The sequence below is a fragment of the Schistocerca gregaria genome, chromosome 6, assembly GCF_023897955.1.
Source record: "Schistocerca gregaria isolate iqSchGreg1 chromosome 6, iqSchGreg1.2, whole genome shotgun sequence".
NCBI classification, from domain to species: domain Eukaryota; kingdom Metazoa; phylum Arthropoda; class Insecta; order Orthoptera; family Acrididae; genus Schistocerca; species Schistocerca gregaria.
The window spans coordinates 26,386,508-26,458,596 of NC_064925.1; positions in this window are offsets into that span (position 1 = coordinate 26,386,508).

Here is a 72,089-nt window from a genome sequence, read left to right on the forward strand (position 1 = left end):
ATCTGGTAGCATTCTGTAATCTATGGACTATCAGAGTGTTGATGAAACACAGAAATTGCATCGGGATTGACTACAACAGTCACTATGCGCACTTTCCTCCATGGGAGTAATTCTCAAACAGTCTACGCTTTGATCGTTCCCTGGAGGACCAGTAGTAGTTTCCGATGCACATCTGGAGGCATTCTGGAATCTGTGGACTATCAGGGTGTAGATGAAACACAGAAGTAGCATCGGGATTGAATACAACAGTCATCATGAGCACTTTCCTCCTTGGGAGTAAAGTCTCAAACAGTCTACGCTTTGATCGTTCTCTGGAAGACCAGTAGTAGTTTTGGATGCACATCTGGTGGCATTCTGTAATCTGTGGACTATTAGAGTGTTGATGAAACACAGAAATTGCATCGTGATTGAATACAACAGTCACCATGCGCACTTCCCTCCATGGGAGTAATGTCTCAAACAGTCTACGATTTGATCGTTCCCTGGAACACCAGTAGTAGTTTCCGATGCACATCTGGTGGCATTCTGTAATCTGTGGACTATCAGAGTGTTGATGAAACACAGAAATAGCATCGGGATTGAATACAACAGTCACCATGCGCACTTTCCTCCATGGGAGTAATGTCTCAAAGTCTACGCTTTGATCGTTCCCTGGAAGACCAGTAGTAGTCTCCGATGCACATCTGGTGGCATTCTGTAATCTGTGGACTAACAGAGTGTTGATGAAACACAGAAATTGCATCGGGATTGAATACAACAGTCAATTTTCTTACTTTCCTCCATGTGAGTAATGTCTCAAATAGTCTACGCTTTGATCGTTCCCTGAAAGACCAGTAGTGGTTTCCGATGCACAACTGATGGCATTCTGTAATCTGTGGACTATCAGAGTGTTGATGAAACACAGAGAATGCATCGGGATTGAATACAACAGTCACCATGAGCACTTTCCTCCATCGGAGTGATATCTCAAACAGTCAACGCTTTGATCGTTCCCAGGAATACCAGTAGTAGTTTCCGATGCACATCTGGCTGCATTCTGTAATCTGTGGACTATCAGAGTGTTGATGAAACACAGAAATAGCATCGCGATTGAATACAACAGTCACCATGCGCACTTTCCTCCATGGGAGTAATGTCTCTAAGTCTACGGTTTGATCGTTCCCTGGAAGACCAGCAGTAGTCTCCGATGCACATCTGGTGGCATTCTGTAATCTGTGGACTAACAGAGTGTTGATGAAACACAGAAATTGCATCGGGATTGAATACAACAGTCACCATGCGCACTTTCCTCCATGGGAGTAATGTCTCAAACAGTCTACGTTTTGATCGTTCGCTGGAAGACCAGTAGTAGTTTCCGATGCACATCTGGTGGCATTTTGTAATCTGTGGACTATCAGAGTGTTGATGATACACATGGAATGCATCAGGATTGAATACAACAGTCACCATGCGCAATTTCCTCCACGGGAGTAATATCTCAAACAGTCTACAACTTGATCGTTCCCTGGAATACCAGTAGTAGTTTCCGATGCACATCTGGTGGCATTCTGTAATCTGTGGACTATCAGAGTGTTGATGAAACACAGAAATAGCATCGGGATTGAATACAACAGTCACCATGCGCCCTTTCCTCCATGGAAGTAATGTCTCAAAGTCTACGCTTTGATCGTTCCCTGGAAGACCAGTAGTAGTCTCCGATGCACATCTGGTGGCATTCTGTAATCTGTGGACTAACAGAGTGTTGATGAAACACAGAAATTGCATCGGGATTGAATACAACAGTCACCATGCGCACTTTCCTCCATGGGAGTAATGTCTGAAATAATCTACGCTTTGATCGTTCCCTGGAAGACCATTAGTAGCTTCAGGTGCACATCTGGAAGCATTCTGTAATCTGTGGACCTTCAAAATGTTGATAAAACACAGAAATTGCATCGGGAGTGATTACAACAGTCACCATCCGCACTTTCCTCCATGGGAGTAACGTCTGAAACAGACTACGCTTTGATCGTTCCCAGGAAGACCAGTAGTAGTTTCCGATGCACATCTGTAGGCAATCTGTAATCTGTGGACTATCAGAGTGTTGATGAAACACAGAAATTGCATCGGGATTGAATTCAACAGTCACCATGCGCACATTCCTCCATGGGAGTAATGTCTCAAACAGCCTAAGCTTTGATCGTTCCCTGAAAGACCAGTAGTGGTTTCCGATGCACAACTGGTGGCATTCTGTAATCTGTGGACCATCAGAGTGTTGATGAAACACAGAGATTGCATCGGGATTGAATACAACAGTCACCATGCGCACTTTCCCCCACGGGAGTGATATCACAAACAGTCTACGCTTTGATCGTTCTCTGGAATTCAGTAGTAGTTTCCGATGCACATCTGGTGGCATTCTGTAATCAGTGGACTATCAGAGTGTTGATGAAACACAGAAATATCATCGGGATTGATTACAACAGTCACCATGCGCACTTTTCTCCATGGGAGTAATGTCTCAAACAGTCTACGCTTTGATCGTTCCCTGGAAGACCAGTAGTAGTTTCCGATGCACATCTGGTGGCATTCTGTAATCTGTGGACTAACAGAGTGTTGATGAAACAGAGAAATTGCATCGGGATTGAATACAACAATCAATATTCGCACTTTCCTCCATGGGAGTAATGTCTCAAACAGTCTACGCTTTGATCGTTCCCTGGAAGACCAGTAGTAATTTTCGATGCACATCTGGAGGCATTCTGCAATCTGTGGACTATCAGAGTGTTCATGAAACACAGATATTGCTTCGGGATTGAATACAACTGTCACAATGCGCACTTTCCTCCATGGGAGTAATTCTCAAACTTTCTACAATTTGTTCGGTCCCTGGAAGACCAGTAGTAGTTTCCGATGCACATCTGGTGGCATTCAGTAATCTGTGGACTATAAGAGTATTGGTGAAACACAGAAATAGCATCTCGATTGAATACAACAGTCACAATGCGCACTTTCCTCCATGGGAGTAATTCTCAAACAGTCTACGCTTTGATCGTTCCCTGGAAGACAAGTAGTAGTTTCCGATGCACATCTGGAGGCATTCTGTAATCTTTGGACTATCAGAGTGTTGATGAAACACAGAAGTAGCATCGGGATTGAATACAACAGTCATCATGAGCACTTTCCTCCTTGGGAGTAATGTCTCAAACAGTCTACGCTTTGATCGTTCTCTGGAAGACCAGTAGTAGTTTTGGATGCACATCTGGTGGCATTCTGTAATCTGTTGACTATCAGAGTGTTGATGAAACATAGAAATTGCATCGTGATTGAATACAACAGTCACCATGCGCACTTCCCTCCATGGGAGTAATGTCTCAAACAGTCTACGATTTGATCGTTCCCTGGAACACCAGTAGTAGTTTCCGATGCACATCTGGTGGCATTCTGTAATCTGTGGACTATCAGAGTGTTGATGAAACACAGAGAATGCATCGGGATTGAATACAACAGTGACCATGAGCACTTTCCTCCACGGAGTGATATCTCAAACAGTCTACGCTTTGATCGTTCCCTGGAATACGAGCAGTAGTTTCCGATGCACATCTGGTGGCATTCTGTAATCTGTGGACTATCAGAGTGTTGATGCAACACAGATATAGCATCGGGATTGAATACAACAATCACCATGCGCACTTTCCTCCATGGGAGTAATGTCTCAAAGTCTACGCTTTGATCGTTCCCTCGAAGACCAGTAGTAGTCTCCGATGCACATCTGGTGGCATTCTGTAAACTGTGGACTAACAGAGTGTTGATGAAACACAGAAATTGCATCGGGATGCAATACAACAGTCAATTTTCTCACTTTCCTCCATGGGAGTAATGTCTCAAACAGTCTACGCTCTGATAGTTCCCTGGAAGACCAGTTGTAATTTCCGATGCACATCTGGAGGCATTCTGTAATCTGTGGACTATCAGAGTGTTGATGAAATACAGAAATTGCATCGGGATTGAATGCAACAGTCACCATGCGCACTTTCCTCCATGGGAGTAATGTCTCAAACAGTCTACGTTTTGATCGTTCCCTGGAAGACCAGTAGTAGATTCCGATGCACATCTGGAGGCATTCTGTAATCTGTGGACTATCAGAGTGTTGATGAAACACAGAAATTGCATCGGGATTGAATACAACAGTCATCATGAGCACTTTCCTCCTTGGGAGTAATGTCTCAAACAGTCTACGCTTTGATCGTTCTCTGGAAGACCAGTAGTAGTTTTGGATGCACATCTGGTGGCATTCTGTAATCTGTGGACTATCAGAGTGTTGATGAAACACAGAAATTGCATCGTGATTGAATACAACAGTCACCATGCGCACTTCCCTCCATGGGAGTAATGTCTCAAACAGTCTACGACTTGATCGTTCCCTGGAACACCAGTAGTAGTTTCCGATGCACATCTGGTGGCATTCTGTAATCTGTGGACTATCAGAGTGTTGATGAAACACAGAGAATGCATCGGGATTGAATACAACAGTGACCATGAGCACTTTCCTCCACGGGAGTGATATCTCAAACAGTCTACGCTTTGATCGTTCCCTGGAATACCAGCAGTAGTTTCCGATGCACATCTGGTGGCATTCTGTAATCTGTGGACTATCAGAGTGTTGATGAAACACAGATATAGCATCGGGATTGAATACAACAGTCACCATGCGCACTTTCCTCCATGGGAGCAATGTCTCAAAGTCTACGCTTTGATCGTTCCCTCGAAGACCAGTAGTAGTCTCCGATGCACATCTGGTGGCATTCTGTAAACTGTGGACTAACAGAGTGTTGATGAAACACAGAAATTGCATCGGGATTGAATACAACAGTCAATTTTCTCACTTTCCTCCATGGGAGTAATGTCTCAAACAGTCTACGCTTTGATAGTTCCCTGGAAGACCAGTAGTAATTTCCGATGCATATCTGAAGGCATTCTGTAATCTGTGTACTATCAGAGTGTTGATGAAATACAGAAATTGCATCGGGATTGAATACAACAGTCACCATGCGCACTTTCCTCCATGGGAGTAAAGTCTCAAACAGTCTACGTTTTGATCGTTCCCTGGAAGACCAGTAGTAGATTCCGATGCACATCTGGAGGCATTCTGTAATCTGTGGACTATCAGAGTGTTGATGAAACACAGAAATTGCATCGGGATTGAATACAACAGTCACCATGCGCACTTTCCTCCATGGGAGTAGTGTCTCAAACAGTCTACGCTTTGATCGTTCCCTGGAACACCAGTAGTAGTTTCCGATGCACATCTGGTGGCATTCTGTAATCTGTGGACTAACAGGGTGTTGATGAAACACAGAAATTGCTTCGGGATTGAATACAACAGTCAATATTCGCACTTTCCTCCATGGGAGTAATGTCTCAAACAGTCTACGCTTTGATCGTTCCCTGGAAGACCAGTAGTAATTTCCGATGCACATCTGCAGGCATTCTGCAATCTGTGGACTATCAGAGTGTTGACGAAACACAGAAATTGCATCGGGATTGAATACAACAGTCACCATGCCCACATTCCTCCATGGGAGTAATGTCTGAAACAGTCTACGCTTTGATCGTTCCCTGGAAGACCAGTAGAAGTTTCCGATGCACATCTGGTAGCATTCTGTAATCTATGGACTATCAGAGTGTTGATGAAACACAGAAATTGAATCGGGATTGAATACAACAGTCACCATGCGCACTTTTCTCCATGGGAGTATTGTCTCAAACAGTCTACGTTTTGATTGTTCCCTGGAAGACCAGTAGTAGTTTCCGATGCTCATCTGGTAGCATTCTGTAATCTGTGGACTATCAGAGTGTTGATGAAACACAGATATTCCATCGGAATTGAATACAACAGTCACTATGCGCACTTTCCTCCATGGGAGTAATGTCTCAAACAGTCTACGCTTTGATCGTTCCCTGGAAGACCAGTAGTAGTTTCCGATGCACATCTGGAGGCATTCTGTAATCTGTGGACTATCAGAGTGTTGATGAAACACAGAAGTAGCATCGGGATTGAATACAACAGTCATCATGAGCACTTTCCTCCTTGGGAGTAATGTCTCAAACAGTCTACGCTTTGATCGTTCTCTGGAAGACCAGTAGTAGTTTTGGATGCACATCTGGTGGCATTCTGTAATCTGTGGACTATCAGAGTGTTGATGAAACACAGAAATTGCATCGTGATTGAATACAACAGTCACCATGCGCACTTCCCTCCATGGGAGTAATGTCTCAAACAGTCTACGATTTGATCGTTCCGTGGAACACCAGTAGTAGTTTCCGATGCACATCTGGTGGCATTCTGTAATCTGTGGACTATCAGAGTGTTGATGAAACACAGAGAATGCAACTGGATTGAATACAACAGTGACCATGAGCACTTTCCTCCACGGGAGTGATATCTCAAACAGTCTACGCTTTGATCGTTCCCTGGAATACCAGCAGTAGTTTCCGATGCACATCTGGTGGCATTCTGTAATCTGTGGACTATCAGAGTGTTGATGAAACACAGATATAGCATCGGGATTGAATACAACAGTCACCATGCGCACTTTCCTCCATGGGAGTAATGTCTCAAAGTCTACGCTTTGATCGTTCCCTCGAAGACCAGTAGTAGTCTCCGATGCACATCTGGTGGCATTCTGTAAACTGTGGACTAACAGAGTGTTGATGAAACACAGAAATTGCATCGGGATTGAATACAACAATCAATTTTCTCACTTTCCTCCATGGGAGTAATGTCTCAAACAGTCTACGCTTTGATAGTTCCCTGGAAGACCAGTAGTAATTTCCGATGCACATCTGGAGGCATTCTGTAATCTGTGGACTATCAGAGTGTTGATGAAATACAGAAATAGCATCTCGATTGAATACAACAGTCACAATGCGCACTTTCCTCCATGGGAGTAATTCTCAAACAGTCTACGCTTTGATCGTTCCCTGGAAGACAAGTAGTAGTTTCCGATGCACATCTGGAGGCATTCTGTAATCTGTGGACTATCAGAGTGTTGATGAAACACAGAAGTAGCATCGGGATTGAATACAACAGTCATCATGAGCACTTTCCTCCTTGGGAGTAATGTCTCAAACAGTCTACGCTTTGATCGTTCTCTGGAAGACCAGTAGTAGTTTTGGATGCGCATCTGGTGGCATTCTGTAATCTGTGGACTATCAGAGTGTTGATGAAACATAGAAATTGCATCGTGATTGAATACAACAGTCACCATGCGCACTTCCCTCCATGGGAGTAATGTCTCAAACAGTCTACGATTTGATCGTTCCCTGGAACACCAGTAGTAGTTTCCGATGCACATCTGGTGGCATTCTGTAATCTGTGGACTATCAGAGTGTTGATGAAACACAGAGAATGCATCGGGATTGAATACAACAGTCATCATGAGCACTTTCCTCCATGGGAGTAATGTCTCAAACAGTCTACGTTTTGATCGTTCCCTGGAAGACCAGTAGTAGATTCCGATGCACATCTGGTGGCATTCTGTAATCTGTGGACTATCAGAGTGTTGATGAAACACAGATATAGCATCGGGATTGAATACAACAGTCACCATGCGCACTTTCCTCCATGAGAGTAATGTCTCAAAGTCTACGCTTTGATCGTTCCCTCGAAGACCAGTAGTAGTCTCCGATGCACATCTGGTGGCATTCTGTAAACTGTGGACTAACAGAGTGTTGATGAAACACAGAAATTGCATCGGGATTGAATACAACAGTCAATTTTGCCACTTTCCTCCATGGGAGTAATGTCTCAAACAGTCTACGCTCTGATAGTTCCTTGGAAGACCAGTTGTAATTTCCGATGCACATCTGGAGGCATTCTGTAATCTGTGGACTATCAGAGTGTTGATGAAATACAGAAATTGCATCGGGATTGAATACAACAGTCACCATGCGCACTTTCCTCCATGGGAGTAATGTCTCAAACAGTCTACGTTTTGATCGTTCCCTGGAAGACCAGTAGTAGATTCCGATGCACATCTGGAGGCATTCTGTAATCTGTGGACTATCAGAGTGTTGATGAAACACAGAAATTGCATCGGGATTGAATACAACAGTCATCATGAGCACTTTCCTCCTTGGGAGTAATGTCTCAAACAGTCTACGCTTTGATCGTTCTCTGGAAGACCAGTAGTAGTTTTGGATGCACATCTGGTGGCATTCTGTAATCTGTGGACTATCAGAGTGTTGATGAAACACAGAAATTGCATCGTGATTGAATACAACAGTCACCATGCGCACTTCCCTCCATGGGAGTAATGTCTCAAACAGTCAACTACTTGATCGTTCCCTGGAACACCAGTAGTAGTTTCCGATGCACATCTGGTGGCATTCTGTAATCTGTGGACTATCAGAGTGTTGATGAAACACAGAGAATGCATCGGGATTGAATACAACAGTGACCATGAGCACTTTCCTCCACGGGAGTGATATCTCAAACAGTCTACGCTTTGATCGTTCCCAGGAATACCAGCAGTAGTTTCCGATGCACATCTGGTGGCATTCTGTAATCTGTGGACTATCAGAGTGTTGATGAAACACAGATATAGCATCGGGATTGAATACAACAGTCACCATGCGCACTTTCGTCCATGGGAGTAATGTCTCAAAGTCTACGCTTTGATCGTTCCCTCGAAGACCAGTAGTAGTCTCCGATGCACATCTGGTGGCATTCTGTAAACTGTGGACTAACAGAGTGTTGATGAAACACAGAAATTGCATCGGGATTGAATACAACAGTCAATTTTCTCACTTTCCTCCATGGGAGTAATGTCTCAAACAGTCTACGCTTTGATAGTTCCCTGGAAGACCAGTAGTAATTTCCGATGCATATCTGAAGGCGTTCTGTAATCTGTGGACTATCAGAGTGTTGATGAAATACAGAAATTGCATCGGGATTGAATACAACAGTCACCATGCGCACTTTCCTCCATGGGAGTAAAGTCTCAAACAGTCTACGTTTTGATCGTTCCCTGGAAGACCAGTAGTAGATTCCGATGCACATCTGGAGGCATTCTGTAATCTGTGGACTATCAGAGTGTTGATGAAACACAGAAATTGCATCGGGATTGAATACAACAGTCACCATGCGCACTTTCCTCCATGGGAGTAGTGTCTCAAACAGTCTACGCTTTGATCGTTCCCTGGAACACCAGTAGTAGTTTCCGATGCACATCTGGTGGCATTCTGTAATCTGTGGACTAACAGGGTGTTGATGAAACAGAGAAATTGCTTCGGGATTGAATACAACAGTCAATATTCGCACTTTCCTCCATTTGAGTAATGTCTCAAACAGTCTACGCTTTGATCGTTCCCTGGAAGACCAGTAGTAATTTCCGATGCACATCTGCACGCATTCTGCAATCTGTGGACTATCAGAGTGTTGACGAAACACAGAAATTGCATCGGGATTGAATACAACAGTCACCATGCCCACATTCCTCCATGGGAGTAATGTCTGAAACAGTCTACGCTTTGATCGTTCCCTGGAAGACCAGTAGAAGTTTCCGATGCACATCTGGTAGCATTCTGTAATCTATGGACTATCAGAGTGTTGATGAAACACAGAAATTGCATCGGGATTGAATACAACAGTCACCATGCGCACTTTTCTCCATGGGAGTATTGTCTCAAACAGTCTACGTTTTGATTGTTCCCTGGAAGACCAGTAGTAGTTTCCGATGCTCATCTGGTAGCATTCTGTAATCTGTGGACTATCAGAGTGTTGATGAAACACAGAAATTCCATCGGAATTGAATACAACAGTCACTATGCGCACTTTCCTCCATGGGAGTAATGTCTCAAACAGTCTACGCTTTGATCGTTCCCTGGAAGACCAGTAGTAGTTTCCGATGCACATCTGGTGGCATTCTGTAATCTGAGGACTAACAGGGTGTTGATGAAACAGAGAAATTGCTTCGGGATTGAATACAACAGTCAATATTCGCACTTTCCTCCATGGGAGTAATGTCTCAAACAGTCTACGCTTTGATCGTTCCCTGGAAGACCAGTAGTAATTTCCGATGCACATCAGGAGGCATTCTGCAATCTGTGGACTATCAGAGTGTTGATGAAACACAGAAATTGCTTCGGGATTGAATACAACAGTCAATATTCGCACTTTCCTCCATGGGAGTAATGTCTCAAACAGTCTACGCTTCGATCGTTCCCTGGAAGACAAGTAGTAGTTTCCGATGCACATCTGGTGGCATTCAGTAATCTGTGGACTATCAGAGTGTTGGTGAAACACAGAAATAGCATCGGGATTGAATACAACAGTCACCATGCGCACTATCCTCCATGGGACAAATGTCTCAAACAGTCTACGATTTGATCGTTCCCTGGAAGACCAGTAGAAGTTTCCGATGCACATCTGGTAGCATTCTGTAATCTATGGACTATCAGAGTGTTGATGAAACACAGAAATTGCATCGGGATTGAATACAACAGTCACCATGCGCACTTTAATCCATGGGAGTATTGTCTCAAACAGTCTACGTTTTGATTGTTCCCTGGAAGACCACTAGTAGTTTTCGATGCACAAATGGAGGCATTCTGAAATCTGTGGACTATCAGAGTGTTGATGAAACACAGAAATTCCATCGGGATTGAATACAACAGTCACTATTCGCACTTTCCTCCATGGGAGTAATTCTCAAACAGTCTACGCTTTGATCGTTCCCTGAAAGACCAGTAGTAGTTTCCGATGCACATCTGGTGGCATTCTGTAATCTGTCGACTATCAGAGTGTTGATGAAACACAGAAGTAGCATCGGGATTGAATACAACAGTCATCATGAGCACTTTCCTCCTTGGGAGTAATGTCTCAAACAGTCTACGCTTTGATCGTCCTCTGGAAGACCAGTAGTAGTTTTGGATGCACATCTGGTGGCATTCTGTAATCTGTGGACTATCAGAGTGTTGATGAAACACAGAAATTGCATCGTGATTGAATACAACAGTCACCATGCGCACTTCCCTCCATGGGAGTAATGTCTCAAACAGTCTACGATTTGATCGTTCCGTGGAACACCAGTAGTAGTTTCCGATGCACATCTGGTGGCATTCTGTAATCTGTGGACTATCAGAGTGTTGATGAAACACAGAGAATGCAACTGGATTGAATACAACAGTGACCATGAGCACTTTCCTCCACGGGAGTGATATCTCAAACAGTCTACGCTTTGATCGTTCCCTGGAATACCAGCAGTAGTTTCCGATGCACATCTGGTGGCATTCTGTAATCTGTGGACTATCAGAGTGTTGATGAAACACAGATATAGCATCGGGATTGAATACAACAGTCACCATTTGCACTTTCCTCCATGGGAGTAATGTCTCAAAGTCTACGCTTTGATCGTTCCCTCGAAGACCAGTAGTAGTCTCCGATGCACATCTGGTGGCATTCTGTAAACTGTGGACTAACAGAGTGTTGATGAAACACAGAAATTGCATCGGGATTGAATACAACAGTCAATTTTCTCACTTTCCTCCATGGGAGTAATGTCTCAAACAGTCTACGCTTTGATCGTTCCCTGGAAGACCAGTAGTAATTTCCGATGCACATCTGGAGGCATTCTGTAATCTGTGGACTATCAGAGTGTTGATGAAATACAGAAATAGCATCTCGATTGAATACAACAGTCACAATGCGCACTTTCCTCCATGGGAGTAATTCTCAAACAGTCTACGATTTGATCGTTCCCTGGAACACCAGTAGTAGTTTCCGATGCACATCTGGTGGCATTCTGTAATCTGTGGACTATCAGAGTGTTGATGAAACACAGAGAATGCATCGGGATTGAATACAACAGTGACCATGAGCACTTTCCTCCACGGGAGTGATATCTCAAACAGTCTACGCTTTGATCGTTCCCTGGAATACCAGCAGTAGTTTCCGATGCACATCTGGTGGCATTCTGTAATCTGTGGACTATCAGAGTGTTGATGAAATATAGAAATTGCATCGTGATTGAATACAACAGTCACCATGCGCACTTCCCTCCATGGGAGTAATGTCTCAAACAGTCTACGATTTGATCGTTCCCTGGAACACCAGTAGTAGTTTCCGATGCACATCTGGTGGCATTCTGTAATCTGTGGACTATCAGAGTGTTGATGAAACACAGAGAATGCATCGGGATTGAATACAACAGTGACCATGAGCACTTTCCTCCACGGAGTGATATCTCAAACAGTCTACGGTTTGATCGTTCCCTGGAATACGAGCAGTAGTTTCCGATGCACATCTGGTGGCATTCTGTAATCTGTGGACTATCAGAGTGTTGATGAAACACAGATATAGCATCGGGATTGAATACAACAGTCACCATGCGCACTTTCCTCCATGGGAGTAATGTCTCAAAGTCTACGCTTTGATCGTTCCCTCGAAGACCAGTAGTAGACTCCGATGCACATCTGGTGGCATTCTGTAAACTGTGGACTAACAGAGTGTTGATGAAACACAGAAATTGCATCGGGATTGAATACAACAGTCAATTTTCTCACTTTCCTCCATGGGAGTAATGTCTCAAACAGTCTACGCTCTGATAGTTCCCTGGAAGACCAGTTGTAATTTCCGATGCACATCTGGAGGCATTCTGTAATCTGTGGACTATCAGAGTGTTGATGAAATACAGAAATTGCATCGGGATTGAATACAACAGTCACCATGCGCACTTTCCTCCATGGGAGTAATGTCTCAAACAGTCTACGTTTTGATCGTTCCCTGGAAGACCAGTAGTAGATTCCGATGCACATCTGGAGGCATTCTGTAATCTGTGGACTATCAGAGTGTTGATGAAACACAGAAATTGCATCGGGATTGAATACAACAGTCATCATGACCACTTTCCTCCTTGGGAGTAATGTCTCAAACAGTCTACGCTTTGATCGTTCTCTGGAAGACCAGTAGTAGTTTTGGATGCACATCTGGTGGCATTCTGTAATCTGTGGACTATCAGAGTGTTGATGAAACACAGAAATTGCATCGTGATTGAATACAACAGTCACCATGCTCACTTCCCTCCATGGGAGTATTGTCTCAAACAGTCAACGACTTGATCGTTCCCTGGAACACCAGTAGTAGTTTCCGATGCACATCTGGTGGCATTCTGTAATCTGTGGACTATCAGAGTGTTGATGAAACACAGAGAATGCATCGGGATTGAATACAACAGTGACCATGAGCACTTTCCTCCACGGGAGTGATATCTCAAACAGTCTACGCTTTGATCGTTCCCTGGAATACCAGCAGTAGTTTCCGATGCACATCTGGCGGCATTCTGTAATCTGTGGACTATCAGAGTGTTGATGAAACACAGATATAGCATCGGGATTGAATACAACAGTCACCATGCGCACTTTCCTCCATGGGAGTAATGTCTCAAAGTCTACGCTTTGATCGTTCCCTCGAAGACCAGTAGTAGTCTCCGATGCACATCTGGTGGCATCCTGTAAACTGTGGACTAACAGAGTGTTGATGAAACACAGAAATTGCATCGGGATTGAATACAACAGTCAATTTTCTCACTTTCCTCCATGGGAGTAATGTCTCAAACAGTTTACGCTTTGATAGTTCCCTGGAAGACCAGTAGTAATATCCGATGCATATCTGAAGGCATTCTGTAATCTGTGGACTATCAGAGTGTTGATGAAATACAGAAACTGCATCGGGATTGAATACAACAGTCACCATGCGCACTTTCCTCCATGGGAGTAAAGTCTCAAACAGTCTACGTTTTGATCGTTTCCTGGAAGACCAGTAGTAGATTCCGATGCACATCTGGAGGCATTCTGTAATCTGTGGACTATCAGAGTGTTGATGAAACACAGAAATTGCATCGGGATTGAATACAACAGTCACCATGCGCACTTTCCTCCATGGGAGTAGTGTCTCAAACAGTCTACGCTTTGATCGTTCCCTGGAACACCAGTAGTAGTTTCCGATGCACATCTGGTGGCATTCTGTAATCTGTGGACTAACAGGGTGTTGATGAAACAGAGAAATTGCTTCGGGATTGAATACAACAGTCAATATTCGCACTTTCCTCCATGGGAGTAATGTCTCAAAGAGTCTACGCTCTGATCGTTCCCTGGAAGACCAGTAGTAATTTCCGATGCACATCTGCAGGCATTCTGCAATCTGTGGACTATCAGAGTGTTGACGAAACACAGAAATTGCATCGGGATTGAATACAACAGTCACCATGCCCACATTCCTCCATGGGAGTAATGTCTGAAACAGTCTACGCTTTGATCGTTCCCTGGAAGACCAGTAGAAGTTTCCGATGCACATCTGGTAGCATTCTGTAATCTATGGACTATCAGAGTGTTGATGAAACACAGAAATTGCATCGGGATTGAATACAACAGTCACCATGCGCACTTTTCTCCATGGGAGTATTGTCTCAAACAGTCTACGTTTTGATTGTTCCCTGGAAGACCAGTAGTAGTTTCCGATGCTCATCTGGTAGCATTCTGTAATCTGTGGACTATCAGAGTGTTGATGAAACACAGAAATTCCATCGGAATTGAATACAACAGTCACTATGCGCACTTTCCTCCATGGGAGTAATGTCTCAAACAGTCTACGCTTTGATCGTTCCCTGGAAGACCAGTAGTAGTTTCCGATGCACATCTGGAGGCATTCTGTAATCTGTGGACTATCAGAGTGTTGATGAAACACAGAAGTAGCATCGGGATTGAATACAACAGTCATCATGAGCACTTTCCTCCTTGGGAGTAATGTCTCAAACAGTCTACGCTTTGATCGTTCTCTGGAAGACCAGTAGTAGTTTTGGATGCACATCTGGAGGCATTCTGTAATCTGTGGACTATCAGAGTGTTGATGAAACACAGAAATTGCATCGTGATTGAATACAACAGTCACCATGCGCACTTCCCTCCATGGGAGTAATGTCTCAAACAGTCTACGATTTGATCGTTCCGTGGAACACCAGTAGTAGTTTCCGATGCACATCTGGTGGCATTCTGTAATCTGTGGACTATCAGAGTGTTGATGAAACACAGAGAATGCAACTGGATTGAATACAACAGTGACCATGAGCAATTTCCTCCACGGGAGTGATATCTCAAACAGTCTACGCTTTGATCGTTCCCTGGAATACCAGCAGTAGTTTCCGATGCACATCTGGTGGCATTCTGTAATCTGTGGACTATCAGAGTGTTGATGAAACACAGATATAGCATCGGGATTGAATACAACAGTCACCATGCGCACTTTCCTCCATGGGAGTAATGTCTCAAAGTCTACGCTTTGATCGTTCCCTCGAAGACCAGTAGTAGTCTCCGATGCACATCTGGTGGCATTCTGTAAACTGTGGACTAACAGAGTGTTGATGAAACACAGAAATTGCATCGGGATTGAATACAACAGTCAATTTTCTCACTTTCCTCCATGGGAGTAATGTCTCAAACAGTCTACGCTTTGATAGTTCCCTGTAAGGCCAGTAGTAATTTCCGATGCACATCTGGAGGCATTCTGTAATCTGTGGACTATCAGAGTGTTGATGAAATACAGAAATTGCATCGGGATTGAATACAACAGTCACCATGCGCACTTTCCTCCATGGGAGTAATGTCTCAAACAGTCTACGTTTTGATCGTTCCCTGGAAGACCAGTAGTAGATTCCGATGCACATCTGGAGGCATTCTGTAATCTGTGGACTATCAGAGTGTTGATGAAACACAGAAATTGCATCGGGATTGAATACAACAGTCACCATGCGCACTTTCCTCCATGGGAGTAATGTCTCAAACAGTCTACGCTTTGATCGTTCCCTGGAAGACCAGTAGTAGTTTCCGATGCACATCTGGTGGCATTCTGTAATCTGTGGACTAACAGGGTGTTGATGAAACAGAGAAAATGCTTCGGGATTGAATACAACAGTCAATATTCGCACTTTCCTCCATGGGAGTAATGTCTCAAACAGTCTACGCTTTGATCGTTCCCTGGAAGACCAGTAGTAATTTCCGATGCACATCAGGAGGCATTCTGCAATCTGTGGACTATCAGAGTGTTGATGAAACACAGAAATTGCTTCGGGATTAAATGCAACAGTCAATATTCGCACTTTCCTCCATGGGAGTAATGTCTCAAACAGTCTACGCTTTGATCGTTCCCTGGAAGACAAGTAGTAGTTTCCGATGCACATCTGGTGGCATTCAGTAATCTGTGGACTATCAGAGTGTTGGTGAAACACAGAAATAGCATCGGGATTGAATACAACAGTCACCATGCGCACTTTCCTCCATGGGACAAATGTCTCAAACAGTCTACGATTTGATCGTTCCCTGGAAGACCAGTAGAAGTTTCCGATGCACATCTGGTAGCATTCTGTAATCTATGGACTATCAGAGTGTTGATGAAACACAGAAATTGCATCGGGATTGAATACAACAGTCACCATGCGCACTTTAATCCATGGGAGTATTGTCTCAAACAGTCTACGTTTTGATTGTTCCCTGGAAGACCAGTAGTAGTTTTCGATGCACAAATGGAGGCATTCTGAAATCTGTGGACTATCAGAGTGTTGATGAAACACAGAAATTCCATCGGGATTGAATACAACAGTCACTATTCGCACTTTCCTCCATGGGAGTAATTCTCAAACAGTCTACGCTTTGATCGTTCCCTGAAAGACCAGTAGTAGTTTCCGATGCACATCTGGTGGCATTCTGTAATCTGTCGACTATCAGAGTGTTGATGAAACACAGAAGTAGCATCGGGATTGAATACAACAGTCATCATGAGCACTTTCCTCCTTGGGAGTAATGTCTCAAACAGTCTACGCTTTGATCGTTCTCTGGAAGCCCAGTAGTAGTTTTGGATGCACATCTGGTGGCATTCTGTATTCTGTGGACTATCAGAGTGTTGATGAAACACAGAACTTGCATCGTGATTGTATACAACAGTCACCATACGCACTTCCCTCCATGGGAGTAATGTCTCAAACAGTCTACGATTTGATCGTTCCCTGGAACACCAGTAGTAGTTTCCGATGCTCATCTGGTGGCATTCTGTAATCTGTGTACTATCAGAGAGTTGATGAAACACAGAAATTGCATCGGGATTGAATACAACAGTCACAATGCGCACATTCCTCCATGTGAGTAATGTCTCAAACAGTCTACGCTTTGATCGTTCACTGGAATACCAGTAGTAGTTTCCGATGCACATCTGGTGACATTCTGTAATCTGTGGACTATCAGAGTGTTGATGAAACATAGAAATTGCATCGGGATTGAATAGAACAGTCACCATGCGAACTTTCCTCCATGGGAGTTATTCTCAAACATTCTACGCTTTGATCGTTCCCTGGAAGACCAGTAGTAGTTTCCGATGCACATCTGGTGGCATTCTATAATCTGTGGAGTATCAGAGTGTTGATGAAACTCAGAAATTGCATCGTGATTGAATACAACAGTCACCATGCGCACTTCCCTCCATGGGAGTAATGTCTCAAACAGTCTACGATTTGATCGTTCCCTGGAACACCAGTAGTAGTTTCCGATGCACATCTGGTGGCATTCTGTAATCTGTGGACTATCAGAGAGTTGATGAAACACAGAAATTGCATCGGGATTGAATACAACAGTCACCATGCGCACTTTTCTCCATGGGAGTAATGTCTCAAACAGTCTACGCTTTGATCGTTCCCTGGAAGACCAGTAGTAGTTTCCGATGCACATCTGGTGGCATTCTGTAATCTGTGGACTAACAGAGTAATGATGAAACACAGAAATTGCATCGGGATTGAATTCAACAGTCACCATGGGCACATTCCTCCATGGGAGTAATGTCTCAAACAGTCTACGTTATGATCGTTCCCTGAAAGACCAGTAGTGGTTTCCGATGCACAACTTGTGGCATTCTGTAATCTGTGGACCATCAGAGTGTTGATGAAACACAGAGAATGCATCGGGATTGAATACAACAGTTACCATGCGCACTTTCCTCCACGGGAGTGATATCTCAAACAGTCTACGCTTTGATCGTTCCCTGGAATGCAGTAGTAGTTTCCGATGCACATCTGGTGGCATTCTGTAATCAGTGGACTATCAGAGTGTTGATGAAACACAGAAATTGCATCGGAATTGAATACAACAATCACAATGCGCACTTTTCTCCATGGGAGTAATGTCTCAAACTGTCTACGCTTTGATCGTTCCCTGGAAGACCAGTAGTAGTTTCCGATGCACATCTGGTGGCATTCTCTAATCTGTGGACTATCAGAGTGTTGATGAAACACAGAAGTAGCATCGGGATTGAATACAACAGTCATCATGAGCACTTTCCTCCATGGGAGTAATGTCTCAAACAGTCTACGCTTTGATCGTTCTCTGGAAGACCAGTAGTAGTTTTGGATGCACATCTGGTGGCATTCTGTAATCTGTGGACTATCAGAGTGTTGATGAAACACAGAAATTGCATCGTGATTGAATACAACAGACACCATGCGCACTTCCCTCCATGGGAGTAATTCTCAAACTTTCTACTCTTTGATCTTTCCCTGGAAGACAAGTAGTAGTTTCCGATGCACATCTGGTGGCATTCAGTAATCTGTGGACTATCAGAGTGTTGGTGAAACACAGAAATAGCATCGGGATTGAATACAACAGTCACCATGCGCACTTTCCTCCATGGGAGTAATGTCTCAAACAGTCTACGATTTGATCGTTCCCAGGAAAACAATTAGTAGTTTCCGATGCTCATCTGGTGGCATTCTGCAATCTGTGTACTATCAGAGAGTTGATGAAACACAGAAATTGCATCGGTATTGAATACAAAGGTCACAATGCGCACATTCCTCCATGTGAGTAATGTCTCAAACAGTCTACGCTTTGATCGTTCCCTGAAAGACCAGTAGTGGTTTCCGATGCACAACTGGTGGCATTCTGTAATCTGTGGACTATCAGAGTGTTGATGAAACACAGAGAATGCATCGGGATTGAATACAACAGTCACCATGAGCACTTTCCTCCACGGGAGTGATATCTCAAACAGTCTACGCTTTGATCGTTCACTGGAATACCAGTAGTAGTTTCCGATGCACATCTGGTGGCATTCTGTAATCTGTGGACTATCAGAGTGTTGATGAAACACAGAAATTGCATCGGGATTGAATTCAACAGTCACCATGGCACATTCCTCCATGGGAGTAATGTCTCAAACAGTCTACGTTTTGATCGTTCCCTGAAAGACCAGTAGAGGTTTCCGATGCACAACTGGTGGCATTCTGTAATCTGTGGACCATCAGAGTGTTGATGAAATAGAGAAATAGCATCGGGATTGAATACAACATTCACCATGCGCACTTTTCTCCATGGGAGTAATGTCTCAAACTGACTACGCTTTGATCGTTCCCTGAAAGACCAGTAGTAGTTTCCGATGCACATCTGGTGGCATTCTGTAATCTGTGGACTATCAGAGTGTTGATGAAACACAGAAATTGCATCGTTATTGAATACAACAGTCACCATGTGCACATTCCTCCATGGGAGTAATGTCTCAAACAGTCTACGCTTTCATCGTTCCCTGGAAGACCAGTAGAAGTTTCCGATGCTCATCTGGTAGCATTCTGTAATCTATGGACTATCAGAGTGTTGATGAAACGCAGAAATTGCATCGGGATTGAATACAACAGTCACCATGCGCACTTTCCTCCATGGGAGTATTGTCTCAAACAGTCTACGTTTTGACTGTTCCCTGGAAAACCAGTAGTAGTTTTCGATGCACAAATGGAGGCATTCTGTAATCTGTGGACTATCAGAGTGTTGATGAAACACAGAAATTCCATCGGGATTGAATACAACAGTCACCATGCGCACTTTCCTCCATGGGAGTAATTCTCAAACAGTCTACGCTTTGATCGTTCCCTGGAAGACCAGTAGTAGTTTCCGATGCACATCTGGCGGCATTCTGTAATCTATGGACTATCAGAGTGTTGATGAAACACAGAAGTAGCATCGTGATTGAATACAACAGTCATCATGAGCACTTTCCTCCGTGGGAGTAATGTCTCAAAAAGTCTACGCTTTGATCGTTCTCTGGAAGACCAGTAGTAGTCTCCGATGCACATCTGGTGGCATTCTGTAATCTGTGGAGTATCAGAGTGTTGATGAAACACAGAAATTGCATCGTGATTGAATACAACAGTCACCATGCGCACTTCCCTCCATGGGAGTAATGTCTCAAACAGTCTACGATTTGATCGTTCCCTGGAAAACCAGTAGTAGTTTCCGATGCACATCTGGTGGCATTCTGTAATCTGTGGACTATCAGAGTGTTGATGAAACACAGAAATTGCATCGGGATTGAATACATCAGTCACCATGCGCACTTTCCTCCATGGGAGTAATTCTCAAACTTTCTACGCTTTGGTCGTTCCCTGGAAGACAAGTAGTAGTTTCCGATGCACATCTGGTGGCATTCAGTAATCTGTGGACTATCAGAGTGTTGGTGAAACACAGAAATTCCATCGGGATTGATACAACTGTCACCATGCGCACTTTCCTCCATGGGAGTAATTCTCAAACAGTCTACGCTTTGATCGTTCCCTGGAAGACCAGTAGTAGTTTCCGATGCACATCTGGTGGCATTCTGTAATCTGTGGACTATCAGAGTGTTGATGAAACACAGAAATTGCATCGGGATTCAATGCAACACTCACCATGCGCACTTTCTTCCATGGGAGTAATTCTCAAACATTCTACGCTTTGTTCGTTCCCTGGAAGGCCAGTAGTAGTTTCCGATGCACATCTGGTGGCATTCAGTAATCTGTGGACTATCAGAGTGTTGGTGAAACACAGAAATAGCATCGGGATTGAATACAACAGTCACCATGCGCACTTCCCTCCATGGGAGTAATGTCTCAAACAGTCTACGATTTGATCGTTCCCTGAAAGACCAGTTTTAGTTTCCGATGCACATCTGGTGGCATTCTGTAATCTGTGGACTATCAGAGTGTTGATGAAACACAGAAATTGCATCGTTATTGAATACAACAGTCACCATGCGCACATTCCTCCATGGGAGTAATGTCTCAAACAGTCTACGCTTTCATCGTTCCCTGGAAGACCAGTAGATGTTTCCGATGCTCATCTTGTAGCATTCTGTAATCTATGGACTATCAGAGTGTTGATGAAACACAGAAATTGCATCGGGATTGAATACAACAGTCACCATGCGCACTTTCCTAAATGGGAGTATTGTCTCAAACAGTCTACGTTTTGATTGTTCCCTGGAAGACCAGTAGTAGTTTTCGATGCACAAATGGAGGCATTCTGTAATCTGTGGACTATCAGAGTGTTGAAGAAACACAGAAATTCCATTGGGATTGAATACAACAGTCACCATGCGCACTTTCCTCCATGGGAGGAATTCTCAAACAGTCTACGCTTTGATCGTTCCCTGGAAGACCAGTAGTAGTTTCCGATGCACATCTGGTGGCATTCTGTAATCTGTGGACTATCAGAGTGTTGATGAAACACAGAAGTAGCATCGGGATTGAATACAACAGTCATCATGTGCACTTTCCTCCATGGGAGTAATGTCTCAAACAGTCTACGCTTTGATCGTTCTCTGGAAGACCAGTAGTAGTTTTGGATGCACATCTGGTGGCATTCTGTAATATGTGGACTATCAGAGTGTTGATGAAACACAGAAATTGCATCGGGATTGAATACAACACTCAATATTCGCACTTTCCTCCATGGGAGTAATGTCTCAAACAGTCTACGCTTTGATCGTTCCCTGGAAGAAAAGTAGTAATTTCCGATGCACATTTGGAGGCATTCTGCAATCTGTGGACTATCAGAGTGTTGATGAAACACAGAAATTGCATCGGGATTGAATACAACAGTCATCATGTGCACTTTCCTCCATGGGAGTAATGTCTCAAACAGTCTACGCTTTGATCGTTCTCTGGAAGACCAGTAGTAGTTTTGGATGCACATCTGGTGGCATTCTGTAATATGTGGACTATCAGAGTGTTGATGAAACACAGAAGTAGCATCGGGATTGAATACAACAGTCATCATGTGCACTTTCCTCCATGGGAGTAATGTCTCAAACAGTCTACGCTTTGATCGTTCTCTGGAAGACCAGTAGTAGTTTTGGATGCACATCTGGTGGCATTCTGTAATATGTGGACTATCAGAGTGTTGATGAAACACAGAAATTGCATCGGGATTGAATACAACAGTCAATATTCGCACTTTCCTCCATGGGAGTAATGTCTCAAACAGTCTACGCTTTGATCGTTCCCTGGAAGACCAGTAGTAGTTTCCGATGCACATCTGGTGGCATTCAGTAATCTGTGGACTATCAGAGTGTTGGTGAAACACAGAAATAGCATCGGGATTGAATACAACAGTCACCATGCGCACTTTCCTCCATGGGAGTAATGTCTCAAACAGTTTACGATTTGATCGTTCCCTGGAAGACAATTAGTAGTTTCCGATGCACATCTGGTGGCATTCTGTAATCTGTGGACTATCATAGTGTTGATGAAACACAGAAATTGCATCGGGATTGAATACAACAGTCACCATGCGCACATTCCTCCATGGGAGTTATGTCTCAAACAGTCTACGCTTTGATCGTTCCCTGGAAGACCAGTAGAAGTTTCCGATGCACAAATGGAGGCATTCTGTTATCTGTGGACTATCAGAGTGTTGATGAAACACAGAAATTCCATCGGGATTGAGTACAACACTCACCATGCGCACTTTCCTCCATGGGAGTAATTCTCAAACAGTCTACGCTTTGATCGTTCCCTGGAAGACCAGTAGTAGTTTCCGATGCACATCTGGTGGCATTCTGTAATCTGTGGACTATCAGAGTGTTGATGAAACACAGAAGTAGCACCGGGATTGAATACAACAGTCATCATGAGCACTTTCCTCCATGGGAGTAATGTCTCAAACAGTCTACGCTTTGATCGGTTTCTGGAAGACCAGTAGTAGTTTCCGATGCACATCTGGTGGCATTCTGTAATCAGTGGACTATCAGAGTGTTGATGAAACAGAGAAATAGCATCGGGATTGAATATAACAGTCACGATGCGCACATTTCTCCATGGGAGTAATGTCTCAAACAGTCTACGCTTTGATCGTTCCCTGGAAGACCAGTAGTAGTTTCCGATGCACATCTGGTGGCATTCTGTAATCTGTGGACTATCAGAGTGTTGATGAAACACAGAAGTAGCACCGGGATTGAATACAACAGTCATCATGAGCACTTTCCTCCATGGGAGTAATGTCTCAAACAGTCTACGCTTTGATCGTTCCCTGGAAGACCAGTAGTAGTTTCCGATGCACATCTGGTGGCATTCTGTAATCTGTGGACTAACAGAGTGTTGATGAAACAGAGAAATTGCATCGGGATTGAATACAACAGTCAATATTCGCACTTTCCTCCATGGGAGTAATGTCTCAAACAGTCTACGCTTTGATCGTTCCCTGGAAGGCCAGTAGTAGTTTCCGATACACATCTGGTGGCATTCGGTAATCTGTGGACTATCAGAGTGTTGGTGAAACACAGAAATAGCATCGGGATTGAATACAACAGTCACCATGCGCACTTTCCTCCTTGGGAGTAATGTCTCAAACAGTCTACGATTGGAACGTTCCCTTAAAGACAAGTAGTAGTTTCCGATGCACATCTGGTGGCATTCTGTAATCTGTGGACTATCAGAGTGTTGATGAAACACAGAAATTGCATCGTTTTTGAATACAACAGTCACCATGCGCACATTCCTCCATGGGAGTAATGTCTCAAACAGTCTACGCTTTCATCGTTCCCTGGAAGACCAGTAGAAGTTTCCGATGCTCATCTGGTAGCATTCTGTAATCTATGGACTATCAGAGTGTTGATGAAACACAGAAATTGCATCGGGATTGAATACAACAGTCACCATGCGCACATTCCTCCATGGGAGTATTGTCTCAAACAGTCTACGTTTTGACTGTTCCCTGGAAGACCAGTAGTAGTTTTCGATGCAAAAATGGAGGCATTCTCTAATCTGTGGACTATCAGAGTGTTGATGAAACACAGATATTCCATCGGGATTGAATACAACAGTCACCATGCGCACTTTCCTCCATGGGAGTAATTCTCAAACAGTCTACGCTTGGATCGTTCCCTGGAAGACCAGTAGTAGTTTCCGATGCACATCTGGTGGCATTCTGTAATCTGTGGACTATCAGAGTGTTGATGAAACACAGAAGTAGCATCGTGATTGAATACAACAGTCATCATGAGCACTTTCCTCCATGGGAGTAATGTCTCAAACAGTCTACGCTTTGATCGTTCTCTGGAAGACCAGTAGTAGTCTCCGATGCACATCTGGTGGCATTCTGTAATCTGTGGAGTATCAGAGTGTTGATGAAACCCAGAAATTGCATCGTGATTGAATACAACAGTCACCATGCGCACTTCCCTCCATGGGAGTAATGTCTCAAACAGTCTACGATTTGATCGTTCCCTGGAACACCAGTAGTAGTTTACGATGCACATCTGGTGGCATTCTGTAATCTGTGGACTATCAGAGAGTTGATGAAACACAGAAATTCATGGGGATTGAATACAACAGTCACCATGCGCACTTTTCTCCATGGGAGTAATGTCTCAAACAGTCTACGCTTTGATCGTTCCCTGGAAGACCAGTAGTAGTTTCCGATGCACATCTGGTGGCATTCTGTAATCTGTGGACTAACAGAGTGTTGATGAAACAGAGAAATTGCATCGGGATTGAGTACAACAGTCAATATTCGCACTTTCCTCCATGGGAGTAATGTCTCAAACAGTCTACGCTTTGATCGTTCCCTGGATGACCAGTAGTAATTTCCGATGCACATCTGGAGGCATTCTGCAATCTGTGGACTATCAGAGTGTTAATGAAACACAGAAATTGCATCGGGATTGAATACAACAGTCACCATGCGCACTTTCCTCCATGGGAGTAATTCTCAAACTTTCTACGCTTTTGTCGTTCCCTGGAAGACCAGTAGTAGTTTCCGATGCACATCTGGTGGCATTCTGTAATCTGTGGACTATCAGAGTGTTGATGAAACAGAGAAATTGCATCGGGATTGAATACAACAGTCACCATGCGCACTTTCCTCCATGGGAGTAATTCTCAATCATTCTACGCTTTGATCGTTCCCTGGAAGACCAGTAGTAGTTTCCGATGCACATCTGGTGGCATTCAGTAATCTGTGGACTATCAGAGTGTTGGTGAAACACAGAAATAGCATCGGGATTGAATACAACAGTCACCATGCGCACTTCCCTCCATGGGAGTAATGTCTCAAACTGTCTACGATTTGATCGTTCCCTGAAAGACCAGTTTTAGTTTCCGATGCACATGTGGTGGCATTCTATAATCTGTGGACTATCAGAGTGTTGATGAAACACAGAAAATGCATCGTTATTGAATACAACAGTCACCATGCGCACATTCCTCCATGGGAGTAATGTCTCAAACAGTCTACGCTTTCATCGTTCCCTGGAAGACCAGTAGAAGTTTCCGATGCTCATCTGGTAGCATTCTGTAATCTATGGACTATCAGAGTGTTGATGAAACACAGAAATTGCATCGGGATTGAATACAACAGTCACCATGCGCACTTTCCTAAATGGGAGTATTGTCTCAAACAGTTTACGTTTTGATTGTTCCCTGGAAGACCAGTAGTAGTTTCCGATGCACATCTTGTGGCATTCTGTAATCTGTGGACTATCAGAGTGTTGATGAAACAGAGAAATTGCATCGGGATTGAATACAACAGTCAATATTCGCACTTTCCTCCATGGGAGTAATGTCTCAAACAGTCTACGCTTTGATCGTTCCCTGGAAGAAAAGTAGTAATTTCCGATGCACATTTGGAGGCATTCTGCAATCTGTGGACTATCAGAGTGTTGATGAAACACAGAAATTGCATCGGGATTGAATGCAACAGTTACCATGCGCACTTTCCTCCATGGGAGTAATGTCTCAAACAGTCTACGATTTGATCGTTCCCTGCAAGACAATTAGTAGTTTCAGATGCACATCTGGTGGCATTCTGTAATCTGTGGACTATCAGAGTGTTGATGAAACACAGAAATTGCATCGGGATTGAATACAACAGTCACCATGCGCACATTCCTCCATGGGAGTAATGTCTCAAACAGTCTACGCTTTGATCGTTCCCTGGAAGACCAGTAGTAGTTTCCGATGCACATCTGGTGGCATTCAGTAATCTTTGGACTATCAGAGTGTTGGTGAAACACAGAAATAGCATCGGGATTGAATACAACAGTCACCATGCGCACTTTCCTCCATGGGAGTAATGTCTCAAACAGTTTACGACTTGATCGTTCCCTGGAAGACAATTAGTAGTTTCCGATGCACATCTGGTGGCATTCTGTAATCTGTGGACTATCATAGTGTTGATGAAACACAGAAATTGCATCGGGATTGAATAGAACAGTCACCATGCGCACATCCTTCCATGGGAGTAATGTCTCAAACAGTCTACGCTTTGATCGTTCCCTGGAAGACCAGTAGAAGTTTCCGATGCACAAATGGAGGCATTCCGTAATCTGTGGACTATCAGAGTGTTGATGAAACACAGAAATTCCATCGGGATTGAATACAACAGTCACCATGCGCACATTCCTCCATGGGAGTAATGTCTCAAACAGTCTACGCTTTGATCGTTCTCTGGAAGACCAGTAGTAGTTTTGGATGCACATCTGGTGGCGTTCTGTAATCTGTGGACTATCAGAGTGTTGATGAAACACAGAAATTGCATCGTGATTGAATACTACAGTCACCATGCGCCCTTCCCTCCATGGGAGTAATGTCTCAAACAGTCTACGATTTGATCGTTCCCTGGAACACCAGTAGTAGTTTCCGATGCACATCTGGTGGCATTCTGTAATCTGTGTACTATCAGAGAGTTGATGAAACACAGAAATTGCATCGGGATTGAATACAACAGTCAATATTCGCACTTTCCTCCATGTGAGTAATGTCTCAAACAGTCTACGCTTTGATCGTTCCCTGAAAGACCAGTAGTGTTTTCCGATGCACAACTGGTGGCATTCTGTAATCTGTGGACTATCAGAGTGTTGATGAAACACAGAGAATGCATCGGGATTGACTACAACAGTCACCATGAGCACTTTCCTCCACGGGAGTGATATCTCAAACAGTCTACGCTTTGATCGTTCACTGGAATACCAGTAGTAGTTTCCGATGCACATCTGGTGGCATTCTGTAATCAGTGGACTATCAGAGTGTTGATGAAACACAGAAATAGCATCGGGATTGAATACAACAGTCACCATGCGCACTTTCCTCCATGGGAGTAATGTCTCAAAGGCTACGCTTTGATCGTTCCCTGGAAGACCAGTAGTAGTCTCCGATGCACATCTGGTGGCATTCTGTAATCTGTGGACTAACAGAGTGTTGATGAAACACAGAAATTGCATCGGGATTGAATACAACAGTCAATTTTCTCACTTTCCTCCATGGGAGTAATGTCTCAAACAGTCCACGCTTTGATAGTTCCCTGGAAGACCAGTAGTAATTTTCGATGCACATCTGGAGGCATTCTGTAATCTGTGGACTATCAGAGTGTTGATGAAACACAGAAATTGCATCGGGATTGATTACAACAGTCACCATGAACACTTTCCTCCATGGGAGTAATGTCTCAAACATTCTACGTTTTGATCGTTCCCTGGAAGACCAGTAGTAGTTTCCGATTCACATCTGAAGGCATTCTGTAATCTGTGGACTATCAGAGTGTTGATGAAACACAGAAATTGCATCGGGATTGAATACAACAGTCACCATGCACAAGTTCCTCCATGGGAGTAATTCTCAAACATTCTACGCTTTGATCGTTCCATGGAAGACCAGTAGTAGTTTCCTATGCACATCTGGTGGCATTCTGTAATCTGTTGACTATCAGAGTGTTGATGAAACACAGAAATTGCATCGGGATTGAATTCAACAGTCACCATGCGCACATTCCTCCATGGGAGTAATGTCTCAAACAGTCTACGTTTTGATCGTTCCCTGAAAGACCAGTAGTGGTTTCCGATGCACAACTGGTGGCATTCTGTAATCTGTGGACCATCAGAGTGTTGATGAAACACAGAGAATGCATTGGGATTGAATACAACAGTTACCATGCGCACTTTCCTCCACGGGAGTGATATCTCAAACAGTCTACGCTTTGATCGTTCACTGGAATGCAGTAGTAGTTTCAGATGCACATCTGGTGGCATTCTGTAATCAGTGGACTATCAGAGTGTTGATGAAACACAGAAATAGCATCGTTATTGAATACAACAGTCACCATGCGCACTTTTCTCCATGGGAGTAATGTCTCAAACAGTCTACGCTTTGATCGTTCCCTGGAAGACCAGTAGTAGTTTCCGATGCACATCTGGTGGCATTCTGTGATCTGTGGACTATCAGAGTGTTGATGAAACACAGAAATTGCATCGGGAATGAATACAACAGTCAACATGCGCACTTTCCACCTCGGGAGGTATGTCTCTAACAGTCTACGCTTTGATCGTTCCCTGGAAGACCAGTAGTAGTTTCCGATGCACATCTGGTGGCATTCTGTATTCTGTGGACTATCAGAGTGTTTATGAAACACAGAAATTGCATCGGGATTGAACACAACAGTCACCATCCGCACTTTCCTTCATGGGAGTAATGTCTGAAACAGTCTACGCTTTGATCGTTCCCTGGAAGACCATTAGTAGTTTCCGATGCACATCTCGTGGCATTCTGTAATCTTTGGACTATCAGAGTGTTGATGAAACACAGGAAATGCATCGGGATTGAATACAACAGTCACCATGCGCACATTCCTCCATGGGAGTAATGTCTCAAAGAGTTTATGCTTTGATCGATGCCTGGAAGACCAGCAGTAGTTTACGATGCACATCTGGAGGCATTCTGTAATCTGTGGACTATTAGAGTGCTGATGAAACACAGAAATTGCAATTGGATTGAATACTACAGTTACCATGCGCACTTTCCTCCATGGGAGTAATGTCTCAAACAGTCTACGCTTTGATCGTTAGCTGGAAGACCAGTAGTATTTTCCGATGCACATGTGGAGGCTTTCCGTAATCTGTGGACTATCAGAGTGTTGATGAAACACAGAAATTGCATCGGGATTGAATACAACAGTCACCATGCGCACTTTCCTCCATGGGAATAATGTCTCAAACAGTCTACGCTTTGATCGTTCCCTGAGAGCCCAGTAGTAGATTCCGATTAACATCTGGAGGCATTCTGTAATCTGTGGACTATCAGACTGTTGATGAAACACAGGAATTGCATCGGGATTGAATACAACACTCACCATGCGCACTTTCCTCCATGAGAGTAATGTCTCTAAAAGTCTACGCTTTGATCTTTCCCTGGAAGACCAGTAGTAGTTTCCGATGCACATCTGGGGGCTTTCTGTAATCTGTGGACTATCAGAGTGTTCATGAAACACAGAAATTGCATCGGGATTGAATACAACAGTCTCCATGCGCAGTTTCCTCAATGGGAGCAATGTCTCAAACATTCTACGCTTTGATCGTTCCCTGGATGACCAGTAGTAGTTTCAATTGCACATCTGGAGGCATTCTGTATTCTGTGGACTATCAGAGTGTTGATGAAACACAGAAATTGCATCGGGATTGAATACAAGAGTCACCATACACACTTTCCTAAATTGGAGTAATGTCTCTAACAGTCTACGCTTTGATCGTTCCCTGGAAGACCAGTAGTAGTTTCCGATGCACATCTTAAGGCTTTCCGTCATCTGTGGACTATCAGAATGTTGATGAAACACAGAAATTGCATCGGGATTGAATACAACAGTCACCATGTGCACTTTCCTAAATGGGAGTAATGTCTCTAACAGTTTACGCTTTGATCGTTCCCTGGAAGATCAGTAGTAGTTTCCGATGCACATCGGGAGGCATTCTCTAATCTGTGGACTATCAGAGTGTTGATGAAACCCAGAAATTGCAGAGGGATTGAATACAACATTCACCATGCGCATTTTCCGCCATGGGAGTAATGTCTCAAACGGTCTACTATTTGATCGTTCCCTGGAAGACCAGTAGTAGTTTCCGATGCACTTCTGGAGGCATTCTGTAATCTGTGGAGTATCAGAGTGTTGATGAAACACAGAAATTGAATCGGGATTGAATACAACAGTCACCATGCGCACTTTCCTCCATGGGAGTAATTCTCAAACAGTCTACGCTTTGATCGTTCCCTGGAAGACCAGTAGTAGTTTCCGATGCACATCTGGTAGCATTCTGTAATCTGTGGACTATCAGAGTGTTGATGAAACACAGAAATTGCAACGGGATTGAATACAACTGTCACCATCCGCACTTTCCTCCATGGGCGTAATGTCTGAAACAGTCTACGCTTTGATCGTTCCCTGGAAGACCATTAGTAGTTTCCGATGCACATCTCGTGGCATTCTGTAATCTGTGGACTATCAGAGTGTTGATGAAACACAGAAATTGCATCGGGATTGAATACAACAGTCACCATGCGCACATCCTTCCATGGGAGTAATGTCTCAAACAGTCTACGCTTTGATCGTTCCCTCGAAGACCAGTAGAAGTTTCCGATGCACAAATGGAGGCATTCCGTAATCTGTGGACTATCAGAGTGTTGATGAAACACAGAAATTCCATCGGGATTGAATACAACAGTCACCATGCGCACATTCCTCCATGGGAGTAATGTCTCAAACAGTCTACGCTTTGATCGTTCTCTGGAAGACCAGTAGTAGTTTTGGATGCACATCTGGTGGCGTTCTGTAATCTGTGGACTATCAGAGTGTTGATGAAACACAGAAATTGCATCGTGATTGAATACTACAGTCACCATGCGCACTTCCCTCCATGGGAGTAATGTCTCAAACAGTCTACGATTTGATCGTTCCCTGGAACACCAGTAGTAGTTTCCGATGCACATCTGGTGGCATTCTGTAATCTGTGTACTATCAGAGAGTTGATGAAACACAGAAATTGCATCGGGATTGAATACAACAGTCAATATTCGCACTTTCCTCCATGTGAGTAATGTCTCAAACAGTCTACGCTTTGATCGTTCCCTGAAAGACCAGTAGTGTTTTCCGATGCACAACTGGTGGCATTCTGTAATCTGTGGACTATCAGAGTGTTGATGAAACACAGAGAATGCACCGGGATTGACTACAACAGTCACCATGAGCACTTTCCTCCACGGGAGTGATATCTCAAACAGTCTACGCTTTGATCGTTCACTGGAATACCAGTAGTAGTTTCCGATGCACATCTGGTGGCATTCTGTAATCTATGGACTATCAGAGTGTTGATGAAACACAGAAATAGCATCGGGATTGAAGACAACAGTCACCATGCGCACTTTCCTACATGGGAGTAATGTCTCAAAGGCTACGCTTTGATCGTTCCCTGGAAGACCAGTAGTAGTCTCCGATGCACATCTGGTGGCATTCTGTAATCTGTGGACTAACAGAGTGTTGATGAAACACAGAAATTGCATCGGGATTGAATACAACAGTCAATTTTCTCACTTTCCTCCATGGGAGTAATGTCTCAAACAGTCCACGCTTTGATAGTTCCCTGGAAGACCAGTAGTAATTTTCGATGCACATCTGGAGGCATTCTGTAATCTGTGGACTATCAGAGTGTTGATGAAACACAGAAATTGCATCGGGATTGATTACAACAGTCACCATGTACACTTTCCTCCATGGGAGTAATGTCTCAAACATTCTACGTTTTGATCGTTCCCTGGAAGACCAGTAGTAGTTTCCGATGCACATCTGAAGGCATTCTGTAATCTGTGGACTATCAGAGTGTTGATGAAACACAGAAATTGCATCGGGATTGAATACAACAGTCACCATGCACAAGTTCCTCCATGGGAGTAATTCTCAAACATTCTACGCTTTGATCGTTCCATGGAAGACCAGTAGTAGTTTCCTATGCACATCTGGTGGCATTCTGTAATCTGTGGACTATCAGAGTGGCGATGAAACACAGAAATTGCATCGGGATTGAATTCAACAGTCACCATGCGCACATTCCTCCATGGGAGTAATGTCTCAAACAGTCTACGTTTTGATCGTTCCCTGAAAGACCAGTAGTGGTTTCCGATGCACAACTGGTGGCATTCTGTAATCTGTGGACCATCAGAGTGTTGATGAAACACAGAGAATGCATCGGGATTGAATACAACAGTTACCATGCGCACTTTCCTCCACGGGAGTGATATCTCAAACAGTCTACGCTTTGATCGTTCACTGGAATGCAGTAGTAGTTTCAGATGCACATCTGGTGGCATTCTGTAATCAGTGGACTATCAGAGTGTTGATGAAACACAGAAATAGCATCGTTATTGAATACAACAGTCACCATGCGCACTTTTCTCCATGGGAGTAATGTCTCAAACAGTCTACGCTTTGATCGTTCCCTGGAAGACCAGTAGTAGTTTCCGATGCACATCTGGTGGCATTCTGTAATCTGTGGACTAACAGAGTGTTGATGAAACAGAGAAATTGCATCGGGATTGAATGCAACAGTCACCATGCGCACTTTCCTCCATGGGAGTAATGTCTCAAACAGTCTGCGCGATGATCGTTCCCTGGAAGACCAGTAGTGGTTTCCAATGCAAATCTGGTGGCATTCAGTAATCTGTGGACTATCTGAGTGTTGATGAAACACAGAAATTCCATCGGGATTGAATACAACAGTCACCATGCGCACTTTCCTCCATGGGAGTAATGTCTGAAACAGTCTACGCTTTGATCGTTCCCTGGAAGACCTTTAGTAGTTTCCGATGCACACCTCGTGGCATTCTGTAATCTTTGGACTATCAGAGTGTTGATGAAACACAGGAAATGCATCGGGATTGAATACAACAGTCACCATTCGCACTTTCCTCCATGGGAGTAATGTCTCAAAGGCTACGCTTTGATCGTTCCCTGGAAGACCAGTAGTAGTCTCCGATGCACATCTGGTGGCATTCTGTAATCTGTGGACTAACAGAGTGTTGATGAAACACAGAAATTGCATCGGGATTGAATACAACAGTCAATTTTCTCACTTTCCTCCATGGGAGTAATGTCTCAAACAGTCCACGCTTTGATAGTTCCCTGGAAGACCAGTAGTAATTTTCGATGCACATCTGGAGGCATTCTGTAATCTGTGGACTATCAGAGTGTTGATGAAACACAGAAATTGCATCGGGATTGATTACAACAGTCACCATGAACACTTTCCTCCATGGGAGTAATGTCTCAAACATTCCACGTTTTGATCGTTCCCTGGAAGACCAGTAGTAGTTTCCGATGCACATCTGAAGGCATTCTGTAATCTGTGGACTATCAGAGTGTTGATGAAACACAGAAATTGCATCGGGATTGAATACAACAGTCACCATGCACAAGTTCCTCCATGGGAGTAATTCTCAAACATTCTACGCTTTGATCGTTCCATGGAAGACCAGTAGTAGTTTCCTATGCACATCTGGTGGCATTCTGTAATCTGTGGACTATCAGAGTGGCGATGAAACACAGAAATTGCATCGGGATTGAATTCAACAGTCACCATGCGCACATTCCTCCATGGGAGTAATGTCTCAAACAGTCTACGTTTTGATCGTTCCCTGAAAGACAAGTAGTGGTTTCCGATGCACAACTGGTGGCATTCTGTAATCTGTGGACCATCAGAGTGTTGATGAAACACAGAGAATGCATCGGGATTGAATACAACAGTTACCATGCGCACTTTCCTCCACAGGAGTGATATCTCAAACAGTCTACGCTTTGATCGTTCACTGGAATGCAGTAGTAGTTTCAGATGCACATCTGGTGGCATTCTGTAATCAGTGGACTATCAGAGTGTTGATGAAACACAGAAATAGCATCGTTATTGAATACAACAGTCACCATGCGCACTTTTCTCCATGGGAGTAATGTCTCAAACAGTCTACGCTTTGATCGTTCCCTGGAAGACCAGTAGTAGTTTCCGATGCACATCTGGTGGCATTCTGTAATCTGTGGACTAACAGAGTGTTGATGAAACAGAGAAATTGCATCGGGATTGAATGCAACAGTCACCATGCGCACTTTCCTCCATGGGAGTAATGTCTCAAACAGTCTGCGCGATGATCGTTCCCTGGAAGACCAGTAGTGGTTTCCGATGCAAATCTGGTGGCATTCAGTAATCTGTGGACTATCTGAGTGTTGATGAAACACAGAAATTCCATCGGGATTGAATACAACAGTCACCATGCGCACTTTCCTCCATGGGAGTAATTCTCAAACAGTCTACGCCTTGATCGTTCCCTGGAAGACCAGTAGTAGTTTCCGATGCACATCTGGTGGCATTCTGTAATCTGTGGACTATCAGAGTGTTGATGAAACACAGAAGTAGCATCGGGATTGAATACAACAGTCATCATGAGCACTTTCCTCCATGGGAGTAATGACTCAAACAGTCTACGCTTTGATCGTTCTCTGGAAGACCAGTAGTAGTTTTGGATGCACATCTGGTGGCATTCCGTAATCTGTGGACTATCAGAGTGTTGATGAAACACAGAAATTGCAACGGGATTGAATACAACAGTCACCATGCGCACTTCCCTCCATGGGAGTAATGTCTCAAACAGTCTACGGTTTGATCGTTCCCTGGAACACCAGTAGTAGTTTCCGATGCACATCTGGTGGCATTCTGTAATCTGTGGACTATCAGAGAGTTGATGAAACACTGAAATTGCATCGGGATTGAACACAACAGTCACAATGCGCACATTCCTCCATGTGAGTAATGTCTCAAACAGACTACGCTTTGATCGTTCCCTGAAAGACCAGTAGTGGTTTCCGATGCGCAACTGGTGGCATTCTGTAATCTGTGGACTATCAGAGTGTTGATGAAACACAGAGAATGCATCGGGATTGAATACAACAGTCACCATGCGCACTTTCCTCCACGGGAGTGATATCTCAAACAGTCTACGCTTTGATCGTTCCCTGGAATACCAGTAGTAGTTTCCGATGCACATCTGGTGGCATTCTGTAATCTGCGGACTATCAGAGTGTTGATTAAACACAGAAATAGCATCGGGATTGAATACAACAGTCACCATGCGCACTTTCCTCCATGGCAGTATTGTCTCAAAGTCTACGCTTTGATCGTTCCCTGGAAGACCAGTAGTAGTCCCCGATTAACATCTGGTGGCATTTTGTAATCTGTGGACTAACAGAGTGTTGATGAAACACAGAAATTGCATCGGGATTGAATACAACAGTCAATTGTCTCACTTTCCTCCATGGGAGTAATGTCTCAAACACTCTACGCTTTGATAGTTCCCTGGAAGACCAGTAGTAATTTCCGATGCACATCTGGAGGCATTCTGTAGTTTGTGGACTATAAGAGTCTTGATAAAACACAGAAATTGCATCGCGATTGAATGCAACAGTCACCATGCGCACTTTCCTCCATGGGAGTATTGTCTCAAACAGTCTACGTTTTGATCGTTCCCTGGTAGACCAGTAGTAGTTTCCGATGCACATTTGAAGGCATTCTGTAATCTGTGGACTATCAGAGTGTTGATGAAACACAGAAATTGCATCGGGATTGAATACAACAGTCACCATGCGCACTTTCCTCCATGGGAGTAATTCTCAAACATTCTACGCTTTGATCGTTCCCTGGAAGACCAGTAGTAGTTTCCGATGCACATCTGGTGGCATTCTGTTATCTGTGGACTATCAGTGTGTTGATGAAGCACAGAAATAGCATCGGGATTGAATACGACATTCACCATGCGCACTTTCCTCCATGGGAGTAATGTCTCAAACAGTCTACGCTTTGATCGTTCCCTGGAAGACCAGTAGTAGTTTCCGATGCACATCTGGTGGCATTCTGTAATCTGTGGACTAACAGAGTGTTGATGAAACAGAGAAATTGCATCGGGATTGAATACAACAGTCAATATTCGCACTTTCCTACATGGGAGTAATGTCTCAAACAGTCTACGTTTTGATCGTTCCCTGGAAGACCAGTAGTAGTTTCCGATGCACATCTGAAGGCATTCTGTAATCTGTGGACTATCAGAGTGTTGATGAAACACAGAAATTGCATCGGGATTGAATACAACAGTCACCATGCGCACTTTTCTCCATGGGAGTAATTCTCAAACATTCTACGCTTTGATCGTTCCCTGGAAGACCAGTAGTAGTTTCCGATGCACATCTGGTGGCACTCAGTAATCTGTGGACTATCAGAGTGTTGGTGAAACACAGAAATAGCATCGGGATTGAATACAACAGTCACCATGCGCACTTTCCTCCATGGGAGTAATTTCTCAAACAGTCTACGATTTGATCGTTCCCTGGAAGACCAGTAGAAGTTTCCGATGCTCATCTGGTAGGATTCTGTAATCTATGGACTATCAGAATGTTGATGAAACACAGAAATTGCATCGGGATTGATTACAACAGTCACCATGCGCACTTAACTCCATGGGAGTAATGTCTCAAACAGTCTACGATTTGATCGTTCATTGGTTGACCAGTAGTAGTTTCCGATGCACATCTGGAGGCATTCTGTAATCTGTGGACTATCAGAGTGTTGATGAAACACAGAAATTGCATCGTGATTGTATACAACAGTCACCATGCACAAGTTCCTCCATGGGAGTAATTCTCAAACATTCTACGTTTTGATCGTTCCCTGGAAGACCAGTAGTAGTTTCCGATGCACATCTGAAGGCATTCTGTAATTTGTGGACTATCAGAGTGTTGATGAAACACAGAAATTGCATCGGGATTGAATACAACAGTCACCATGCACAAGTTCCTCCATGGGAGTAATTCTCAAACATTCTACGCTTTGATCGTTCCCTGGAAGACCAGTAGTAGTTTCCGATGCACATCTGGTGGCATTCTGTAATCTGTGGACTATCAGAGTGTTGATGAAACACAGAAATTGCATCGGGATTGAATTCAACAGTCACCATGCGCACATTCCTCCATGGGAGTAATGTCTCAAACAGTCTACGTTTAGATCGTTCCCTGAAAGACCAGTAGTGGTTTCCGATGCACAACTGGTGGCATTCTGTAATCTGTGGACCATCAGAGTGTTGATGAAATACAGAGAATGCATCGGGATTGAATACAACAGTTACCATGCGCACTTTCCTCCACGGGAGTGATATCTCAAACAATCTACGCTTTGATCGTTCACTGGAATGCAGTAGTAGTTTCAGATGCACATCTGGTGGCATTCTGTAATCAGTGGACTATCAGAGTGTTGATGAAACACAGAAATAGCATCGTTATTGAATACAACAGTCACCATGCGCACTTTTCTCCATGGGAGTAATGTCTCAAACAGTCTACGCTTTGATCGTTCCCTGGAAGACCAGTAGTAGTTTCCGATGCACATCTCGTGGCATTCTGTAATCTGTGGACTATCATAGTGTTGATGAAACACAGAAATTGCATCGGGATTGAATACAACAGTCACCATGCGCACATCCTTCCATGGGAGTAATGTCTCAAACAGTCTACGCTTTGATCGTTCCCTGGAAGACCAGTAGAAGTTTCCGATGCACAAATGGAGGCATTCCGTAATCTGTGGACTATCAGAGTGTTGATGAAACACAGAAATTCCATCGGGATTGAATACAACAGTCACCATGCGCACATTCCTCCATGGGAGTAATGTCTCAAACAGTCTACGCTTTGATCGTTCTCTGGAAGACCAGTAGTAGTTTTGGATGCACATCTGGTGGCGTTCTGTAATCTGTGGACTATCAGAGTGTTGATGAAACACAGAAATTGCATCGTGATTGAATACTACAGTCAACATGCGCACTTCCCTCCATGGGAGTAATGTCTCAAACAGTCTACGATTTGATCGTTCCCTGGAACACCAGTAGTAGTTTCCGATGCACATCTGGTGGCATTCTGTAATCTGTGTACTATCAGAGAGTTGATGAAACACAGAAATTGCATCGGGATTGAATACAACAGTCAATATTCGCACTTTCCTCCATGTGAGTAATGTCTCAAACAGTCTACGCTTTGATGGTTCCCTGAAAGACCAGTAGTGTTTTCCGATGCACAACTGGTGGCATTCTGTAATCTGTGGACTATCAGAGTGTTGATGAAACACAGAGAATGCACCGGGATTGACTACAACAGTCACCATGAGCACTTTCCTCCACGGGAGTGATATCTCAAACAGTCTACGCTTTGATCGTTCACTGGAATACCAGTAGTAGTTTCCGATGCACATCTGGTGGCATTCTGTAATCTATGGACTATCAGAGTGTTGATGAAACACAGAAATAGCATCGGGATTGAATACAACAGTCACCATGCGCACTTTCCTCCATGGGAGTATTGTCTCAAAGGCTACGCTTTGATCGTTCCCTGGAAGACCAGTAGTAGTCTCCGTTGCACATCTGGTGGCATTCTGTAATCTGTGGACTAACAGAGTGTTGATGAAACACAGAAATTGCATCGGGATTGAATACAACAGTCAATTTTCTCACTTTCCTCCATGGGAGTAATGTCTCAAACAGTCCACGCTTTGATAGTTCCCTGGAAGACCAGTAGTAGTTTCCGATGCACATCTGGTGGCATTCTGTAATCTGTGTACTATCAGAGAGTTGATGAAACACAGAAATTGCATCGGGATTGAATACAACAGTCAATATTCGCACTTTCCTCCATGTGAGTAATGTCTCAAACAGTCTACGCTTTGATGGTTCCCTGAAAGACCAGTAGTGTTTTCCGATGCACAACTGGTGGCATTCTGTAATCTGTGGACTATCAGAGTGGCGATGAAACACAGAAATTGCATCGGGATTGAATTCAACAGTCACCATGCGCACATTCCTCCATGGGAGTAATGTCTCAAACAGTCTACGTTTTGATCGTTCCCTGAAAGACCAGTAGTGGTTTCCGATGCACAACTGGTGGCATTCTGTAATCTGTGGACCATCAGAGTGTTGATGAAACACAGAGAATGCATCGGGATTGAATACAACAGTTACCATGCGCACTTTCCTCCACGGGAGTGATATCTCAAACAGTCTACGCTTTGATCGTTCACTGGAATGCAGTAGTAGTTTCAGATGCACATCTGGTGGCATTCTGTAATCAGTGGACTATCAGAGTGTTGATGAAACACAGAAATAGCATCGTTATTGAATACAACAGTCACCATGCGCACTTTTCTCCATGGGAGTAATGTCTCAAACAGTCTACGCTTTGATCGTTCCCTGGAAGACCAGTAGTAGTTTCCGATGCACATCTGGTGGCATTCTGTAATCTGTGGACTAACAGAGTGTTGATGAAACAGAGAAATTGCATCGGGATTGAATGCAACAGTCACCATGCGCACTTTCCTCCATGGGAGTAATTCTCAAACAGTCTACGCCTTGATCGTTCCCTGGAAGACCAGTAGTAGTTTCCGATGCACATCTGGTGGCATTCTGTAATCTGTGGACTATCAGAGTGTTGATGAAACACAGAAGTAGCATCGGGATTGAATACAACAGTCATCATGAGCACTTTCCTCCATGGGAGTAATGACTCAAACAGTCTACGCTTTGATCGTTCTCTGGAAGACCAGTAGTAGTTTTGGATGCACATCTGGTGGCATTCCGTAATCTGTGGACTATCAGAGTGTTGATGAAACACAGAAATTGCAACGTGCTTGAATACAACAGTCACCATGCGCACTTCCCTCCATGGGAGTAATGTCTCAAACAGTCTACGATTTGATCGTTCCCTGGAACACCAGTAGTAGTTTCCGATGCACATCTGGTGGCATTCTGTAATCTGTGGACTATCAGAGAGTTGATGAAACACTGAAATTGCATCGGGATTGAATACAACAGTCACCATGCGCACTTTCCTCCATGGCAGTATTGTCTCAAAGTCTACGCTTTGATCGTTCCCTGGAAGACCAGTAGTAGTCCCCGATTAACATCTGGTGGCATTTTGTAATCTGTGGACTAACAGAGTGTTGATGAAACACAGAAATTGCATCGGGATTGAATACAACAGTCAATTTTCTCACTTTCCTCCATGGGAGTAATGTCTCAAACAGTCTACGCTTTGATAGTTCCCTGGAAGACCAGTAGTAATTTCCGATGCACATCTGGAGGCATTCTGTAGTTTGTGGACTATAAGAGTCTTGATAAAACACAGAAATTGCATCGCGATTGAATGCAACAGTCACCATGCGCACTTTCCTCCATGGGAGTATTGTCTCAAACAGTCTACGTTTTGATCGTTCCCTGGAAGACCAGTAGTAGTTTCCAATGCACATCTGAAGGCATTCTGTAATCTGTGGACTATCAGAGTGTTGATGAAACACAGAAATTGCATGGGGATTGAATACAACAGTCACCATGCGCACTTTCCTCCATGGGAGTAATTCTCAAACATTCTACGCTTTGATCGTTCCCTGGAAGACCAGTAGTAGTTTCCGATGCACATCTGGTGGCATTCTGTTATCTGTGGACTATCAGTGTGTTGATGAAGCACAGAAATAGCATCGGGATTGAATACGACATTCACCATGCGCACTTTCCTCCATGGGAGTAATGTCTCAAACAGTCTACGCTTTGATCGTTCCCTGGAAGACCAGTAGTAGTTTCCGATGCACATCTGGTGGCATTCTGTAATCTGTGGACTAACAGAGTGTTGATGAAACAGAGAAATTGCATCGGGATTGAATACAACAGTCAATATTCGCACTTTCCTACATGGGAGTAATGTCTCAAACAGTCTACGTTTTGATCGTTCCCTGGAAGACCAGTAGTAGTTTCCGATGCACATCTGAAGGCATTCTGTAATCTGTGGACTATCAGAGTGTTGATGAAACACAGAAATTGCATCGGGATTGAATACAACAGTCACCATGCGCACTTTTCTCCATGGGAGTAATTCTCAAACATTCTACGCTTTGATCGTTCCCTGGAAGACCAGTAGTAGTTTCCGATGCACATCTGGTGGCACTCAGTAATCTGTGGACTATCAGAGTGTTGGTGAAACACAGAAATAGCATCGGGATTGAATACAACAGTCACCATGCGCACTTTCCTCCAAGGGAGTAATTTCTCAAACAGTCTACGATTTGATCGTTCCCTGGAAGACCAGTAGAAGTTTCCGATGCTCATCTGGTAGGATTCTGTAATCTATGGACTATCAGAATGTTGATGAAACACAGAAATTGCATCGGGATTGATTACAACAGTCACCATGCGCACTTAACTCCATGGGAGTAATGTCTCAAACAGTCTACGATTTGATCGTTCATTGGTTGACCAGTAGTAGTTTCCGATGCACATCTGGAGGCATTCTGTAATCTGTGGACTATCAGAGTGTTGATGAAACACAGAAATTGCATCGGGATTGTATACAACAGTCACCATGCACAAGTTCCTCCATGGGAGTAATTCTCAAACATTCTACGTTTTGATCGTTCCCTGGAAGACCAGTAGTAGTTTCCGATGCACATCTGAAGGCATTCTGTAATTTGTGGACTATCAGGGTGTTGATGAAACACAGAAATTGCATCGGGATTGAATACAACAGTCACCATGCACAAGTTCCTCCATGGGAGTAATTCTCAAACATTCTACGCTTTGATCGTTCCCTGGAAGACCAGTAGTAGTTTCCGATGCACATCTGGTGGCATTCTGTAATCTGTGGACTATCAGAGTGTTGATGAAACACAGAAATTGCATCGGGATTGAATTCAACAGTCACCATGCGCACATTCCTCCATGGGAGTAATGTCTCAAACAGTCTACGTTTAGATCGTTCCCTGAAAGACCAGTAGTGGTTTCCGATGCACAACTGGTGGCATTCTGTAATCTGTGGACCATCAGAGTGTTGATGAAATACAGAGAATGCATCGGGATTGAATACAACAGTTACCATGCGCACTTTCCTCCACGGGAGTGATATCTCAAACAATCTACGCTTTGATCGTTCACTGGAATGCAGTAGTAGTTTCATTGCACATCTGGTGGCATTCTGTAATCAGTGGACTATCAGAGTGTTGATGAAACACAGAAATAGCATCGTTATTGAATACAACAGTCACCATGCGCACTTTTCTCCATGGGAGTAATGTCTCAAACAGTCTACGCTTTGATCGTTCCCTGGAAGACCAGTAGTAGTTTCCGATGCACATCTGGTGGCATTCTGTAATCTGTAGACTAACAGAGTGTTGATGAAACAGAGAAATTGCATCGGGATTGAATGCAACAGTCACCATGCGCACTTTCCTCCATGGGAGTAATGTCTCAAACAGTCTACGCGTTGATCGTTCCCTGGAAGACCAGTAGTGGTTTCCGATGCAAATCTGGTGGCATTCAGTAATCTGTGGACTATCTGAGTGTTGGTGAAACACAGAAATTCCATCGAGATTGAATACAACAGTCACCATGCGCACTTTCCTCCATGGGAGTAATGTCTCAAACAGTCTACTATTTGATCGTTCATTGGTTGACCAGTAGTAGTTTCCGATGCTTATCTGGAGGCATTCTGTAATCTGTGGACTATCAGAGTGTTGATGAAACACAGAAATTGCATCGGGATTGAATACAACAGTCACCATGCGCACTTTCTTCCATGGGAGTAATGTCTCAAACAGTCTACGCTTTGATCGTTCCCTGGAAGACCAGTAGAAGTTTCCGATGCTCATCTGGTAGCATTCTGTAATCTATGGACTATCAGAGTGTTGATGAAACACAGAAATTGCATCGGGATTGAATACAACAGTCACCATGCGCACTTTCCTCCATGGGAGTAATGTCTCAAACAGTCTACGTTTTGATCGTTCCCTGGAAGACCAGTAGTAGTTTCCGATGCACATCTGAAGGCATTCTGTAATCTGTAGACTATCAGAGTGTTGATGAAACACAGAAATTGCATCGGGATTGAATACAACAGTCACCATGCGCACTTTCCTCCATGGGAGTAATTCTCAAACATTCTACGCTTTGATCGTTCCCTGGAAGACCAGTAGTAGTTTCCGATGCACATCTGGTGGCATTCTGTTATCTGTGGACTATCAGTGTGTTGATGAAGCACAGAAATAGCATCGGGATTGAAAACAACATTTACCATGCGCACTTTCCTCCATGGGAGTAATGTCTCAAACAGTCTACGCTTTGATCGTTCCCTGGAAGACCAGTAGTAGTTTCCGATGCACATCTGGTGGCATTCTGTAATCTGTGGACTAACAGAGTGTTGATGAAACAGAGAAATTGCATCGGGATTGAATACAACAGTCAGTATTCGCACTTTCCTACATGGGAGTAATGTCTCAAACAGTCTACGTTTTGATCGTTCTCTGGAAGACCAGTAGTAGTTTCCGATGCACATCTGAAGGCATTCTGTAATCTGTGGACTATCAGAGTGTTGATGAAACACAGAAATTGCATCGGGATTGAATACAACATTCACTATGCGCACTTTTCTCCATGGGAGTAATTCTCAAACATTCTACGCTTTGATCGTTCCCTGGAAGACCAGTAGTAGTTTCCGATGCACATGTGGTGGCACTCAGTAATCTGTGGACTATCAGAGTGTTGGTGAAACACAGAAATAGCATCGGGATTGAATACAACAGTCACCATGCGCACTTTCCTCCATGGGAGTAATGTCTCAAACAGTCTACGATTTGATCGTTCCCTGGAAGACCAGTAGAAGTTTCCGATGCTCATCTGGTAGGATTCTGTAATCTATGGACTATCAGAATGTTGATGAAACACAGAAATTGCATCGGGATTGATTACAACAGTCACCATGCGCACTTTCCTCCATGGGAGTAATGTCTCAAACATTCTACGATTTGATCGTTCATTGGTTGACCAGTAGTAGTTTCCGACGCACATCTGGAGGCATTCTGTAATCTGTGGACTATCAGAGTGTTGATGAAACACAGAAATTGCATCGGGATTGAATACAACAGTCACCATGCACAAGTTCCTCCATGGGAGTAATTCTCAAACATTCTACGTTTTGATCGTTCCCTGGAAGACCAGTAGTAGTTTCCGATGCACATCTGAAGGCATTCTGTAATCTGTGGACTATCAGAGTGTTGATGAAACACAGAAATTGCATCGGGATTGAATACAACAGTCACCATGCACAAGTTCCTCCATGTGAGTAATTCTCAAACATTCTACGCTTTGATCGTTCCCTGGAAGACCAGTAGTAGTTTCCGATGCACATCTGGTGGCATTCTGTAATCTGTGGACTATCAGAGTGTTGATGAAACACAGAAATTGCATCGGGATTGAATTCAACAGTCACCATGCGCACATTCCTCCATGGGAGTAATGTCTCAAACAGTCTACGTTTTGATCGTTCCCTGAAAGACCAGTAGTGGTTTCCGATGCACAACTGGTGGCATTCTGTAATCTGTGGACCATCAGAGTGTTGATGAAACACAGAGAATGCATCGGGATTGAATACAACTGTTACCATGCGCACTTTCCTCCACGGGAGTGATATCTCAAACAATCTACGCTTTGATCGTTCACTGGAATGCAGTAGTAGTTTTAGATGCACATCTGGTGGCATTCTGTAATCAGTGGACTATCAGAGTGTTGATGAAACACAGAAATAGCATCGTTATTGAATACAACAGTCACCATGCGCACTTTTCTCCATGGGAGTAATGTCTCAAACAGTCTACGCTTTGATCGTTCCCTGGAAGACCAGTAGTAGTTTCCGATGCACATCTGGTGGCATTCTGTAATCTGTGGACTAACAGAGTGTTGATGAAACAGAGAAATTGCATCGGGATTGAATGCAACAGTCACCATGCGCACTTTCCTCCATGGGAGTAATGTCTCAAACAGTCTACGCGTTGATCGTTCCCTGGAAGACCAGTAGTGGTTTCCGATGCAAATCTGGAGGCATTCAGTAATCTGTGGACTATCTGAGTGTTGGTGAAACACAGAAATTCCATCGAGATTGAATACAACAGTCACCATGCGAACTTTCCTCCATGGGAGTAATGTCTCAAACAGTCTACGATTTGATCGTTCATTGGTTGACCAGTAGTAGTTTCCGATGCACATCTGGAGGCATTCTGTAATCTGTGGACTATCAGAGTGTTGATGAAACACAGAAATTGCATCGGGATTGAATACAACAGTCACCATGCGCACTTTCTTCCATGGGAGTAATGTCTCAAACAGTCTACGCTTTGATCGTTCCCTGGAAGACCAGTAGAAGTTTCCGATGCTCATCTGGTAGCATTCGGTAATCTATGGACTATCAGAGTGTTGATGAAACACAGAAATTGCATCGGGATTGAATACAACAGTCACCATGCGCACTTTCCTAAATGGGAGTATTGTCTCAAACAGACTACGTTTTGATTGTTTCCTGGAAGACCAGTAGTAGTTTTCGATGCACAAATGGAGGCATTCTGTAATCTGTGGACTATCAGAGTGTTGATGAAACACAGAAATTCCATCGGGATTGAATACAACAGTCACCATGCGCACTTTCCTCCATGGGAGTAATTCTCAAACAGTCTACGCCTTGATCGTTCCCTGGAAGACCAGTAGTAGTTTCCGATGCACATCTGGTGGCATTCTGTAATCTGTGGACTATCAGAGTGTTGATGAAACACAGAAGTAGCATCGGGATTGAATACAACAGTCATCATGAGCACTTTCCTCCATGGGAGTAATGTCTCAAACAGTCTACGCTTTGATCGTTCTCTGGAAGACCAGTAGTAGTTTTCGATGCACATCTGGTGGCATTCCGTAATCTGTGGACTATCAGAGTGTTGATGAAACACAGAAATTGCATTGGGATTGAATACAACAGTCACCATGCACAAGTTCCTCCATGGGAGTAATTCTCAAACATTCTACGTTTTGATCGTTCCCTGGAAGACCAGTAGTAGTTTCCGATGCACATCTGAGGCATTCTGTAATCTGTGGACTATCAGAGTGTTGATGAAACACAGAAATTGCATCGGGATTGAATACAACAGTCACCATGCACAAGTTCCTCCATGGGAGTAATTCTCAAACATTCTACGCTTTGATCATTCCCTGGAAGACCAGTAGTAGTTTCCGATGCACATCTGGTGGCATTCTGTAATCTGTGGACTATCAGAGTGTTGATGAAACACAGAAATTGCATCGGGATTGAATTCAACAGTCACCATGCGCACATTCCTCCATGGGAGTAATGTCTCAAACAGTCTACGTTTTGATCGTTCCCTGAAAGACCAGTAGTGGTTTTCGATGCACAACTGGTGGCATTCTGTAATCTGTGGACCATCAGAGTGTTGATGAAACACAGAGAATGCATCGGGATTGAATACAACAGTTACCATGCGCACTTTCCTCCACGGGAGTGATATCTCAAACAATCTACGCTTTGATCGTTCACTGGAATGCAGTAGTAGTTTCAGATGCACTTCTGGTGGCATTCTGTAATCAGTGGACTATCAGAGTGTTGATGAAACACAGAAATAGCATCGTTATTGAATACAACAGTCACCATGCGCACTTTTCTCCATGGGAGTAATGTCTCAAACAGTCTACGCTTTGATCGTTCCCTGGAAGACCAGTAGTAGTTTCCGATGCACATCTGGTGGCATTCTGTAATCTGTGGACTAACAGAGTGTTGATGAAACAGAGAAATTGCATCGGGATTGAATGCAACAGTCACCATGCGCACTTTCCTCCATAGGAGTAATGTCTCAAACAGTCTACGCGTTGATCGTTCCCTGGAAGACCAGTAGTGGTTTCCGATGCAAATCTGGAGGCATTCAGTAATCTGTGGACTATCTGAGTGTTGGTGAAACACAGAAATTCCATCGAGATTGAATACAACAGTCACCATGCGCACTTTCCTCCATGGGAGTAATGTCTCAAACAGTCTACGATTTGATCGTTCATTGGTTGACCAGTAGTAGTTTCCGATGCACATCTGGAGGCATTCTGTAATCTGTGGACTATCAGAGTGTTGATGAAACACAGATATTGCATCGGGATTGAATACAACAGTCACCATGCGCACTTTCTTCCATGGGAGTAATGTCTCAAACAGTCTACGCTTTGATCGTTCCCTGGAAGACCAGTAGAAGTTTCCGATGCTCATCTGGTAGCATTCTGTAATCTATGGACTATCAGAGTGTTGATGAAACACAGAAATTGCATCGGGATTGAATACAACAGTCACCATGCGCACTTTCCTAAATGGGAGTATTGTCTCAAACAGACTACGTTTTGATTGTTTCCTGGAAGACCAGTAGTAGTTTTCGATGCACAAATGGAGGCATTCTGTAATCTGTGGACTATCAGAGTGTTGATGAAACACAGAAATTCCATCGGGATTGAATACAACAGTCACCATGCGCACTTTCCTCCATGGGAGTAATTCTCAAACAGTCTACGCCTTGATCGTTCCCTGGAAGACCAGTAGTAGTTTCCGATGCACATCTGGTGGCATTCTGTAATCTGTGGACTATCAGAGTGTTGATGAAACACAGAAGTAGCATCGGGATTGAATACAACAGTCATCATGAGCACTTTCCTCCATGGGAGTAATGTCTCAAACAGTCTACGCTTTGATCGTTCTCTGGAAGACCAGTAGTAGTTTTGGATGCACATCTGGTGGCATTCCGTAATCTGTGGACTATCAGAGTGTTGATGAAACACAGAAATTGCATCGGGATTGAATACAACAGTCACCATGCACAAGTTCCTCCATGGGAGTAATTCTCAAACATTCTACGTTTTGATCGTTCCCTGGAAGACCAGTAGTAGTTTCCGATGCACATCTGAAGGCATTCTGTAATCTGTGGACTATCAGAGTGTTGATGAAACACAGAAATTGCATCGGGATTGAATACAACAGTCACCATGCACAAGTTCCTCCATGGGAGTAATTCTCAAACATTCTACGCTTTGATCGTTCCCTGGAAGACCAGTAGTAGTTTCCGATGCACATCTGGTGGCATTCTGTAATCTGTGGACTATCAGAGTGTTGATGAAACACAGAAATTGCATCGGGATTGAATTCAACAGTCACCATGCGCACATTCCTCCATGGGAGTAATGTCTCAAACAGTCTACGTTTTGATCGTTCCCTGAAAGACCAGTAGTGGTTTCCGATGCACAACTGGTGGCATTCTGTAATCTGTGGACCATCAGAGTGTTGATGAAACACAGAGAATGCATCGGGATTGAATACAACAGTTACCATGCGCACTTTCCTCCACGGGAGTGATATCTCAAACAATCTACGCTTTGATCGTTCACTGGAATGCAGTAGTAGTTTCAGATGCACATCTGGTGGCATTCTGTAATCAGTGGACTATCAGAGTGTTGATGAAACACAGAAATAGCATCGTTATTGAATACAACAGTCAAGATGCGCACTTTTCTCCATGGGAGTAATGTCTCAAACAGTCTACGCTTTGATCGTTCCCTGGAAGACCAGTAGTAGTTTCCGATGCACATCTGGTGGCATTCTGTAATCTGTGGACTAACAGAGTGTTGATGAAACAGAGAAATTGCATCGGGATTGAATGCAACAGTCACCATGCGCACTTCCCTCCATGGGAGTAATGTCTCAAACAGTCTACGCGTTGATCGTTCCCTGGAAGACCAGTAGTGGTTTCCGATGCAAATCTGGTGGCATTCAGTAATCTGTGGACTATCAGAGTGTTGATGAAACACAGAAATTGCATCGGGATTGAATACAACAGTCACCATGCGCACTTTCTTCCATGGGAGTAATGTCTCAAACAGTCTACGCTTTGATCGTTCCCTGGAAGACCAGTAGAAGTTTCCGATGCTCATCTGGTAGCATTCTGTAATCTATGGACTATCAGAGTGTTGATGAAACACAGAAATTGCATCGGGATTGAATACAACAGTCACCATGCGCACTTTCCTCCATGGGAGTAATGTCTCAAACAGTCTACGTTTTGATCGTTCCCTGGAAGACCAGTAGTAGTTTCCGATGCACATCTGAAGGCATTCTGTAATCTGTGGACTATCAGAGTGTTGATGAAACACAGAAATTGCATCGGGATTGAATACAACAGTCACCATGCGCACTTTCCTCCATGGGAGTAATTCTCAAACATTCTACGCTTTGATCGTTCCCTGGAAGACCAGTAGTAGTTTCCGATGCACATCTGGTGGCATTCTGTTATCTGTGGACTATCAGTGTGTTGATGAAGCACAGAAATAGCATCGGGATTGAATACAACATTCACCATGCGCACTTTCCTCCATGGGAGTAATGTCTCAAACAGTCTACGCTTTGATCGTTCCCTGGAAGACCAGTAGTAGTTTCCGATGCACATCTGGTGGCATTCTGTAATCTGTGGACTAACAGAGTGTTGATGAAACAGAGAAATTGCATCGGGATTGAATACAACAGTCAATATTCGCACTTTCCTACATGGGAGTAATGTCTCAAACAGTCTACGTTTTGATCGTTCCCTGGAAGACCAGTAGTAGTTTCCGATGCACATCTGAAGGCATTCTGTAATCTGTGGACTATCAGAGTGTTGATGAAACACAGAAATTGCATCGGGATTGAATACAACAGTCACCATGCGCACTTTTCTCCATGGGAGTAATTCTCAAACATTCTACGCTTTGATCGTTCCCTGGAAGACCAGTAGTAGTTTCCGATGCACATCTGGTGGCACTCAGTAATCTGTGGACTATCAGAGTGTTGGTGAAACACAGAAATAGCATCGGGATTGAATACAACAGTCACCATGCGCACTTTCCTCCATGGGAGTAATGTCTCAAACAGTCTACGATTTGATCGTTCATTGGTTGACCAGTAGTAGTTTCCGATGCACATCTGGAGGCATTCTGTAATCTGTGGACTATCAGAGTGTTGATGAAACACAGAAATTGCATCGGGATTGAATACAACAATCACCATGCACAAGTTCCTCCATGGGAGTAATTCTCAAACATTCTACGATTTGATCGTTCCCTGGAAGACCAGTAGTAGTTTCCGATGCACATCTGAAGGCATTCAGTAATCTGTGGACTATCAGAGTGTTGATGAAACACAGAAATTGCATCGGGATTGAATTCAACAGTCACCATGCGCACATTCCTCCATGGGAGTAATGTCTCAAACAGTCTACGTTTTGATCGTTCCCTGAAAGACCAGTAGTGGTTTCCGATGCACAACTGGTGGCATTCTGTAATCTGTGGACCATCAGAGTGTTGATGAAACACAGAGAATGCATCGGGATTGAATACAACAGTTACCATGCGCACTTTCCTCCACGGGAGTGATATCTCAAACAATCTACGCTTTGATCGTTCACTGGAATGCAGTAGTAGTTTCAGATGCACATCTGGTGGCATTCTGTAATCAGTGGACTATCAGAGTGTTGATGAAACACAGAAATAGCGTCGTTATTGAATACAACAGTCACCATGCGCACTTTTCTCCATGGGAGTAATGTCTCAAACAGTGTACGCTTTGATCGTTCCCTGGAAGACCAGTAGTAGTTTCCGATGCACATCTGGTGGCATTCTGTAATCTGTGGACTAACAGAGTGTTGATGAACCAGAGAAATTGCATCGGGATTGAATGCAACAGTCACCATGCGCACTTTCCTCCATAGGAGTAATGTCTCAAACAGTCTACGCGTTGATCGTTCCCTGGAAGACCAGTAGTGGTTTCCGATGCAAATCTGGAGGCATTCAGTAATCTGTGGACTATCTGAGTGTTGGTGAAACTTAGAAATTCCATCGAGATTGAATACAACAGTCACCATGCGCACTTTCCTCCATGGGAGTAATGTCTCAAACAGTCTACGATTTGATCGTTCATTGGATGACCAGTAGTAGTTTCCGATGCACATCTGGAGGCATTCTGTAATCTGTGGACTATCAGAGTGTTGATGAAACACAGAAATTGCATCGGGATTGAATACAACAGTCACCATGCGCACTTTCTTCCATGGGAGTAATGTCTCAAACAGTCTACGCTTTGATCGTTCCCTGGAAGACCAGTAGAAGTTTCCGATGCTCATCTGGTAGCATTCTGTAATCTATGGACTATCAGAGTGTTGATGAATCACAGAAATTGCATCGGGATTGAATACAACAGTCACCATGCCCACTTTCCTAAATGGGAGTATTGTCTCAAACAGACTACGTTTTGATTGTTTCCTGGAAGACCAGTAGTAGTTTTCGATGCACAAATGGAGGCATTCTGTAATCTGTGGACCATCAGAGTGTTGATGAAACACAGAAATTCCATCGGGATTGAATACAACAGTCACCATGCGCACTTTCCTCCATGGTAGTAATTCTCAAACAGTCTACGCCTTGATCGTTCCCTGGAAGACCAGTAGTAGTTTCCGATGCACATCTGGTGGCATTCTGTAATCTGTGGACTATCAGAGTGTTGATGAAACACAGAAGTAGCATCGGGATTGAATACAACAGTCATCATGAGCACTTTCCTCCATGGGAGTAATGTCTCAAACAGTCTACGCTTTGATCGTTCTCTGGAAGACCAGTAGTAGTTTTGGATGCACATCTGGTGGCATTCCGTAATCTGTGGACTATCAGAGTGTTGATGAAACACAGAAATTGCATCGGGATTGAATACAACAGTCACCATGCACAAGTTCCTCCATGGGAGTAATTCTCAAACATTTACGTTTTGATCGTTCCCTGGAAGACCAGTAGTAGTTTCCGATGCACATCTGAAGGCATTCTGTAATCTGTGGACTATCAGAGTGTTGATGAAACACAGAAATTGCATCGGGATTGAATACAACAGTCACCATGCACAAGTTCCTCCATGGGAGTAATTCTCAAACATTCTACGCTTTGATCGTTCCCTGGAAGACCAGTAGTAGTTTCCGATGCACATCTGGTGGCATTCTGTAATCTGTGGACTATCAGAGTGTTGATGAAACACAGAAATTGCATCGGGATTGAATTCAACAGTCACCATGCGCACATTCCTCCATGGGAGTAATGTCTCAAACAGTCTACGTTTTGATCGTTCCCTGAAAGACCAGTAGTGGTTTCCGATGCACAACTGGTAGCATTCTGTAATCTGTGGACCATCAGAGTGTTGATGAAACACAGAGAATGCATCGGGATTGAATACAACAGTTACCATGCGCACTTTCCTCCACGGGAGTGATATCTCAAACAATCTACGCTTTGATCGTTCACTGGAATGCAGTAGTAGTTTCAGATGCACATCTGGTGGCATTCTGTAATCAGTGGAGTATCAGAGTGTTGATGAAACACAGAAATAGCATCGTTATTGAATACAACAGTCAAGATGCGCACTTTTCTCCATGGGAGTAATGTCTCAAACAGTCTACGCTTTGATCGTTCCCTGGAAGACCAGTAGTAGTTTCCGATGCACATCTGGTGGCATTCTGTAATCTGTGGACTAACAGAGTGTTGATGAAACAGAGAAATTGCATCGGGATTGAATGCAACAGTCACCATGCGCACTTTCCTCCATGGGAGTAATGTCTCAAACAGTCTACGCGTTGATCGTTCCCTGGAAGACCAGTAGTGGTTTCCGATGCAAATCTGGTGGCATTCAGTAATCTGTGGACTATCAGAGTGTTGATGAAACACAGAAATTGCATCGGGATTGAATACAACAGTCACCATGCGCACTTTCTTCCATGGGAGTAATGTCTCAAACAGTCTACGCTTTGATCGTTCCCTGGAAGACCAGTAGAAGTTTCCGATGCTCATCTGGTAGCATTCTGTAATCTATGGAGTATCAGAGTGTTGATGAAACACAGAAATTGCATCGGGATTGAATACAACAGTCACCATGCGCACTTTCCTCCATGGGAGTAATGTCTCAAACAGTCTACGTTTTGATCGTTCCCTGGAAGACCAGTAGTAGTTTCCGATGCACATCTGAAGGCATTCTGTAATCCGTGGACTATCAGAGTGTTGATGAAACACAGAAATTGCATCGGGATTGAATACAACAGTCACCATGCGCACTTTCCTCCATGGGAGTAATTCTCAAACATTCTACGCTTTGATCGTTCCCTGGAAGACCAGTAGTAGTTTCCGATGCACATCTGGTGGCATTCTGTTATCTGTGGACTATCAGTGTGTTGATGAAGCACAGAAATAGCATCGGGATTGAATACAACATTCACCATGCGCACTTTCCTCCATGGGAGTAATGTCTCAAACAGTCTACGCTTTGATCGTTCCCTGGAAGACCAGTAGTAGTTTCCGATGCACATGTGGTGGCATTCTGTAATCTGTGGACTAACAGAGTATTGATGAAACAGAGAAATTGCATCGGGATTGAATACAACAGTCAATATTCGCACTTTCCTACATGGGAGTAATGTCTCAAACAGTCTACGTTTTGATCGTTCCCTGGAGGACCAGTAGTAGTTTCCGATGCACATCTGAAGGCATTCTGTAATCTGTGGACTATCAGAGTGTTGATGAAACACAGAAATTGCATCGGGATTGAATACAACAGTCACCATGCGCACTTTTCTCCATGGGAGTAATTCTCAAATATTCTACGCTTTGATCGTTCCCTGGAAGACCAGTAGTAGTTTCCGATGCACATCTGGTGGCACTCAGTAATCTGTGGACTATCAGAGTGTTGGTGAAACACAGAAATAGCATCGGGATTGAATACAACAGTCACCATGCGCACTTTCCTCCATGGGAGTAATGTCTCAAACAGTCTACGATTTGATCGTTCCCTGGAAGACCAGTAGAAGTTTCCGATGCTCATCTGGTAGGATTCTGTAATCTATGGACTATCAGAATGTTGATGAAACACAGAAATTGCATCGGGATTGATTACAACAGTCACCATGCGCACTTTCCTCCACGGGAGTGATATCTCAAACAATCTACGCTTTGATCGTTCACTGGAATGCAGTAGTAGTTTCAGATGCACATCTGGTGGCATTCTGTAATCAGTGGACTATCAGAGTGTTGATGAAACACAGAAATAGCATCGTTATTGAATACAACAGTCAAGATGCGCACTTTTCTCCATGGGAGTAATGTCTCAAACAGTCTACGCTTTGATCGTTCCCTGGAAGACCAGTAGTAGTTTCCGATGCACATCTGGTGGCATTCTGTAATCTGTGGACTAACAGAGTGTTGATGAAACAGAGAAATTGCATCGGGATTGAATGCAACAGTCACCATGCGCACTTTCCTCCATGGGAGTAATGTCTCAAACAGTCTACGCGTTGATCGTTCCCTGGAAGACCAGTAGTGGTTTCCGATGCAAATCTGGTGGCATTCAGTAATCTGTGGACTATCAGAGTGTTGATGAAACACAGAAATTGCATCGGGATTGAATACAACAGTCACCATGCGCACTTTCTTCCATGGGAGTAATGTCTCAAACAGTCTACGCTTTGATCGTTCCCTGGAAGACCAGTAGAAGTTTCCGATGCTCATCTGGTAGCATTCTGTAATCTATGGAATATCAGAGTGTTGATGAAACACAGAAATTGCATCGGGATTGAATACAACAGTCACCATGCGCACTTTCCTCCATGGGAGTAATGTCTCAAACAGTCTACGTTTTGATCGTTCCCTGGAAGACCAGTAGTAGTTTCCGATGCACATCTGAAGGCATTCTGTAATCTGTGGACTATCAGAGTGTTGATGAAACACAGAAATTGCATCGGGATTGAATACAACAGTCACCATGCGCACTTTCCTCCATGGGAGTAATTCTCAAACATTCTACGCTTTGATCGTTCCCTGGAAGACCAGTAGTAGTTTCCGATGCACATCTGGTGGCATTCTGTTATCTGTGGACTATCAGTGTGTTGATGAAGCACAGAAATAGCATCGGGATTGAATACAACATTCACCATGCGCACTTTCCTCCATGGGAGTAATGTCTCAAACAGTCTACGCTTTGATCGTTCCCTGGAAGACCAGTAGTTGTTTCCGATGCACATCTGGTGGCATTCTGTAATCTGTGGACTAACAGAGTGTTGATGAAACAGAGAAATTGCATCGGGATTGAATACAACAGTCAATATTCGCACTTTCCTACATGGGAGTAATGTCTCAAACAGTCTACGTTTTGATCGTTCCCTGGAAGACCAGTAGTAGTTTCCGATGCACAACTGAAGGCATTCTGTAATCTGTGGACTATCAGAGTGTTGATGAAACACAGAAATTGCATCGGGATTGAATACAACAGTCACCATGCGCACTTTTCTCCATGGGAGTAATTCTCAAACATTCTACGCTTTGATCGTTCCCTGGAAGACCAGTAGTAGTTTCCGATGCACATCTGGTGGCACTCAGTAATCTGTGGACTATCAGAGTGTTGGTGAAACACAGAAATAGCATCGGGATTGAATACAACAGTCACCATGCGCACTTTCCTCCATGGGAGTAATGTCTCAAACAGTCTACGATTTGATCGTTCCCTGGAAGACCAGTAGAAGTTTCCGATGCTCATCTGGTAGGATTCTGTAATCTATGGACTATCAGAATGTTGATGAAACACAGAAATTGCATCGGGATTGATTACAACAGTCACCATGCGCACTTTCCTCCACGGGAGTGATATCTCAAACAATCTACGCTTTGATCGTTCACTGGAATGCAGTAGTAGTTTCAGATGCACATCTGGTGGCATTCTGTAATCAGTGGACTATCAGAGTGTTGATGAAACACAGAAACAGCATCGTTATTGAATACAACAGTCAAGATGCGCACTTATCTCCATGGGAGTAATGTCTCAAACAGTCTACGCTTTGATCGTTCCCTGGAAGACCAGTAGTAGTTTCCGATGCACATCTGGTGGCATTCTGTAATCTGTGGACTAACAGAGTGTTGATGAAACAGAGAAATTGCATCGGGATTGAATGCAACAGTCACCATGCGCACTTTCCTCCATGGGAGTAATGTCTCAAACAGTCTACGCGTTGATCGTTCCCTGGAAGACCAGTAGTGGTTTCCGATGCAAATCTGGTGGCATTCAGTAATCTGTGGACTATCAGAGTGTTGATGAAACACAGAAATTGCATCGGGATTGAATACAACAGTCACCATGCGCACTTTCTTCCATGGGAGTAATGTCTCAAACAGTCTACGCTTTGATCGTTCCCTGGAAGACCAGTAGAAGTTTCCGATGCTCATCTGGTAGCATTCTGTAATCTATGGACTATCAGAGTGTTGATGAAACACAGAAATTGCATCGGGATTGAATACAACAGTCACCATGCGCACTTTCCTCCATGGGAGTAATGTCTCAAACAGTCTACGTTTTGATCATTCCCTGGAAGACCAGTAGTAGTTTCCGATGCACATCTGAAGGCATTCTGTAATCTGTGGACTATCAGAGTGTTGATGAAACACAGAAATTGCATCGGGATTGAATACAACAGTCACCATGCGCACTTTCCTCCATGGGAGTAATTCTCAAACATTCTACGCTTTGATCGTTCCCTGGAAGACCAGTAGTAGTTTCCGATGCACATCTGGTGGCATTCTGTTATCTGTGGACTATCAGTGTGTTGATGAAGCACAGAAATAGCATCGGGATTGAATACAACATTCACCATGCGCACTTTCCTCCATGGGAGTAATGTCTCAAACAGTCTACGATTTGATCGTTCCCTGGAAGACCAGTAGTAGTTTCCGATGCACATCTGGTGGCATTCTGTAATCTGTGGACTAACAGAGTGTTGATGAAACAGAGAAATTGCATCGGGATTGAATACAACAGTCAATATTCGCACTTTCCTACATGGGAGTAATGTCTCAAACAGTCTACGTTTTGATCGTTCCCTGGAAGACCAGTAGTAGTTTCCGATGCACATCTGAAGGCATTCTGTAATCTGTGGACTATCAGAGTGTTGATGAAACACAGAAATTGCATCGGGATTGAATACAACAGTCACCATGCGCACTTTTCTCCATGGGAGTAATTCTCAAACATTCTACGCTTTGATCGTTCCCTGGAAGACCAGTAGTAGTTTCCGATGCACATCTGGTGGCACTCAGTAATCTGTGGACTATCAGAGTGTTGGTGAAACACAGAAATAGCATCGGGATTGAATACAACAGTCACCATGCGCACTTTCCTCCATGGGAGTAATGTCTCAAACAGTCTACGATTTGATCGTTCCCTGGAAGACCAGTAGAAGTTTCCGATGCTCATCTGGTAGGATTCTGTAATCTATGGACTATCAGAATGTTGATGAAACACAGAAATTGCATCGGGATTGATTACAACAGTCACCATGCGCACTTTCCTCCATGGGAGTAATGTCTCAAACAGTCTACGATTTGATCGTTCATTGGTTGACCAGTAGTAGTTTCCGATGCACATCTGGAGGCATTCTGTAATCTGTGGACTATCAGAGTGTTGATGAAACACAGAAATTGCATCGGGATTGAATACAACAGTCACCATGCACAAGTTCCTCCATGGGAGTAATTCTCAAACATTCTACGATTTGATCGTTCCCTGGAAGACCAGTAGTAGTTTCCGATGCACATCTGAAGGCATTCTGTAGTCTGTGGACTATCAGAGTGTTGATGAAACACAGAAATTGCATCGGGATTGAATACAACAGTCACCATGCACAAGTTCCTCCATGGGAGTAATTCTCAAACATTCTACGCTTAGATCGTTCCCTGGAAGACCAGTAGTAGTTTCCGATGCACATCTGGTGGCATTCTGTAATCTGTGGACTATCAGAGTGTTGATGAAACGTAGAAATTGCATCGGGATTAAATTCAACAGTCACCATGCGCACATTCCTCCATGGGAGTAATGTCTCAAACAGTCTACGTTTTGATCGTTCCCTGAAAGACCAGTAGTGGTTTCCGATGCACAACTGGTGGCATTCTGTAATCTGTGGACCATCAGAGTGTTGATGAAACACAGAGAATGCATCGGGATTGAATACAACAGTTACCATGCGCACTTTCCTCCACGGGAGTGATATCTCAAACAAACTACGCTTTGATCGTTCACTGGAATGCAGTAGTAGTTTCAGATGCACATCTGGTGGCATTCTGTAATCAGTGGACTATCAGAGTGTTGATGAAACACAGAAATAGCATCGTTATTGAATACAATAGTCACCATGCGCACTTTTCTCCATGGGAGTAATGTCTCAAACAGTCTACGCTTTGATCGTTTCCTGGAAGACCAGTAGTAGTTTCCGATGCACATCTGGTGGCATTCTGTAATCTGTGGACTAACAGAGTGTTGATGAAACAGAGAAATTGCATCGGGATTGAATGCAACATTCACCATGCGCACTTTCCTCCATGGGAGTAATGTCTCAAACAGTCTACGCGTTGATCGTTCCCTGGAAGACCAGTAGTGGTTTCCGATGCAAATCTGGTGGCATTCAGTAATCTGTGGACTATCTGAGTGTTGGTGAAACACAGAAATTCCATCGAGATTGAATACAACAGTCACCATGCGCACTTTCCTCCATGGGAGTAATGTCTCAAACAGTCTACGATTTGATCGTTCATTGGTTGACCAGTAGTAGTTTCCGATGCACATCTGGAGGCATTCTGTAATCTGTGGACTATCAGAGTGTTGATGAAACACAGAAATTGCATCGGGATTGAATACAACAATCACCATGCGCACTTTCTTCCATGGGAGTAATGTCTCAAACAGTCTACGCTTTGATCGTTCCCTGGAAGACCAGTAGAAGTTTCCGATGCTCATCTGGTAGCATTCTGTAATCTATGGACTATCAGAGTGTTGATGAAACACAGAAATTCCATCGGGATTGAATACAACAGTCACCATGCGCACTTTCCTAAATGGGAGTATTGTCTCAAACAGACTACGTTTTGATTGTTTCCTGGAAGACCAGTAGTAGTTTTCGATGCACAAATGGAGGCATTCTGTAATCTGTGGATTATCAGAGTGTTGATGAAACACAGAAATTCCATCGGGATTGAATACAACAGTCACCATGCGCACTTTCCTCCATGGGAGTAATTCTCAAACAGTCTACGCCTTGATCGTTCCCTGGAAGACCAGTAGTAGTTTCCGATGCACATCTGGTGGCATTCTGTAATCTGTGGACTATCAGAGTGTTGATGAAACACAGAAGTAGCATCGGGATTGAATACAACAGTCATCATGAGCACTTTCCTCCATGGGAGTAATGTCTCAAACAGTCTACGCTTTGATCGTTCTCTGGAAGACCAGTAGTAGTTTTGGATGCACATCTGGTGGCATTCCGTAATCTGTGAACTATCAGAGTGTTGATGAAACACAGAAATTGCAACGTGCTTGAATACAACAGTCACCATGCGCACTTCCCTCCATGGGAGTAATGTCTCAAACAGTCTGCGATTTGATCGTTCCCTGGAACACCAGTAGTAGTTTCCGATGCACATCTGGTGGCATTCTGTAATCTGTGGACTATCAGAGAGTTGATGAAACACTGAAATTGCATCGGGATTGAACACAACAGTCACAATGCGCACATTCCTCCATGTGAGTAATGTCTCAAACAGACTACGCTTAGATCGTTCCCTGAAAGACCAGTAGTGGTTTCCGATGCAAAACTGGTGGCATTCTGTAATCTGTGGACTATCAGAGTGTTGATGAAACACAGAGAATGCATCGGGATTGAATACAACAGTCACCATGCGCACTTTCCTCCACGAGAGTGATATCTCAAACAGTCTACGCTTTGATCGTTCCCTGGAATACCAGTAGTAGTTTCCGATGCACATCTGGTGGCATTCTGTAATCTGTGGACTATCAGAGTGTTGATGAAACACAGAAATAGCATCGGGATTGAATACAACAGTCACCATGCGCACTTTCCTCCATGGCAGTATTGTCTCAAAGTCTACGCTTTGATCGTTCCCTGGAAGACCAGTAGTAGTCCCCGATGCACATCTGGTGGCATTTTGTAATCTGTGGACTAACAGAGTGTTGATGAAACACAGAAATTGCATCGGGATTGAATACAACAGTCAATTTTCTCACTTTCCTCCATGGGAGTAATGTCTCAAACAGTCTACGCTTTGATAGTCCCCTGGAAGACCAGTAGTAATTTCCGATGCACATCTGGAGGCATTCTGTAGTCTGTGGACTATAAGAGTCTTGATAAAACACAGAAATTGCATCGCGATTGAATACAACAGTCACCATGCGCACTTTCCTCCATGGGAGTAATTCTCAAACATTCTACGCTTTGATCGTTCCCTGGAAGACCAGTAGTAGTTTCCGATGCACATCTGGTGGCATGCTGTTATCTGTGGACTATCAGTGTGTTGAAGAAGCACAGAAATAGCATCGGGATTGAATACAACAGTCACCATGCGCACTTTCCTCCATGGGAGTAATTCTCAAACAGTCTACGCCTTGATCGTTCCCTGGAAGACCAGTAGTAGTTTCCGATGCACATCTGGTGGCATTCTGTAATCTGTGGACTATCAGAGTGTTGATGAAACACAGAAGTAGCATCGGGATTGAATACAACAGTCATCATGAGCACTTTCCTCCATGGGAGTAATGTCTCAAACAGTCTACGCTTTGATCGTTCTCTGGAAGACCAGTAGTAGTTTTGGATGCACATCTGGTGGCATTCCGTAATCTGTGAACTATCAGAGTGTTGATGAAACACAGAAATTGCAACGTGCTTGAATACAACAGTCACCATGCGCACTTCCCTCCATGGGAGTAATGTCTCAAACAGTCTACGATTTGATCGTTCCCTGGAACACCAGTAGTAGTTTCCGATGCACATCTGGTGGCACTCAGTAATCTGTGGACTATCAGAGTGTTGGTGAAACACAGAAATAGCATCGGGATTGAATACAACAGTCACCATGCGCACTTTCCTCCAAGGGAGTAATGTCTCAAACAGTCTACGATTTGATCGTTCCCTGGAAGACCAGTAGAAGTTTCCGATGCTCATCTGGTAGGATTCTGTAATATATGGACTTTCAGAATGTTGATGAAACACAGAAATTGCATCGGGATTGATTACAACAGTCACCATGCGCACTTTCCTCCATGGGAGTAATGTCTCAAACAGTCTACGCTTTGATCGTTCCCTGGAAGACCAGTAGTAGTTTCCGATGCACATCTGGTGGCATTCTGTAATCTGTGGACTAACAGAGTGTTGATGAAACAGAGAAATTGCATCGGGATTGAATACAACAGTAAATATTCGCACTTTCCTCCATGGGAGTAATTCTCAAACAGTCTACGCTTTGATCGTTCCCTGGAAGACCAGTAGTAGTTTCCGATGCACATCTGGTATCATTCTGTAATCTGTGGACTATCAGAGTTTTGATGAAACACAGAGAATGCATCGGGATTGAATACAACAGTCACCATGCGCACTTTCCTCCACGGGAGTGATATCTCAAACAGTCTACGCTTTGATCGTTCCCTGGAAGACCAGTATTAGTCCCCGATGCACATCTGGTGGCATTTTGTAATCTGTGGACTAACAGAGTGTTGATGAAACACAGAAATTGCATCGGGATTGAATACAACAGTCAATTTTCTCACTGTCCTCCATGGGAGTAATGTCTCAAACAGTCTACGCTTTGATAGTTCCCTGGAAGACCAGTAGTAATTTCCGATGCACATCTGGAGGCATTCTGTAATCTGTGGACTATAAGAGTGTTGATGAAACACAGAAATTGCATCGGGATTGAATACAACAGTCAACATGCGCACATTCCTCCATGGGAGTAATTCTCAAACATTCTACGCTTTGATCGTTCCCTGGAAGAACAGTAGTAGTTTCCGATGCACATCTGGTGGCATTCTGTAATCTGTGGACTATCAGAGTGTTGATGAAACACAGAAGTAGCATCGGGATTGAATACAACATTCACCATGCGCACTTTCCTCCATGGGAGTAATGTCTCAAACAGTCTACGCTTTGATCGTTCCCTGGAAGACCAGTAGTAGTTTCCGATGCACATCTGGTGGCATTCTGTAATCTGTGGAGTACAAGAGTGTTGATGAAACAGAGAAATTGCATCGGGATTGAATACAACAGTCAATATTCGCACTTTCCTACATGGGAGTAATGTCTCAAACAGTCTAGGCTTTGATCGTTCCCTGGAAGACCAGCAGTAATTTTCGATGCACATCTGGAGGCATTCTGCAATCTGTGTACTATCAGAGTGTTGGTGAAACACAGAAATAGCATCGGAATTGAATACAACAGTCACCATGCGCACTTTCCTCCATGGGAGTAATGTCTCAAACCGTCTACGATTTGATCGTTCCCTGGAAGACAATTAGTAGTTTCCGATGCACATCTGGTGGCATTCTGTAATCTGTGGACTATCAGAGTGTTGATGAAACACAGATATTGCATCGGGATTGAATACAACAGTCACCATGCGCACATTCCTCCATGGGAGTAATGTCTCAAACAGTCTACGCTTTGATCGTTCCCTGGAAGACCAGTATAAGTTTCCGATGGACATCTGGTAGCATTCTGTTATCTATGGACTATCTGAGTGTTCATGAAACACAGCAATTGCATCGGGATTGAATACAACAGTCAATTTTCTCACTTTCCTCCATGGGAGTAATGTCTCAAACAGTCTACGCTTTGATCGTTCCCTGGAAGACCAGCAGTAATTTCCGATGCACATCTGGAGGCATTCCGTAATCTGTGAACTATCAGAGTGTTGATGAAACACAGAAATTGCAACGTGCTTGAATACAACAGTCACCATGCGCACTTCCCTCCATGGGAGTAATGTCTCAAACAGTCTGCGATTTGATCGTTCCCTGGAACACCAGTAGTAGTTTCCGATGCACATCTGGTGGCATTCTGTAATCTGTGGACTATCAGAGAGTTGATGAAACACTGAAATTGCATCGGGATTGAACACAACAGTCACAATGCGCACATTCCTCCATGTGAGTAATGTCTCAAACAGACTACGCTTAGATCGTTCCCTGAAAGACCAGTAGTGGTTTCCGATGCAAAACTGGTGGCATTCTGTAATCTGTGGACTATCAGAGTGTTGATGAAACACAGAGAATGCATCGGGATTGAATACAACAGTCACCATGCGCACTTTCCTCCACGAGAGTGATATCTCAAACAGTCTACGCTTTGATCGTTCCCTGGAATACCAGTAGTAGTTTCCGATGCACATCTGGTGGCATTCTGTAATCTGTGGACTATCAGAGTGTTGATGAAACACAGAAATAGCATCGGGATTGAATACAACAGTCACCATGCGCACTTTCCTCCATGGCAGTATTGTCTCAAAGTCTACGCTTTGATCGTTCCCTGGAAGACCAGTAGTAGTCCCCGATGCACATCTGGTGGCATTTTGTAATCTGTGGACTAACAGAGTGTTGATGAAACACAGAAATTGCATCGGGATTGAATACAACAGTCAATTTTCTCACTTTCCTCCATGGGAGTAATGTCTCAAACAGTCTACGCTTTGATAGTCCCCTGGAAGACCAGTAGTAATTTCCGATGCACATCTGGAGGCATTCTGTAGTCTGTGGACTATAAGAGTCTTGATAAAACACAGAAATTGCATCGCGATTGAATACAACAGTCACCATGCGCACTTTCCTCCATGGGAGTAATTCTCAAACATTCTACGCTTTGATCGTTCCCTGGAAGACCAGTAGTAGTTTCCGATGCACATCTGGTGGCATGCTGTTATCTGTGGACTATCAGTGTGTTGAAGAAGCACAGAAATAGCATCGGGATTGAATACAACAGTCACCATGCGCACTTTCCTCCATGGGAGTAATTCTCAAACAGTCTACGCCTTGATCGTTCCCTGGAAGACCAGTAGTAGTTTCCGATGCACATCTGGTGGCATTCTGTAATCTGTGGACTATCAGAGTGTTGATGAAACACAGAAGTAGCATCGGGATTGAATACAACAGTCATCATGAGCACTTTCCTCCATGGGAGTAATGTCTCAAACAGTCTACGCTTTGATCGTTCTCTGGAAGACCAGTAGTAGTTTTGGATGCACATCTGGTGGCATTCCGTAATCTGTGAACTATCAGAGTGTTGATGAAACACAGAAATTGCAACGTGCTTGAATACAACAGTCACCATGCGCACTTCCCTCCATGGGAGTAATGTCTCAAACAGTCTACGATTTGATCGTTCCCTGGAACACCAGTAGTAGTTTCCGATGCACATCTGGTGGCACTCAGTAATCTGTGGACTATCAGAGTGTTGGTGAAACACAGAAATAGCATCGGGATTGAATACAACAGTCACCATGCGCACTTTCCTCCAAGGGAGTAATGTCTCAAACAGTCTACGATTTGATCGTTCCCTGGAAGACCAGTAGAAGTTTCCGATGCTCATCTGGTAGGATTCTGTAATATATGGACTTTCAGAATGTTGATGAAACACAGAAATTGCATCGGGATTGATTACAACAGTCACCATGCGCACTTTCCTCCATGGGAGTAATGTCTCAAACAGTCTACGCTTTGATCGTTCCCTGGAAGACCAGTAGTAGTTTCCGATGCACATCTGGTGGCATTCTGTAATCTGTGGACTAACAGAGTGTTGATGAAACAGAGAAATTGCATCGGGATTGAATACAACAGTAAATATTCGCACTTTCCTCCATGGGAGTAATTCTCAAACAGTCTACGCTTTGATCGTTCCCTGGAAGACCAGTAGTAGTTTCCGATGCACATCTGGTATCATTCTGTAATCTGTGGACTATCAGAGTTTTGATGAAACACAGAGAATGCATCGGGATTGAATACAACAGTCACCATGCGCACTTTCCTCCACGGGAGTGATATCTCAAACAGTCTACGCTTTGATCGTTCCCTGGAAGACCAGTATTAGTCCCCGATGCACATCTGGTGGCATTTTGTAATCTGTGGACTAACAGAGTGTTGATGAAACACAGAAATTGCATCGGGATTGAATACAACAGTCAATTTTCTCACTGTCCTCCATGGGAGTAATGTCTCAAACAGTCTACGCTTTGATAGTTCCCTGGAAGACCAGTAGTAATTTCCGATGCACATCTGGAGGCATTCTGTAATCTGTGGACTATAAGAGTGTTGATGAAACACAGAAATTGCATCGGGATTGAATACAACAGTCAACATGCGCACATTCCTCCATGGGAGTAATTCTCAAACATTCTACGCTTTGATCGTTCCCTGGAAGAACAGTAGTAGTTTCCGATGCACATCTGGTGGCATTCTGTAATCTGTGGACTATCAGAGTGTTGATGAAACACAGAAGTAGCATCGGGATTGAATACAACATTCACCATGCGCACTTTCCTCCATGGGAGTAATGTCTCAAACAGTCTACGCTTTGATCGTTCCCTGGAAGACCAGTAGTAGTTTCCGATGCACATCTGGTGGCATTCTGTAATCTGTGGAGTACAAGAGTGTTGATGAAACAGAGAAATTGCATCGGGATTGAATACAACAGTCAATATTCGCACTTTCCTACATGGGAGTAATGTCTCAAACAGTCTAGGCTTTGATCGTTCCCTGGAAGACCAGCAGTAATTTTCGATGCACATCTGGAGGCATTCTGCAATCTGTGTACTATCAGAGTGTTGGTGAAACACAGAAATAGCATCGGAATTGAATACAACAGTCACCATGCGCACTTTCCTCCATGGGAGTAATGTCTCAAACCGTCTACGATTTGATCGTTCCCTGGAAGACAATTAGTAGTTTCCGATGCACATCTGGTGGCATTCTGTAATCTGTGGACTATCAGAGTGTTGATGAAACACAGATATTGCATCGGGATTGAATACAACAGTCACCATGCGCACATTCCTCCATGGGAGTAATGTCTCAAACAGTCTACGCTTTGATCGTTCCCTGGAAGACCAGTATAAGTTTCCGATGGACATCTGGTAGCATTCTGTTATCTATGGACTATCTGAGTGTTCATGAAACACAGCAATTGCATCGGGATTGAATACAACAGTCAATTTTCTCACTTTCCTCCATGGGAGTAATGTCTCAAACAGTCTACGCTTTGATCGTTCCCTGGAAGACCAGCAGTAATTTCCGATGCACATCTGGAGGCATTCTGCAATCTGTGGACTATAAGAGTGTTGATGAAACACAGAAATTGCATCGGGATTGAATGCAACATTCACCATGCGCACTTTCCTCCATGGGAGTAATGTCTCAAACAGTCTACGTTTTGATTGTTCCCAGGAAGACCAGCAGTAGTTTCCCATGCACATCTGAAGGCATTCTGTAATCTGTGGACTATCAGAGTGTTGATGAATCACAGAAGTAGCATCGGGATTGAATACAACAGTCACCATGCGCACTTTCCTCCATGGGAGTAATTCTCAAACTTTCTACGCTTTGATCGTTCCCTGGAAGACCAGTAGTAGTTTCCGATGCACATCTGGTGGCATTCAGTAATCTGTGGACTATCAGAGTTTTGGTGAAACACAGAAATGGCATCGGGATTGAATACAACAGTCACCATGCGCACTTTCCTCCATGGGAGTAATGTCTCAAACCGTCTACGATTTGATCGTTCCCTGGAACACCAGTAGTAGTTTCCGATGCACATATGGTGGCATTCTGTAATCTGTGGACTATCAGAGAGTTGATGAAACACTGAAATTGCATCGGGATTGAACACAACAGTCACGATGCGCACATTCCTCCATGTGAGTAATGTCTCAAACAGACTACGCTTTGATCGTTCCCTGAAAGACCAGTAGTGGTTTCCGATGCGCAACTGGTGGCATTCTGTAATCTGTGGACTATCAGAGTGTTGATGAAACACAGAGAATGCATCGGGATTGAATACAACAGTCACCATGCGCACTTTCCTTCACGAGAGTGATATCTCAAACAGTCTACGCTTTGATCGTTCCCTGGAATACCAGTAGTAGTTTCCGATGCACATCTGGTGGCATTCTGTAATCTGTGGACTATCAGAGTGTTGATGAAACACAGAAAAGCATCGGGATTGAATACAACAGTCACCATGCGCACTTTCCTCCATGGCAGTATGGTCTCAAAGTCTACGCTTTGATCGTTCCCTGGAAGACCAGTAGTAGTCCCCGATGCACATCTGGTGGCATTTTGTAATCTGTGGACTATCAGAGTGTTGATGAAACACAGAAATTGCATCGGGATTGAATACAACAGTCACCATGCGCACTTTCCTCCATGGGGGTAATTCTCAAACATTCTACGCTTTGATCGTTCCCTGGAAGACCAGTAGTAGTTTCCGATGCACATCTGGTGGCATTCTGTTATCTGTGGAATATCAGAGTGTTGATGAAGCACAGAAATTGCATCGGGATTGAATACAACAGTCACCATGCGCACTTTTCTCCATGGGAGTAATTCTCAAACAGTCTACGCTTTGATCGTTCCCTGGAAGACCAGTTGTAGTTTCTGATGCACATCTGGTGGCATTCTGTAATCTGTGGACTAACAGAGTGTTGATGAAACAGAGAAATTGCATCGGGATTGAATACAACAGTCAATATTCGCACTTTCCTACATGGGAGTAATGTCTCAAACAGTCTACGTTTTGATCGTTCCCTGGAAGACCAGTAGTAGATTCCGATGCACATCTGAAGGCATTCTGTAATCTGTGGACTATCAGAGTGTTGATGAAACACAGAAATTGCATCGGGATTGAATACAACAGTCACCATGCGCACTTTTCTCCATGGGAGTAATTCTCAAACAGTCTACGCTTTGATCGTTCCCTAGAAGACCAGTAGTAGTTTCCGATGCACATCTGGTATCATTCTGTAATCTGTGGACTATCAGAGTTTTGATGAAACACAGAGAATGCATCGGGATTGAATACAACAGTCACCATGCGCACTTTCCTCCACGGGAGTGATATCTCAAACAGTCTACGATTTGATCGTTCCCTGGAAGACCAGTAGTAGTCCCCGATGCACATCTTGTGGCATTTTGTAATCTGTGGACTAACAGAGTGTTGATGAAACACAGAAATTGCATCGGGATTGAATACAACAGTCATTTTTCTCACTTTCCTCCATGGGATTAATGTATCAAACAGTCTACGCTTTGATAGTTCCCTGGAAGACCAGTAGTAATTTCCGATGCACATCTGGAGGCATTCTGTAATCTGTGGACTATAAGAGTGTTGATGAAACACAGAAATTGCATCGGGATTGAATACAATAGTCAACAAGCGCACTTTCCTCCATGGGAGTAATGTCTCAAACAGTCTACGTTTTGATTGTTCCCAGGAAGACCAGTAGTAGTTTCCGATGCACATCTGAAGGCATTCTGTAATCTGTGGACTATCAGAGTGTTGATGAAACACAGAAGTAGCATCGGGATTGAATACAACAGTCACCATGCGCACTTTCCTCCATGGGAGTAATTCTCAAACATTCTACGCTTTGATCGTTCCCTGGAAGACCAGTAGTAGTTTCCGATGCACATCTGGTGGCATTCTGTAATCTGTGGACTATCAGAGTGTTGATGAAACACAGAAATAGCAACGGGTAGAATACAACATTCACCATGCGCACTTTCCTCCATGGGAGTAATGTCTCAAACAGTCTACGCTTTGATCGTTCCCTGGAAGACCAGTAGTAGTTTCCGATGCACATCTGGTGGCATTCTGTAATCTGTGGAGTACAAGAGTGTTGATGAAACAGAGAAATTGCATCGGGATTGAATACAACAGTCAATATTCGCACTTTCCTACATGAGAGTAATGTCTCAAACAGTCTACGCTTTGATCGTTCCCTGGAAGACCAGCAGTAATTTCCGATGCACATCTGGAGGCATTCTGCAATCTGTGGACTATAAGAGTGTTGATGAAACACAGAAATTGCATCGGGATTGAATGCAACATTCACCATGCGCACTTTCCTCCATGGGAGTAATGTCTCAAACAGTCTACGTTTTGATTGTTCCCAGGAAGACCAGTAGTAGTTTCCGATGCACATCTGGTGGCATTCTGTAATGTGTGGTCTATCAGAGTGTTGATGAAACACAGATATTGCATCGGGATTGAATACAACAGTCACCATGCGCACATTCCTCCATGGGAGTAATGTCTCAAACAGTCTACGCTTTGATCGTTCCCTGGAAGACCCGTATAAGTTTCCGATGGACATCTGGTAGCATTCTGTTATCTATGGACTATCTGAGTGTTCATGAAACACAGCAATTTCATCGGGATTGAATACAACAGTCAATTTTCTCACTTTCCTCCATGGGAGTAATGTCTCAAACAGTCTACGCTTTGATCGTTCCCTGGAAGACCAGCAGTAATTTCCGATGCACATCTGGAGGCATTCTGCAATCTGTGGACTATAAGAGTGTTGATGAAACACAGAAATTGCATCGGGATTGAATGCAACATTCACCATGCGCACTTTCCTCCATGGGAGTAATGTCTCAAACAGTCTACGTTTTGATTGTTCCCAGGAAGACCAGCAGTAGTTTCCGATGCACATCTGAAGGCATTCTGTAATCTGTGGACTATCAGAGTGTTGATGAAACACAGAAGTAGCATCGGGATTGAATACAACAGTCACCATGCGCACTTTCCTCCATGGGAGTAATTCTCAAACTTTCTACGCTTTGATCGTTCCCTGGAAGACCAGTAGTAGTTTCCGATGCACATCTGGTGGCATTCAGTAATCTGTGGACTATCAGAGTGTTGGTGAAACACAGAAATGGCATCGGGATTGAATACAACAGTCACCATGCGCACTTTCCTCCATGGGAGTAATGTCTCAAACCGTCTACGATTTGATCGTTCCCTGGAACACCAGTAGTAGTTTCCGATGCACATCTGGTGGCATTCTGTAATCTGTGGACTATCAGAGAGTTGATGAAACACTGAAATTGCATCGGGATTGAACACAACAGTCACGATGCGCACATTCCTCCATGTGAGTAATGTCTCAAACAGACTACGCTTTGATCGTGCCCTGAAAGACCAGTAGTGGTTTCCGATGCGCAACTGGTGGCATTCTGTAATCTGTGGACTATCAGAGTGTTGATGAAACACAGAGAATGCATCGGGATTGAATACAACAGTCACCATGCGCACTTTCCTTCACGAGAGTGATATCTCAAACAGTCTACGCTTTGATCGTTCCCTGGAATACCAGTAGTAGTTTCCGATGCACATCTGGTGGCATTCTGTAATCTGTGGACTATCAGAGTGTTGATGAAACACAGAAATAGCATCGGGATTGAATACAACAGTCACCATGCGCACTTTCCTCCATGGCAGTATGGTCTCAAAGTCTACGCTTTGATCGTTCCCTGGAAGACCAGTAGTAGTCCCCGATGCACATCTGGTGGCATTTTGTAATCTGTGGACTATCAGAGTGTTGATGAAACACAGAAATTGCATCGGGATTGAATACAACAGTCACCATGCGCACTTTCCTCCATGGGGGTAATTCTCACACATTCTACGCTTTGATCGTTCCCTGGAAGACCAGTAGTAGTTTCCGATGCACATCTGGTGGCATTCTGTTATCTGTGGAATATCAGAGTGTTGATGAAGCACAGAAATTGCATCGGGATTGAATACAACAATCACCATGCGCACTTTTCTCCATGGGAGTAATTCTCAAACAGTCTACGCTTTGATCGTTCCCTAGAAGACCAGTAGTAGTTTCCGATGCACATCTGGTATCATTCTGTAATGTGTGGACTATCAGAGTTTTGATGAAACACAGAGAATGCATCGGGATTGAATACAACAGTCACCATGCGCACTTTCCTCCACGGGAGTGATATCTCAAACAGTCTACGCTTTGATCGTTCCCTGGAAGACCAGTAGTAGTCCCCGATGCACATCTTGTGGCATTTTGTAATCTGTGGACTAACAGAGTGTTAATGAAACACAGATATTGCATCGGGATTGAATACAACAGTCATTTTTCTCACTTTCCTCCATGGGATTAATGTCTCAAACAGTCTACGCTTTGATAGTTCCCTGGAAGACCAGTAGTAATTTCCGATGCACATCTGGAGGCATTCTGTAATCTGTGGACTATAAGAGTGTTGATGAAACACAGAAATTGCATCGGGATTGAATACAATAGTCAACAAGCGCACTTTCCTCCATGGGAGTAATGTCTCAAACAGTCTACGTTTTGATTGTTCCCAGGAAGACCAGTAGTAGTTTCCGATGCACATCTGAAGGCATTCTGTAATCTGTGGACTATCAGAGTGTTGATGAAACACAGAAGTAGCATCGGGATTGAATACAACAGTCACCATGCGCACTTTCCTCCATGGGAGTAATTCTCAAACATTCTACGCTTTGATCGTTCCCTGGAAGACCAGTAGTAGTTTCCGATGCACATCTGGTGGCATTCTGTAATCTGTGGACTATCAGAGTGTTGATGAAACACAGAAATAGCATCGGGTAGAATACAACATTCACCATGCGCACTTTCCTCCATGGGAGTAATGTCTCAAACAGTCTACGCTTTGATCGTTCCCTGGAAGACCAGTAGTAGTTTCCGATGCACATCTGGTGGCATTCTGTAATCTGTGGAGTACAAGAGTGTTGATGAAACAGAGAAATTGCATCGGGATTGAATACAACAGTCAATATTCGCACTTTCCGACATGAGAGTAATGTCTCAAACAGTCTACGCTTTGATCGTTCCCTGGAAGACCAGCAGTAATTTCCGATGCACATCTGGAGGCATTCTGCAATCTGTGGACTATAAGAGTGTTGATGAAACACAGAAATTGCATCGGGATTGAATGCAACATTCACCATGCGCACTTTCCTCCATGGGAGTAATGTCTCAAACAGTCTACGTTTTGATTGTTCCCAGGAAGACCAGTAGTAGTTTCCGATGCACATCTGAAGGCATTCTGTAATCTGTGGACTATCAGAGTGTTGATGAAACACAGAAGTAGCATCGGGATTGAAT